A 60,948-nucleotide genomic window follows, 5' to 3' on the forward strand; every position below is an offset into this window, starting at 1 on the left:
GCTGTGAGTTTTACATCACTTGACAACAAGGCAGAGGAGGGCTGACAGCAATGACAGCAAGGACTTGAGGCTCATGAGGCGTGCCCGAGCGAGTGCCCGCTCCCCCTTAGAGTTGGCAAGCCGTGGTGGAAGGAATAGGTTTTCAACTGTTTCGAAATTGCATATAGTACTTGACAACGACATGCACATTAGGCTAGGTAATGTTGGCAGGCTAGCTAGTTAGCTACATAATGTAAACAGACACTACGGGGTAATGTGTGTTGACAGAATATTGACATGGGGAGCATAGGACCCTGAAAAACATAGGACCCTGAAAAACATAGGATCTGGGGAACATAGGACCTGGGGAACATAGGTCGGCTCCCGATGATAGGTCAACAATGATTGACGGTAACTTGTGTCAACATCTTTTTGAAACATATTTTTTTCTTATCCTGTCATTCCTAACAGGCTGCGGATCGCCAAGATGAACAAGGAGATGAGGGAGATGGACGGAGCGTACGGCCAATCAGGTCTCTCGGGGGTTCAGGGCTGTGGGTCTTCAGGGGGCGGGACAGGGAGTGCAGTGGGCCAAACCAGGAAGAGCCTGAAGCTTCTAAAGAACCATATTAGTGGGTGGGCACAGTAGTGGGGGGTGGTGGGGTTGGTGGAGTTGATGGAGGCTGAGGGGTGGGCATTGTTCAAGCTGGACCCCATCACATAAACACAATGGCCTTTCTTCAGCCTCATCAGTCGGTGAAATAAACTCTGTCAAACACTCATGATTACGAGTCTAGAAGAGGCTTGTATTTCAGTTAGACAAACAGAGAAAGGGAATTTGCACTCGGAAATATGATGCTTGTAAAGAAGGGCTTGAAATGGATTTCCCAGAGATTCTGTACAATGGGTGGGGGGGTCAAATAACAAAGACAGTACAATGTCTTGGGACAAAAGGGCGTAAAAGGGACTCTCCACATTGCACTTTGCAGAAGAACAAATGTCTGGCACTTTATGAACAGAGTCTCTGCATACTACAACACATATACTTTATGAACAGAGTCTCTGCATACTACAACATACACTTTATGAACAGAGTCTCTGCATACTACAACATACACTTTATGAACAGAGCCTCTGCATACTACAACATACACTTTATGAACAGAGTCTCTGCATAGTACTACATACAAAGGGCATGTCGTGATGTTCAAAATATATAAAAAGCCTACAATAGGCCTGTTGTTTTCTAATATACACACAGTATAAATCCTCGGTGTTCATTTTACTTTGAGAGCGTAAACATGATAAATCTTTGCATTGTCAGTGTTAAATTGGATTGGGGGGGGTTAGTCCCTGCGACATACTAGCATCATGTCCAGGGGGGTTAGTCCCTGCGACATACTAGCATCATGTCCAGGGGGGTGTACTTGTACATCAAGCTGCCTCACGCTACAGAAACAGGAGATAGGCTCCTGCCCTATGGGACTCAGGGCTCGGCAAGGGTTACGGCGTTAAATGAACCCAGAGGATTTTACTGTGCAGCATCGCTGTGATCTTTATAATGTACTGTATGTAAAGTACAGAACAGTACAGTGTGCAGGCCACCTTTGGGAATATAGATATTTTTCGAATTCATTTTTGTGCTATATAGAAGAAGTACATTGAATTGTCTTATTCAATGCACGACACAGTAAGGTAACTTGAATGCATGGTTTTGGTTCTCAAGGATGCAATTATTTTGTATTTTCCCGCTATTCTGTGAATAGCGATGAGTTTGACCCGTTTAATGGCCACAGACGATTTGTTCATTAGAACAGTGGTTCTCAAACTTGTGGGTCGGTACCCTCAGGGGAGTCCCCACATGATTTTGGGGGGTCCCCAGGTGAAAAGTAAAGTGACAATTTAAGGACTGTTAAGACCTTTTTAATACCTTAAAAAAAACATTGGTCAAATTGTCAAATGATATAAGAAAGAGAAATTGAAAATTGCTGATCTACAAGCTCACATAGCCTCGGAACAGCTATTTTCACAATATTTATCTAGAGTCAAACAAAACAAAATGTAATGCCTCAACTCCTAGTGCTTGTCAGGGCAGGGGGTCCCCAGTTCAAATATGATTATTTTGGGGGGTCACGGCCTGAAAAGGTTGAGAACCACTGCATTAGAAGATTGATGTTGTGTGTTCTTCACAACGTTGTTGTTATTGTTACTGGGCGATGTTTTCATGCTGCAACCCATCCATTCTTCCATGAGAATTACTCCCAGGGGCTAAGGCCCCTCCTCTGCTTCCTATGAGGTAAACTGAAATTGGAGTTTCTTGTCAACACTAGTCAACTGAAATAAAAAAACACTTCTCTCATGAAGGAATGGACAAATGATGCTTTTTTTTGTCTGCTTGGAACACAGTACACACTGCTGGTCAGTATTTGATGTGCTGTGCCTTTGTCATTTTGTGTGTGTGTGTGTGTGTGTGTGTGTGTGTGTGTGTGTTTGCTCATGCACCGTGCACGTGCCTATGCCCTCTGTCCACTGAGTCGCTCCAACTGGTCTCATCTGCTTGCAAAGTGTGCCCCCCACTGCATCTTATGAGGTACTGTGTGTGTGTGTATGTGTGCGTGCGTGTGCGTGTGCGTGTGCGTGCGTGTGCGTGTGCGTGTGTGTGTGTGTGTGTGTGTGTGTTTGTTTATTCATGTCTGTATGCTTTTTTTGCCTTAGGGCTAGAAAGTTTTAAATAGTTCATAAGATAGTTTGCACTCAACAAATTACAGGCTTTGAATGGATGCATTATGTGTATGCTGTGTATATGTTGTGAGTAGGCTGTGCTACGTCTGAGGTTACATGAAAGAAAACAGTACAAAAGGACCATCTATCTTCATTATCTTTTCTTATCTATACCATTCAGTGCGGAACAGACCATAATTACGTTTTCTTTACATTCTGGTGTCTAGAACAGTGGGTTAAAACCCAATATGTGTTTCTGGCATGTATCAGGGGCATCCCCTCATGACATCAGTAGCAATTAGTTTTAATATGGCGGACGTTGTTTTGAACTATAATGTTAACTTCCAGGTCTTTCCTCGTGTCTTTTACAGGTGATGACACATATCAGGATATCTTCAGGGACTTTTCACACATGGCCTCAAACAACCCGGAGAAGCTCAAACGCCGAAGCATGGACCCCAAGAGCTAACCTTCTGCCGTGAGCCCCGTGCGCTGGTGTACCACGCTCATACTTCCCGCATACGTCCTACACATCTGCTTTCAAGCATGCCACTTACAAGCATGCACAACATACACATTAGAAACGTGGTGGTACATGCCTTTGGGGTTTCCGTGTAGCCATAAAGACACACACACACACACACACACACACACACACACACACACACACACACACACACACACACACACACACACACACACACACACACACACACACAACTTGGACACCAGCCACATGTTAGCTCATAGCTCAGCTGGTGTTGACTTCATTGGGGCGGAACAATCCAACAGTAAATTCTTTGTGTTTACTCGTAAGATGAGAACAATTTGCCCAAGTGGGAACATTGGAATAGTTAAATGAGAGAGCAGCATGTGGTGTCTTTATGTGTAGCCAGTGGTTAACACCAGAAATCTGTCCATAATTCCTACCTTATGTTTTTTTCTGTTTTTTTTTTAAGGGAAATGCTTTTTGTTCCATTTGACGCTTGGAGTCAAATTGTGGACCTACCTTTTCTAAAGTATTACAATATGGTTTTAATTATGGATTATTTTATTTTATATTATATTGTTTCCTTTTTATTTAGTCTCCAGATGCTGTAGACTTGTATCTAATGAACAAATAAAATTCAGTTGTACACTTCCTTTTGTGTAAGTGGTGCAGTTATTAACTGTATAAGCGGTACTTAACAAAATGTATAGTCACATCATGCAGCAGTATATACCATGAATTAAATAATACTGTTAACCCAAAGCTGTGGTTGCAATATTTTACAATTTCCAGTAGGGGGCACCATAGTGTTTTGTTCAGATAAATATGTCTTCCATCAGATCAGCCGCTAACTATAACAGCAATTTGAAGTAACATTAGTGTCACTATCAGCCTGCAGTACTCATTTAAAGGACATTTAGAAACATCAATGGCAAACACATTTTCAATGATTAGTATTTTAGTTAGACATCCCATCGCATTAGTACAATAAACATAAAAAAAACACATTCTTATCAAAGTGAAGAATTATGTTAGAGCTGACAAAGGCCCCTCAGTGGCCCTAAATCTTTTGCTGCACCTAATAAGGCACCACCATGTTAAAAACTCACCCGATGTTCTCCACTTGTAACTCTTGACGTCTTTTCAACCCAGCAACTTGTGTACTGTAGATTATAGTAGTAGGCCTATATGCCAACCTTCAGTGCATATGTACTGTAAGCACACTAAGGCCTGCAGTGATGTGCTACTGTAAGTCATGTGCACGTGATATATGAGTGCCCACAAGTAGGCTACTAGGATATGTAGTGACTCAGTTAGGGAGAGTGAGGCGAGCCCTATAGGTTACACATTTCCTAATGTCATACGATCCAAGATGTGAGGCTGAGCAGGGCTGTGCTAGGAAGCCTGAAGGCCCTCTCCAACAGGCAGAGGCATAAAGATACAGGTCTGCTCTCTGCATACATTCTCTCTGGTGGCTCAACCAGTTTGCGCATACATCACATTCATACAGTATGGACAGGACACACACACCCAAACATCCTGGATTCAAATCCAGCTAGTGACCTGTGTTTTGAATGTCATCTACACGTTTGTATGCCCCTTTTCCTTTCTTCATTGTTTAATAAGATGGAAATACCTAAACAAATAATAAAAAAAAGAGAAAACGTCCAATCATGTACCCAGCTGCAGGTGTTGGAATGGCTACAGGCAACTAAGAATTGCTGGTATCCTTTGGCCCCGGTGGTTGCATGTACAGTAAGGGTAGTGCACATTAATGCAACTGAAGTACATTAACAAGGCTCTGTTGGACTATATGGTCCCAAACATGATTATTTATGTGTTGATGCATTTACATTCACTAGGTCATAGGCCATTCAGTCACTCATATTAATTCTTCATCTCCTGCTTTAGTTTAGGAGCACAAACTGTGATTCTGATGTGGGACTGTTTCAGCACAGCTTGGCAGGGTTTCTGAATAGGAAATCGTCTCCAAAGGGTCGGGTTTATCCGGGTTGGGGGCAGGATTATCCATCAGTCCAGCTGCTGAGCTTTCAGCCTCTTTTTTGCTGTCAGTGGAACATTTCCGAGGAGGGGGCAGGTCTGTGCGGTAGAAGAAGTGTGGCAGAGTGGTGATGACCAGGGCTCCCAGAATGAGGGAACAACCAGCGAGCACAAAGGAGGCGAGGTAGCTGCCTGTATAGTCCTTGAGGAATCCTTTGAAGAGCGAGAAAACAGATGACATGAGAACCAGTGAGAGAAGGAAGAGATTATTGGACTGAAGAAAAGCAGGACGAAAGAGAGATGCCTCATATATTTTACCTTAGAGATGCCTCATATATTTTACCTTAATCTTTAACCCCTCAGATTGCAAGTTTCTTGGCAGTTTTTTCCAAAATGTAAAATAATTAATGTTTGCTTTACCTTTTCGGGCCTCTAGGGGCATCACACAATCATGTTGACAGATTATGATAAATTAAGAATGTTTGTTGACCTTGGCCTTTGGCCCTTTTGACTCAAAAGATAATCATCTTTTCAGGGCAGCCTACTGATCATCACTGTCATGAGAATCCATCTATTGGTTGACCACACAGACAGATGTGATTACAATGATTTGCCACACATATGTAGGCAGTGTAACTAACTCTATATAATGAAGTGCCCCTTACTATACAGCACATGCGCAGTAATATAAACTTCCTGCAGCTATATCAGCAGATCGTTTATTATATTTGGCTCTCAAAATAATTAGATCTCTTTGTTTTGTTGGATCGTTCTTTTCATTTTAGATCTATCTCTAAACATTTGTTTTTTCAAAGTTTCCATCTTTATGTTTTGTTGTTTGGCCTTGGAGCTTGTATAACAGATGCTTTGAATGTCTCCCATCAAAGATGATGGAGCAAGTCACACGACTAGATGCGTGACACCCTTCTCACTTAAATCGTTCACTGAATAGTTAGAAAACCACAATTGTGCACTCACCTGACAGTGGAGCCCCCAGGAGTGCGCCAATGCTTTCGATAATCATCAGGAGCCCCAGGCCTCCCACCATGCGATCCATGCCTATAATCTGAGGCACCACAGTGATAATTATTGGGCTCAGAGCTGCTGCACAGAAGCCATATGCCAGACTGGACACAACCAGACCTGCATAGGAACCTCCCAGGGTCGCCATGGGCAGCATCACAATAAACGTGCCTGTCAGGCATGTCCACAGAGTGTGCCAGTGAATCAAACGCATCTTGCCCAGGTCCGCGGACCATCCCGACACTATGCGGCCCACTATGTCAGTGATGCCGGTGGCAGAGATGACGAAAGCAGCTTGGTACTCGGACAAGCCCACCTGGCGGGCGTGGGCCACCAGATGGATGTAAGGAATGAAGTAGCCAGTGTTGAGGAGAGTGACACCCACACAGTAGGTGACAAAAGGCCTCTCGAAGAGCAGCGACAGCTCCAGGTAGGAGTAGACCTTCCACAGGAAGGCAGAACTTGAAGATCTGGAATCTGTCTTTGCCTGGAAGCAAGATGAGAAGGGGAGACGGCACATTTCACATTTCATTATATATTTAAGCAATAACTTGCATATTCTCACCTGTGCAGTTGATGCAGATTTAAAAGTACACCTTTATCCTGACACCAGTCACCATCAAAACATTTGATGGTCCATTTTGTTTGCTTAACAGTGTTTGCTTCATTTCAGGTTTGTTTTGAGTTTTTCATCAATCTCTTCTTTCAGCAGCTTTAAGGAAGAGACCGCAGAATACCTTGACTAACTAATCAGAAACAAGCTAATTGAGTTAAGCCTGAGTTATACTTGGTTGCGCATCGTGTCGTGCACCGGATATAGCTGATTTGATGCGTTGTGAGCTAGATGTTGTAGATCGCACAACTACATATAAATAAGGTTTAAGACTTGCATAATCAATGTGCATGCATTCCAAATGGTTATCCTATCCACAGCAATACGTGACAGGGTATTATAATCGCTGCTGTCTGTGTCTGTGAATAAACTAACTAGAGAGCAGATGACCGGATTGCCATAAAACTTGAAAAGGTCAAAGATGAAGGTCACAATCAAGGTCAAGCCAACATAATCAGTCATATCTTAGGAGCTGTGCGATGTAGAACAAGAGATGTTGACATGGTCAGAGTTTGTTTAATATTTACATGTACTTTTTAACTAATTTCATGATGGGAGTTATATTCCAACTCGGTTATTCCTTTTAATAACCAATTCCCCGACTACATTTTATTTAGTTAGTGATAAGATTTTTATACTAAAATAAACCTAGCCTAACAACTTGCCCTACCTGAGCCACTACCTTAGAACCTCCCAGGGGACGAATAAGTGCACCGCAGGCCACCAAGTTGAGGCTGAGCCCCCCCAGGATGAGCAGAGACCCCCGCCAGGTGTAAGTATCCACCAACAGCTGGAAGAGGGGGGTAGCAAGAAAGCAGGCGATGCCACTCCCTGTGGATCCCAGTGACAAAGCTAGGGAGCGTTTGCGTGTGAAGCAGCGCATCACTGTGGCCATCATTGGTGTGAACACCAGTGCCCAGCCCAAACCTAGAAGAGAGAGAGACCGAGAGGGGGGGTGTGATGTTCTGTCCCTAATTTTCCTGTGGGGCTTGTCCACTGAACACTTCATTTGGCCTCGTTCATAAACTGCACACACAGTAACTTATTATTGATAGCTAAATATTGTACGGCCACGCCTTCGGCCTGGCGGAGACAAAAATGTGGGCCACAAAATATTATTTTGATCACTCAATAATACAGTCAAATGTGGCCTCAGTATACTTTATTTGGGCGGTGTAGCCGCCCCTATAAGTGGGGTTGGGACACCTCATTAGCTGTATTGTGATTGGCTCATTAGTACACCCCTAGCTGTACTGTGATTGGCTGACTCTATTGGCTGACTCTATTCAGCACTGTGATTGGCTAGCGAGACACATGATGACATTAATAACCTATAAATAGGATTATGCACTTTAAAAAAATCCATTTTTTTAAAGTGAGCTTCCATCACTATGATGACCACTGTGATGACCACACCGCCCACTTCACACTGGGTGTGATTTTTTCTCTCACTATGGCCACTCCGGGGCTCCATAGACAGGGAGCCCACACACACCATTAATAGAGTCCGTCTTTGTTTTTTCTTTTCTGTATATATTTTGACGGCATCACCTGGTTCATAGGTTGTTCACCGACTTCTACAACCACAATAATGAACCAATTTGCCACAGGTTAACATTAACACATTAATATTGTACTCTTAACTACGTTTTAAAGAGTGATGCACTACCTGTAATGACACCCATAGTGAGGTAGAGATGTATGAGACATTTGGCCTGTGAGGCCAGTATGAGGCCCAGTCCAGTGAGGCAGCCCCCTGCCATTACTACTGGCCTGGCACCATACGCATTACACAGTGCTGTGCCCAGCGGACCTGGAAAACACACACACACACACACACACACACACACACACACACACACACACACACACACACACACACACACACACACACACACACACACACACACACACACACACACACACACACACACACACACACACACACACACACACACACACACAGTTAGTTACACGATCCACCACGTCTGTTTACACGGACATTGCTAGTGGCCAAATGGGTCTCTTGACAGAGTGGTCTCTTGGCAAACAAGATGTTAATTATTCATAAATACTTACACAATTAGAGGTAATGAGACATGAACTCACTAAAGAACTGCACTGCTGCCAGTCCTATGGAGCTGATCCAGGAGATGGCCTGGGCGCTCTCCTCAAAGTACTCCACAAACTCCACAAAGAAAACCCCCAAACTGCGGATCACACCAAACACCAGCATGTAGCTGACAAACATGGCCCCCACCATCACCCAGCCATAGCCCCCATCTGGACCTTCTGGCTCCGCATGCTGGGCCTCTGGCTGGGGCTTGGCCTTAGTCATGGCTGAGAGAGAGAGAGAGAGAGAGAGAGAGAGAGAGAGAGAGAGAGAGAGAGAGAGAGAGAGAGAGAGAGACAGACATGTTGGAAATCATGACACATCATCTCATGCTATTATGTTGTACAGTCAAACTGTAATATTTCACAGTGTAATAACATCAAACTGTAAATGTACTTGGCTCCTGGTACAACACTTACCTGGTGAAATCAGCTACAGATCGAAACAGTTTTCAGCACTGCTTGTTCAACCTCCTAGTTTGATCCTACTAGTACAAGCGGTGAGCTGAACGGAAGGTATCACTTTCTACTGTCACAGCCTAGATTCAAACTGGCCACCTGCAAACAGTCCAAAGTACAACAGATAAGACAATTTGTCTCTCCAGACTCCAATACAAATATCATGTCATATGACAACATACTTTTAGAGATTAGATTCTGCCCTAATAGGGAACATTGCTACAGTATACGGTTTGTTGTGTAGTAGTGGGAGTTCAACTTCTTAAAGGTTTTAAACATCACACCTCATAAGGTGGCCATTTGATCTTGTATTTAATATCCATCATCCAAATGATTACACATAATTCTAAGACAGAATGCACAGATGGGAGATACTGTGTTGATGGGTCTAATGGGCCTAAACTTGTTCAATAGAGTAGCATGATGAACACTTTGTTATTATTAAAAGATGTCCACGAGTCTCTGAGCTCGAGTCCGAGTCAAGTCTCAAGTCTTTGAGGCTCGAGTCGAGTCAAGTCTCAAGTCTTTGAGGGTTGAGTCGAGTCGAGTCCGAGTCAAGTCTCGGGTCTTTGAGGCTCGAGTCGAGTCGAGTCTCAAGTCTTTGAGGGTTGAGTCGAGTCGAGTCCGAGTCAAGTCTTTGAGGGTCGAGTCCGAGTCAAGTCCCGAGTCTTTTTAAAGTCTTTAAAAAAAAAAAATGGGGGGGGGGGCATAAATGTAAAAGTATAGACAGGTCATAATAAATCACATTAGATTCACAGATTAGAGATTTTATGTATTTTCCCCACAATTTATTTTCATTCAAATGAAATGTGATTGAACTTGCACTAATAATGACTTTAGTTGATTTTTCACTCTTTAAAATATAGTATTTCTTAATTATTAATAATTACAGCTTGTAGATTAGCTATTTTCATGATTTTTAATTGTTTTTAAATAATAATAAAAAAGGAACATACAAGATTTCCACCCGACAGCGATAATATATAGCCAATATGGTTCTGTATCAGTATATGAGTCAGTTTTTGCAGATTTCATTCTAATTGGCTACTATGCCTGCATATGAATTTCATGGGCCTGGGTAGGTCACCCTGGCTTGGCGGAGATATGCCCTGTTGCGCACACTCGACTCCGCACAGCAGTCCAACAGCAGAGCAGGTGAAAGCAATTCACTTAAACGAGGGCTGTGTTGCGCACCAAAAAACTGTCTAAATGTGGATCCCCAGTTCAGATATGATTCTTTTGGGGGGTCACGGCCTGAAAAGGTTTGAGAACCACAGCTTTTATGCAGTGAACATTACATGAGCGTAGCGTTTACCGTGGTGAAGTGTTGAATATTCACCCAGCTGGGTTTAACGAAATGAAAATCCGATGTTTCCTAAACGTGCTGTCACAGATGATCCGACCATCTTATAAAAAATGTAAGCATATGCCAAGATAACTGAGGTTATATAGCTGATTCTGAGCTAAACATATTTGTTTAATTTCGAAGTTTTTATATTTAAACTTTATGATGAAAGGCCGCGGCGGCCACACACATAGCAGCTGTTGCGCTCGCCTCTCCATGTTTACGTTAATGAGCAGCATGAAACAGCTTGACTGACGGCCGATCTACACCAGACTTTTCAAAGCGCGCGTATGCGTGGCGCGTAGAGCGCGTTTGTTTAGATCCAATTGATATCAATGATAGCGGCTACACCAGGCGCGCGGATACGCGAGTCCCGCATACGCAGGCTTTAAAATAGGACTGGATCTAAAAGTGCGTGTGTGCGTGTGTGCGTGTGTGCGTATATGCGCGAAAAAAGTCTGGTGTGTTTCCACCGAAACGGTGGAAACACACCAGACTTTTTTCGCGCACACACGTATATACGCACACACGCACATACGCACTTTTAGATCCAGTATGCGGGACTCGCGTATCCACGCGCCTGGTGTAGCCGCTATCATTGATATCAATTGGATCTAAACAAACGCGCTCTACGCGCCACGCATACGCGCGCTTTGAAAAGTCTGGTGTAGATCGGCCGTGAAGCGGCTCCGCGCAGCGCGCACTGGAGCGGAGGTTTCTTTGCGGGGGGGGGGACAGGGGAGTGGAAGTTTTTTGGGCATTTCATTCATTTATTTGTCCAAAAAATAAACATATAATAAAGATTGTCCACGAGTCTTTGAGGCTCGAGTCGAGTCAAGTCTCAAGTCTTTGAGGCTCGAGTCGAGTCAAGTCTCAAGTCTTTGAGGGGCGAGTCAGAGTCGAGTCGAGAGTCTCGTTTCTGGCCACTCGAGTGCGACTCGAGTCCGAGTCCCTAACTCGAGTCCCCATCTCAAACCACTGGCCCTCTTTCATGTGTATGAACTAATTAGAGTGACGTTTACATTCATAATCATCTATTCTATCCTATTTAAACCACCTGGAAAATGCAAGCATTGCATATATTTAAAAAGGCAACTTAATTACATTCTACTGTGTTATTTACTGCATAAAAGGTGTCCATATTAATAGAGATTATAACTAATTATCTAAATCCAAGCAGGGGGATTTTAATATGATGTAACGGTACAATGCTGCAATCTGAAAATGTAGGCCTAATAGCACAGTCCAAGTAGCCTACATAAGTGCACATTACTTGTAACCTGTGACTAATCAATGATATCTGCACACAGCTTAACAGACATAAAAAGAAAACATTATTCACAAAACCGTCAACCCTGTAAAGAACATTGTGACATATAATAGATGTTCCACTATACTTCCAGACACAGTAGTTCAGCCAAGCCAACATCACCAGTACACAGTCAGACGAGCAAACACATAGACAGTCATTTCTAGAGTAGCGGTGCTAAACTCTGGTGAATCCACATCAATAAATGTTGTACTGAATGAATAGCTAGCAGGCTGATAAATTGTATTTTGGACTTCAATTACACACCTTCCTTTAATCATCTGTTTGATTGTAATGTCAATATTTGAAATTCCCAGTAGGGGGCACCATTCTATTATTTTTGCATAGAGGGTCTGTAAGAGTATCCTTCCTTTCTTTCTTTTTTTTTCTTACAATATTTTGTAGATATTTTCAACCATGAGACATAAAAGGGAGGAAAAACTAGTAACATCAATTATTAGAATAAAAATATTTATAACGTGTTGTGATGATTGTTATAAAGCATTATGAATTGAAGTGCTTATAATTACATATATTAATATGTACAATATGTCAACGGCATATGACTTATTACTAATTTGTGAAAAACTAAAGTGAAGGTGCCCTTTCTGCATTAGAATCATCAAGAAGATTATCAAGGAAAGGTAGGTTATTATATTAAATAAAACCTTAAATGTTTTCTACCTGTGCTGACCTGTGTACCCAGTGGATAACGACAACTGTCCCATAAGTAAATCCAAGAGAAACAATCCTAGTTCTATCTTTAGTGGTGTGTGGAAAATTGAGCTATGCTCCCTAGTCATGTTTTCCAGTATCTGGATATTGAAGGACGTTGCCAAACACAAGAATACGTTCCCACTTCTTTTTCACACTTCACACATAGCCTAAGGGAGATAACTAAGGTCCAATTCTGTTTAGACAGTAAGGGATACGCTGTAGTTCTGTGTAATACTATGTACTGGCTCTCTCTGACTCCATTACATGAAAATATTTTCCTAGCAGATTCAAAGGCAATCTGATCAGTATCTCGGTATCAAGTTCAACATCCAAGTCCTTTTCCCACAACTCCTTAGATCTGTTGTCCTTGAAACACAGTTGATAGACTTATTGTTTCATAAAAAGAGATAGAATTAAGAATTTAATAATATTGCGGCAGATCTTAGTGTTAGCTATATTAGGATTGTTTTTTACCTCTGCAGAAAGTGCACCCAAATCAGTTGAAATAATACTTAAAGAGAGAGAAAGGAGCACAACACCATATCCACAGGAGACTCCTGTCCTAAATAATACAAAAGGATCTACAGTATCTATGAGATCAGATTGGCTGCTCTAACTCTTTTGATGTAACATTAGTGTTACTGTCAGCAATCAATGCTCATGTAAAGTACTAATAGACAAAGCACTTAGAAATGAAAACACAATGGCAACACATTTCCAGTGAGCGTAGTGTTTTAGTCAGTGTTCAAAACATTTTCCTATTAGTACAACAATCATATAATATAATCTTATATGGTTACAAAATCTTATTCAAATTAAGACAGACACAAATCATCATCATCGTCATCAGTTTTCGTTGGGTGCAGGTTGGGATTTTGGCTTGGACTATGGGTAGACATAAATGTTTTGAGGCTTCACTACAAATTTTATGAAATACTTAAGACTTGTGAAGTACAAAAATAAAAAATAAAGCATTGATTCTCAGGCTAAAGAATGTGAAATGACAGAAGATTTCAAAACAGTGACCCTCAAATGTGAAGCTTTTTGCTATATATTATATTATATATATTACAATTCCATCAGTGCGTACATAATAATAATGGTACATTGTACTAGCTTAAACAATTTTTCCTGTGGGAAAGGGAACCATTGGCCGTAGTAAGGAACCTACAGAATAATGCCGTTTAAAAAAAGACCACGGTAGCTCATTAGTAATGGTATATGGCTCCTTCCTGCCAGCCATTACACTGCTGGCTTTGAACACTTGCCAAGGCATAACGTGTGAAAAAGAATAGGTAAGTCTCCCTGCTTGACGAAACAATAATAATTGCTGTTGAAAGAGTCAGCGCATTATGTAAATGTTGCCAAGATCATAATAAAGGTTAATAAATAAACCAAACTTACAATATAGCTATTATTCACCATTCTCGACTTGAACAAAGCAAAAAACAATATGATCATTATCATTTATGTGAGAAAAAAAAAACCTCAACCTCATGTTTGACAACCATAATTACTCAACATTGCTTCATACTGTACACCTACTGTACCCGGGGATATCAGGTGTAACATATCACACTTTGGTTGGACAGCAGAGATGTGTTTGGTTGAGATTATGATACGTTTATACTGTAGACTGAGGACTGTGGTGTGCCAGGAGACTACCTTCAACTACCCGGCACTGGGAATTAAGGCTCACATGCTATGGTTTACAGTGACCAAAGGCCAGGGTTCCTGCAGTTTCACAAAATCCAGATTCTTGCACAGCCCATTTCTTCCGTTAAGTATTTGAGCATGGTCTGTATGTACGATAGGCCTATATGGCCTAAGCTGAGGAGTTTAGACTGGTATGGTCCTGTAATATCATTTGTCTTGCCTGCCCTAATTGGTACCCTTGGTTAGTGTAATGGGAAGTTTTTTTTTAGGAATGTCCATAAACTCCTTTATAACCCAAGGAAAGGCAGAACTCTAAAGGGACTCCTATAAAGCAACATCAGACCTGACCTCACTAATGCAGTGTTATTGTCCAGGAGTACTGCACTTGCATGCAGCAGCTTTGGAAGTACTGAATTCTCTGTTAATAATAGCATTCTGTTATGCACAAGAATTCAAGATAAAACGTGATCTGGAAAAACGAAGGAAACTGTCTGTTCTGCCCCACTTCTAAGAACATGTCCTTAAACATGCTCTAGTGGAATAGAACGCTTCTGTAAATAAACAACCAGCTGAATGTAGTTTTCAGGTTACATTTTTACAAATGATCTATGTGACATTAAATGTTTTGGCGTGTCACAGTGACCCAGTTATGGCACTCCTGCAAACCTAACCTACAAACCTAATGCTCTTTGAACTTGACTCAAACCTACAATGGGTTTCTCTATCTTTAAAGGACATGCAGTAACACCCTTAGTTTGTTTCTCAAAGTGCAAAAGTATAAAGAAAACAATATAAAATGTGCTTGATTGGTAAACATGAAAAACATACACTTTATCCATGTTTATTACACAGCATTGTTAAATACAGTACTAGATTCTGCAGCTGCCTATGTTTATGTTGCTATGGAGCATAATCTTGATAACAAAAACATAATATTAAATAATACACATTTTGTCTTAACACCACTTAGACCCGATATATATATATATATATATATATATATATATATATATATATATATTTCACTAACCGGAGTCACACAAGGTTCAATACTTGGTCCACTCCTTCTCCCTCAAGGCTAAATCTTTTCGCAGAAAATATTTAGGAGCTCACAAGATATCGCAATGCAACGAGCTTGTAGATCTGCTATTATTACCGAATGTATTCCCCAGGATAGGGACAATAGGGTTCAAGTGGTTAAATCATTGGTTTCATTCATAACTAACTGTGTAATAAGCTGGATCATGTGCAGTGAACCAATGAAACCCTTCAGGGTGACGCAGGACTGAAGTGAAGCAGAGGTCCTTCATCACCCTGTCGGGGTCTGCGGTGTCAGGTAGTTATAGCGTGTCAGGTAGTTATAGCTTCATCTGTTGGCAACTGCTGTGCTTTATCTGTTGGCAACATCAATCAATCGCTGTGCTTTGAAAAACATTACTTCATGCTTGTGTCAAACAAAGCAAGAGGTAAATTCTATGTCTCTCCACCATCAGAGAGACAACCGTACTGTATATACTTCATTGACTGGAGTACCCCAGGGATCTATAATAGGTCCCGTCCTTCTTCCCCCTCTACACCAAATCTCTTCGCCACAAATAGCCCATCTCGTAGATCTACTAGATGGCTATTTTTGCGTAATGTTCATCCAGGAATAGGGACACTAGGGTTCATGTGGTTAAGAAGAGCTTATGTGAAATTCACACCAAGTACTATAATGTTTCATAAGAGTCAGTAACGTGTTCTGTGCTGAACACTGGACAGGACAACCACTGATGGTCCAAATCTGATCACATGACGTGGATGAGGAACCTCATACTAAATCCCAGGAGGATCACCCAGCCATCAGCATCATGGCTGTATGTCATTGTCGTTCTGAATTGAATTAAGTCATGTAAAAATGAGAGGGTGCTGAATGTGAGCCACTGTTTAGTGCACAGAACACTCAGGCCATGACGATGTGTAATAACATGTAGTCCCCTGTCTTCTATCAGTTTACAGAAATGGCATGGAAGCATTGGTATACAGAAAAGATAGATCTAAAATGTTCGAAATTATGGGAAACCGAGTGTGAAAACTCAGCCCAGCTCCACAGGTGTGCAAATTGGAGAGTGCATAGATTATAACTGGAAAGCAATCTGTAATATAATATATCAAAAGATATATTATATTACATTTTAATACCAGAATTGGTAGATTGCACATTTTCATAGCAATACATGCCACCCTGCAATGCATGAACAGTAAGCACACTAAGGCCAGCAGTGATGTGTACATGATATACGAGTAGTATACCTAGTACGTGCCGAGTACATAGGATATGTAGGGAGTGTGTGAGGTTACACATTTCTTACTGTCATATGATCCAAGATGTGAGGCTGAGCGAAGGCTGTTCTAGGAAGCCTGAAGGCCCTCTCCAACAGTTGCGCCCTACGCCTTCATTTTAAGCTCTGACCTCAGGAGGCAGAGTGATAAAGACACAGATATGCAGAAATTCTCACTGGTGGCTCACCCAGTTTGTGCGTACATCACATACAGTGTAGTAGTGGACTCACACCAAATCACCCTGGAGTCAAATCCAGCTAGTGACCTGTGTTTTGAATGTCATCTACTCTTTTTACACCCTTTCTCAGTTCTCTGAGAAACGTCCAATCCTAGGTTGATGGACCCTCTCTGTAATAATACCCCGCTGCAGGTGTTGGAATGGCTACAGGCATCTAAGCATCGCTGGTATCCTTTGGCCCTGGTGGTTGCATGTAAGGGTAGAGCACATTAATGCACGGGCCCAACTGAAGTACATTAACAAGGCTCTGTTGGACTCAAGCAATATGGTCCCAAACATGATTATTATGCGTTGATGCATTTACATTCACTAGGTCATAGACCATTCAACCACTCACATTAAGTCTTCCATCTCCTGCTTTAGTTTAGGAGCACAAACTGTGATTCTGATGTGGGACTGTTTCAGCACAGTTTGGCAGGGTTTCTGAATAGGAAATTGTCTCCAAAGGATCGAGTTTATCCGGGTTGGGGGCGGGATTATCCATCAGTCCAGATTCTGAGCTTTCAGCCTCTTTTTTGCTGTCAGTGGAACATTTCAGAGGAGGGTCTGTGAGGGAGAAGAAGTGTGGCAGAGTGGTGAGGACCAGGGCTCCCAGAATGAGGGCAGAACCAGCGAGCACGAGGGAGGCGAGGTAGTTGCCTGTATAGTCCTTGAGGAATCCTTTGAAGAGAGAGACAAGAAAACAGACAACGTTAAGCGAGGAGAGAACCAGTCAGAGAGTGGAGACATTATTATATGAAAAAGAACCAATAAATGAGGACATGCAAGAGTGTCTGCTTGACAGTTAAGTAAAGTTATTTACTTCAGAGTACAATTTGGACTTTGTCGTGTGGTGGTGGTGGTGGTGGAGGGGACAGGTAACAGGAAAGATTAATGGACATAAAAAAGGACAAATCCCTTATCACATTGCATTAACCATTCATAATAGGTGGCTTTGTTGTATGTCATTGCAAAGTACCTGTACTTTATGTGGTTTTGTTACTGGCACAAACTAAAAATAATATAAGTACAGCTCAGTCACAAGTAATAATCTATTTAATGTAGCAGGTGCATTGCTCAGAAGAGTTCAATAAAAGCAGAAGAATGCCAGCCCAGCACTCAAGGACATGTCCTTTCAGTACTTTTTATTCAAGTATGCATGGTGGCAGGTGACACACCTGTGCTGTATTTATTATCACGCTGAGGAAGGCTCTGCCAAAACAGTGGCCCATCATGCCTACTTGAATAAATGTACCTGAAGTACACTTTTGTGAGTGTTGGCATTCTTCTGCTTTTGTTACTAGCACAGACATCACTTTGATATTGTTCAGACCGTTCTGCAAGTCCACAGACAAAGAGAAATGGCATTAAGAGTTTACAACCGGTGGGATAGAGAACAAATCAATTTTAGCAAACGTAGCAACATTGGACTGTCATGACCTTCATGAGGTTTGAATCAACCATCAGTAGTTTCTCTGTCTTAGGATGTTCTGGGTGAGTTGGGATTAGGATGTGGGTTAAAGAGATTTGGAGTAGTGTTAAATCTACAATAGTTCGGTTTTATGGTTGTTGACGGAGAGAGGTAATTGCAACGATGTCTTAACTACAATATAGATAACTTTGACATCGACGACCAGTAAATGTTCTACCTGGAGTAGGAACCTATCCAACCACTGCAGATGTGCTAGTTATATTGTACTAACATACTCTACCATACACATTTGTTAAAAAATAAATAATGCTTTATTAAGTAAGAGTCCCGGATTGTAGTAAGAAGTTATTAATTGACTAACCCTATGTCTTGCAAAGAATTATATTACATTGTTAACTCAAACAATCATGACCTATATGTGAAGTACACGAACACACGAAACAACCAACACTGTTCAATGAAGTACCCCCTATACGTATGTGCACTAATGAACCCAAAAGGTTAAGCAATATTGGTTCGTTTTACAATTATACACAGAGGAAGGCCTTTGGCCCACATATTTGTATACTGCTTTTAGTATTTTGTGTTTGAGGGTGTGTTCTTCATTTCTTTGTAGTCTTTTTTTTTTTTTTTACAGCCTTTTACGTGATTAAATAAGACTGCTCCATACTTTTTAATTCCTTAAAGTAACTCACTGAGGGTTTGGAATAGCCAGGTTGAGGAAACTTCTGCTCTCTGTCTCTCTCAAACCAGACAGTTTGAACAGAAGTGAAGGAACACTGATTTGGAAGTTAGGAGTTACTAACAACACTCATTACAATTCTATGAGAAAATCATTGATGAAAGAATAAATGACCCTAAATTCCTGTTTGCCACAGTTGATCATCTTCTTCGCCCCATTAAAGATTACACATTAACCTGACCATGGACTGCAGTGTCGTCATGGCAGACTTCTTCAAACAGATGATTCAGAACATAAGAAAGGAACTCCTTTGTGATGAAGCAGCATAAAACACTAGCGCAGAGTTTTTTATGGTCTTCTCCTGTTGACCTTTTTCTGAAGTACCAACAACCCATGTGTCATGTGATACCACCACCATCTTCTCAGACTTAGACAAGGAGTACAGTGCCACAGGGCTCTGTACTGGGGTCGATGCATCACTTACAGTACAAGCTTCATCTTGAAGGAATTCGTCATAAACATGAGGTTGGCTACATTGTTACACAGATGATACATTTAGATTTTAATACACATTTGTGCTAATATCTTGCTTCTAATAGATATTCCAATAACCTCAAATTAAACTGGGTAGCCTGAAATGCGATCTTTGGAATGCCCTGCCCATAGAGCTGAGGCTAGCAAGATCTGTGTCTTCTTTTAAATCACTTCTAAAAACCTACCTTTACGTTAAGGCCTTTTCTTAGCCGTTTTGTCTTGTGCTTTTGGGTTTCACATTATCAGCCTCTAATTGCTCTTTCTTCATTATTAATTGTTGTAATCATGTGACCTATTGATTATATGTGTTGCTTCTATGTATGTTGTTTTAACCTGTGTGGTTATTATGCTGCCCTTTTATATGTAAAGCACTTTGTAACCTTGTTTGGAAAAGCACTATATAAATAAATTCATTATCATTATCATAGTAGTTGGTTCTCAACAGTAGTACATCAGACAACTAGGTGACTGGGAACTCATCATCGACAGCACAGCAACATGGTTCAGTCCAGTTCTGCTGTACAAAACCTTGGGGTTATCCTAGATATTGACCTAAGATCTAAAAATCTGCTCTAGGTTGATGCAAAAAACTCAATGCATTTCTGTTTTCCAGGATTGATTACTGTGATACATTTTTTACTGGGGTCACCGAAAACAAACTAAAACATATTCCAAATTCAGCAGTCAGAACTATAACCCCTACAAGGACCAAATGCACCTATTCTGCAAGACTTACAGTACATTGGCTTCCAGTACCTTGCTGTGTACAATTCAATAACATTCAAAGCTCTCAATAACCTGGCCTCAACTTCTTGTACTTCACCCAACTGGTCGTACTCTCAGATCTTTTACTGCAGTCCTACACACCCTCCACGCATCCAATGCTGTTCTTATCACTATGTTTTTATACGTTTACATTGATACATTTGTGTTTATAATGCATATATTGCTATGTTTTTGTTTATATTGCTACAGCTTTACTTTATGTTTCAATAGTATATTACTATATTCTTATTGTATGGACACGGTTATTCGAGTATTTTTTATAAATATTCTGTTTATTTTATATACCCGTTATTCGATCACGATCAAAGAGTAGCGCACATCCGAGTTCTTTGAAAACAGGTGCTGGCCCTGAAGTGAACTGAGATCAAAGGAAGTTGAAGAGTATGGGCTCGAAACGTCACTCATAATATAAATATATATACACTTTGACAAAGGGAGCAACTACAGTGTGCGGCTCAACTTCCTCTGATCTCATATACCTACCCGTTACGTAAAATGACTTGAAATAACTAATATGAATCATGCAATGCAAAATAAATATTACAACCCCAACTTAGCACTATGATCGTCACATGTGCACTCACCCGACATCGGAGCCCCCAGGAGTGCTCCAATGCTTTCGATAAGCATCACCAGCCCCAGAGCTCCCACCATGCGATCCATGCCTACAATCTGGGGCACCACAGAGAAGATCACCGGGGTCAGAGCCCCAGCACAGAAGCCATATGCCAGACTGAACACCATCAGACCAGCGTAGGATCCTCCCAGGGTCGCCACGGGCAGCATCACAATAAACACGCCTGTCAGGCTTGTCCAGAGAGTGAGCCAGTGAATCAAACGGATCTGGCCCAGGTCCGCGGACCAGCCCGACAGCACACGGCCAAGCATGTCAGTGATGCCGGTTGCTGAGATAACAAAAGCAGCTTGGTACTCGGAGAAGCCCACCTGGCGGGCGTGGGCCACCAGATGGATGTAAGGAATGAAGAAGCCGATGTTGAATAGAGTGATGGCCAGACAGTAGGTAACAAAAGGCCTCTGGAAGAGCAGAGACAGCTCCAGGTAGGAGTAGACCTGCCACAGGAAGGCAGAACATGAAGACCTGGAATCCGTCTTTTCCTGGAAGGGAGATGGGGAGGGGAGAGATATGTGGAAATTCATTTTCACAAAACATCTGACATTTTATTCTATGTCCTTATTCATACATAACTCTACTTGATACCAATTTATCCACCTGATGAATTAACAAAACACCTGACATTTTATTCTATGTCCTTATTCATACATAACTCTACTTGATACCAATTTATCCACCTGATGAATTAAAAAAAGGACCATACTGGTATGTGTAGCCCTTTGAATGTGGTTTGATTTTGAAAGAAGCCTCTGAATTCAGCTCAGTGTGGTATAAAAATCTACTTCCAGAGACTTGATGGCCAATACTGACTCAATTATTCAGGTACATTCAGTAACATTGGACAAAATGTTAACATACACAAAGTCTAAAAATAAAACAAAATAGTTCATATATGAAGCTGTGTATGTATTTACGCTGGTATGGTCCTAAATACAAAGTGAAAACATTTTGGTTTGTTACTAAGGCAATAGCAATAAAAAAAAAAGTTTTTAATATAAATCAATTAAAACTAGAATCAACACATGTGCTGGCCATAGCCTCAGGCTGATATACAGTATGTCAGCATTTCTGAAGCACATTTCACAGCGAAGTTGCTTAATATTTAAAAAGAATAGAAACGCTGGTTCAGGAAATAAACACTAGCTCCAAATGTATAAACAAACTGATTAAGTCACCAGTTAAGCCTAGCAACTTGTCCCACCTGAGCCACAACCTTACGACGTCCCTGGGGACGAATAAGTGCACCGCAGGCCACCAAGTTGAGGCTGAGCCCCCCCAGGATGAGCAGAGACCCCCGCCAGGTGTACGTGTCCACCAACAGCTGGAAGAGGGGGGAGAAAGCGAAGCAGGAAATGCCGATGCCTGTGAATCCCAGTGACAAAGCCAGGGAGCGCCTGCGTGTGAAACAGAGCATCACTGTGGCCATCATTGGTGTGAACACTAGTGCCCAGCCCAAACCTAGAAGACAGGAGGAAGGTGATCCAGATGAGTGTATGCCTTTAGCACCTGCATGCATACGTCGCACCAGGCCTCAATCGCTGTTATTTTTATGGCACTTGAAAACAAGGCAGGCACACACCTGAGCAAGCCATTAGGCAATAGGGCTGGTAACTTTCCTCAGAAATGATATTCGAATATTGGTCTTAATTATTATTATTTTTTTAATGTTTATTTGACAGGGACAATACAAAAAACAATGTATCTAGTGCTCAGATCCAATAAAACATATATTTTGTTTGTTTTTATAACTTGATACATTGTTTTTTGTATTGTCCCTGTCAAATAAACAATAAAAAAAATAATATATATATATGTATATATATTCGAATATCGAATATTCGTTTACCAGCCCTATTAGGAAAGCGAGTGCCCACACAAGCAGCCGATGGCCTTACATGTTGATAAGCACACTGTCTGAGTTGGCAATGCCATAGTTATTATCACCCGTTTCCAAATTGCACATTGTAATTAATGTAAACAGACTGGCTGCAAGTGGGCACATGCCACTTCCACCCAGCCAAAGGGAGGACAGCGTATAGACAATGAAAACGATGGGGCAGTGATTTGTGAAATTTGCAGGTGCAGTGTCTCTCAGCTAACCTGGTGCACAATGCAAACATGGCCGTAGCCAGCTACTGTATGAGACCACCAAGGTCTGGACCACCATATGGGAAGGGGAACAAAACAAAAATAATCATTCTTTTGAGTGATGCTCTACCTGTAATGACGCCCATAGTGAGGTAGAGGTGGGTGAGGCATTTGGCCTGTGAGGCCAGTATGAGGCCCAGTCCAGCGAGGCAGCCCCCTGCCATTACTACTGGCCTGGCACCATACGCATTACACATTGCTGTACCCAGCGGACCTGGAAAACAAACACACACACAAACAAACACACACACAGTTATAAGATCCAACCTGTCTGAGGCCAGAGGGGTCTTTTGAAATTCAAGATGTTAACTAGAAATTGTGCTCCTCGGAGCACAAGTCTCCGCCAGCAGACTATAGCAATTATATTATCATAGCAATAACTAATGAGATACAGTAGAGTAAAAGATATATACTGTAGTTAAATAAAAAGGTCTTGTTGTGGGATCAATTCAACTCTAGTCCTCTTCTGTGTTACTGTTGTAGATGAGTATGCTTTCTTAGCTTTGGCCTTCTGCGCCTTTGCTTGACCAATGTCAGGTGTTCTCAAAGGGACACACACACGCACGGACGGGTGATTTGGACTAGAAGATACTGTTCCAATCAAGACTGATTGATCCTGTCTTACCTCGCTTCAAAAACGTAAACGGCTTTTTGAAGTGACACACCTTTTTATTATAGGATTGTATTTCGTCATGCGTCCCTCTAGCCAATCAGAGACATTGATGTCAACATATTGACACGTATTAAGAGTTCGGCTTTGTTGTGGGATCATTTCAACTCTAGTCCTCTTCTACGTTACAATTGTAGATGAGTATGCTTTCTTAGCTTTGGCCTTCTGCGCCTTTGCTTGACCAATGTTAGGTGTTCTCAGAGGGAAACACACACGCACAGACGGGTGACTTGGACTTACTGAAGGTACTGTTCCAATCAAGTCTGATTGATCCTGTTTTACCTCACTTCAAAAAGTAACAGCTTTTTGAAGTGACACACCTATTTATAGAATTTTATTTCGTCACGCGCCCCTCTAGCCAATCAGAGGCATTGGTGTCAACAATTTGACACGTGTCACGTGGAGCTTGCCCAATGTTAGCTTGGCTAACAATGTTTGCTCACACAAAGCGAAAACATATTCTCCACCTTCGGCGGAGACAATTATTCATAAATTCAACATGGACTCACTGAAGACCTGCTGTGCTGCCAGTCCTATGGAGCTGATCCAGGAGATGGCCTGGGCGCTCTCCTCAAAGTACTCCACAAACTCCACAAAGAAAACGCCCAGACTGCGGATCACACCAAACACCAGCATGAAGCTGACAAACATGGCCCCCACAATCACCCAGCCATAGCCCCCATCTGGACCCTCTGGCTCCACACGCTGGGCCTCTGGCTGGGGCTTGGCCTTAGTCATGGCTAGGGGGAATAGAGTGAGAGAGATTCAAGGTATGTGAAAATGACAGGTACTGCACAGTAAAATCCTCAGTTTTACTTCAACCACATGAACCCCATTCCTATGCTGGGGCAAACCGTTGGCAAAAAAATAGATCATCTCTTTCCAGCAAAGAGATTTGATGTAGAGGGAAATTCTAGTGTACCTAGTATATAGCCCTGGGGGACTCTGGTCAGTTAAATATCTCTGTCCACATGTCCCCTGGTGTGGGTAAATGTACATGTCAAGTATGTATCTCCCTCCCCCAAAATGTCCATAAAAAAAAGGAGCTTTACAGTACCTCTTTCTTATCATCTTTCTGCATTTATCTCCATTATTTGAATATGTATACATTTGATTCTTCAGAACTCCAATAAGATCAGTTAATTACACAAGTATCCACAGAGAACACTCGAACAGACACACCACCAAATGCATCTTGGTGAAATCATAACAAGTCAGTTATTTCCTCATTGACAGGACCCATGTGTTTAGTGGGGAATGGACGACCGCTTGTTAAGTATCACCAAAGATTGTTAATATAGGAAGATACACACTCCATTGGAGCCACTAGAGGCGAAGTAGTACACAAATCCTACAAATGGTCTCCTAAGTAGGCGTGGTTTGCTTCTCCCCCTACCATCCCACCACCCTCCCCTCTCCCTGGCTGACAACGTCATATGGATGTGCATTTGTGTATTTTCTTCATTAAAGAAAATAAATGCTTTACATGTTTGAAAGTGCACTGTTATTGGCAAAGATGTTTTTAAAGAAACCCATAAAATTCCCACCACAAACTCACACGTATTATTCAGTCTTATGCTAGATGTGCTCCTGTTTCTGCTCAACATTGTAACAGGTCCTTTTAATTATAAGGTATATATTTTACCACTATTGAATATAATGTGTTTAGCATGAATGTTTAGCAAAATGTCATGATTCCCAAATCATACCCCATCAACCAAGACAGTTAATAATGGAAAATTATATTATTGAGCATTGGAACACACATTTTATTACATTTTTTAAATGTCCATAATGATTTCACGTAGGCCTACTACATTCACATATAGAATCTCAGTTTATCAGTTTTTAGAACATCTTATGGGGACAGAGCATAGAGTTCAAATCTAATATAATAATACAATATAACATAAGGGACAGACAGAGCCTAGCCTGGTAAACCCTCCCTCCGGAAATCTCATTTCTATTTGAATCAAATAGAAATGAGATTTCCGGAGGGAGGGTTTACCAGGCTAGACAGAGCCCTCTATGTCTCGTCCGTCAGACTGCAGATGGACTCTTCAGATATCTTCCCAAATCTCGCGAGAGTGTGTTGCTGGGATAGAGAAAAGTCGATAACAAAGTTGATTTTCTCCTAATTTGTGTCACAAAAAAAAAAACTATTTTAGTATGAAAATCGTGCATATTTTTTGTCTTGTGACGATCGGCTCCAATATTTAGTTCAGTAACCATGGAGCTAAAGAATGGTTCAGAAGCTGTGTTCACGTTCACTCTTCCATTGGAATCAATAGACTCCAACTTGCTTCCTGTCTCCTAAAAAGGTGTCCACCTACGTCACGCAGAAACAAGGAGAAACGGGAAGTAAACCGGAGAATGCGACTCTTGCTGTTTTCCTCTTGGGTATCACTCGAAGTCCCTGCATACTTCCTCATCGACAAAAGCATGTCTTTAGTGAGGCTCTGATTGGCGTTCGGCATGAGATGTTAAACCCTGTCCGAGATGCGTGCTCTGCGTCAAACCCGTTTTCAGTGAGTGATAGTAGTCTGAAGACCAGATTTAGTTGTAAAACATTTACAGTATATTAATGCTTTGGATATATGCAGAGCACAATAAATTACCAGGATATTCACGGGTAAGCTTCAAAAAGACATTAACCAAACAAAAAACATGATTTATGGGGGAGCGAGACTCGATGTGTAAAATATGGGGCAACAGCCAAAAGGAAGGTTAACACGGTTTTCTATTTTACATTAATGAGGAAAGCCTCCCTGTGGCCCCCTCTACTATACTCATTCACCTCACATAGGGCAATAAATTCCTGTTTCACAATAAACAGAAAAGGCCTGCACACTGAGAAAACAAATATTGAGGCTTGTTGGATGCAAAGAAATATTTATTTACATAGTGGTTGAGCCTCTTTGAATGCAACATTTTTATTTATTTTTTGTAAGTGTGCGCCTGTGCGGATCTTTTCTGTTTATTACACTAGACTATCATGCTGGCCTCTCCCATCTGGCTCAATCTTTGGTAAGTCTTGAGTTCAAGAGCACAAACCTTTAAATTCCTATTTCACCATGCAGAGCATCTCCTGACTCCTGTATTAAGCTGCATGACCAATCAGATAGATAGATGAGAGACGAGATAAACGAAAGCAGAAGAAAGCCAGCACTCATGGAAGTGTCCTAATATATTTAAAAAAAATATTCCAATATGCACGGCAACACAAACGCAGTCTGTATAAAAAGTACCTGAAGGACACTTCCAGGAGCGCTGGCAATATTCTGCTTTATTGAACTCCTCTGAGCCATGCACCCGGTAAATAGATTATTACTTGTGTCCGAGTTGTCCTTGCATTCTTTCTAGTTTCTTTCTCAAATTATTGTACATCCTGTAGATGGATTAAAAACAAAACAAATATATAAAAAGCAGGGAGGTTGATCTGGAAGGACACTGCTAGCATTTTACACAGAAATTATTAAAACTAGCCGACTATTACAGTTGGCAAAGTCCAAGTCTGAGGAACTCCAGCATGTAGTTCCTCAGACTTAAAGGTGGTCTAAAGTGATAAGCTCTATATTCTGATAACAGGCGTCTCTCCATCTCTGTTTAGCAAATGAAATACTAAACTCAACCATCAGTACTACTGAAATAATGGCACATCATGCAAGCCTTTAAACTGAAAGCATACTGAATAAAGGTTTGACAGTCTGAAGGGAGTGTACATGTACATAAGATTCTGTGCATCCATTTCTCTTTGTGTGTGTGTGTGTGTGTGTGTGTGTGTGTGTGTGTGTGTGTGTGTGTGTGTGTGTGTGTACCTGCTAAAGCAGAGGAGCACAGTATCCCAAAACACCAGACTTCTGTGATCCTAAAGATGCATAAAAACAGAATTCCAACATAACTGTACAGTACTGTACTTAAAATAAAATAAAAAAGCATGTAGAAAAGATTTTGGTCTGTTGAAAGCCCCCCTCCCTGATAATATAACAAGCTGGAGTTCAAATGTTCAACCTCACACCTCCAGTAGTATAAGGTGGTTGATGGTTCAACCATTTTGATTTCATAATATCCACCTATGGAATTTAAGCACACAATGGAGGGGCACAGAAGGGAGATGTAGCCTATAGAAGTAATAGTTCATATCCCAAACACTGTTCAATAGAGTTCCAAGATTAACACTGTCTAAAATAACCACTCTACAACTGCACACACACATGCTTGTACCATGATGTTAACAAATGTTACATTTAGCTTAATTAAACCAATTCTATCCCATTTAAATCCACAAAAAAAGTATTCAATTACAAAAGACCAAACAGGCAAGTTAATTTCATACAATTGTTTAATTCACCATCTAAGTGACAATAATCTATGTTATTAATATAGACAGTGCCAGGCAACTGTTGCCTTGGATCAAGACTATCATAGATGTATTTGATGCGAAAGCAAAACATACATCTGTGATAGTCTTGATCCAAGGCCAGGTAACTGTAACACCATCTAGATCTGAGAATTGGGGTTTTAAAGGTCTGTTACAGTCAAAGTGCACCTTTACTTTTTTGTAACCTATAGTCCAGACCCAATTAAGCGAATAAACACCATAGTCAGAACCTCTCCAGCCCTGTAAAGAACATGGTTGTAGATTGTTCAACCATACATACCTCTAGACAGCGTGTAGCGTTGTTCATCCAACATCACCAGTCAGTCACATGGAGCTTCCAGTCACATCAAAACCCCTGCTGATCGGATTCCTCTGGTACTGAGCCATACACCTTGCTCTGTAGTAAGACGGTGTCGCGTGTCAAAATAAAGAACCAGATCTACAAGCTATACAACGCGCCGACGTGCAACGCGTTGTTGGCTTGTAGATCTGTTGTTTTGGGGAACAGATAGACTGACACACACTGTTGCCAGATATTGCGAAAGAAACAAGCCCAAACGAAGCGAGCCCTTCGCCCGGCCTAATACATTGGCTATTTTCAAATAGCAGATCTACAAGCTCACAACGTTTCGCGATGCGACGCATTGTGAGCTTGCATATATGCTATTTTCAAAATATTTTAAAAACACGAATCTTGAATGGGTTCCCCCCTGGCATAAAATGTTTTCATATGGGGCCGGGGTACGCACTCCGCAGACAAATAAACTTGAAAATGAAACACTGGTTTGAACAACATTAGGAAACAAGGATAAATAAGCAACTACACTTTAGAAACCAGCCCAAAAAAACGCAACCAACAAAAACTACCAATTAAGCGACTTTACAGAAAAACAATCCCACAGTAGCTTATAATAAGCGGACATGGCAACCCTGAGACTGACGATTGACGAATGATATTGCAAAGAGGACAATATGTAACTACGCTATGGTCCAATCACGCTGAGCTCCGCGTGCGCTGACCCCGCCCCCAGTTCATCCAAAACAACCATAGAAAACAACTCGCCAGTTTTCATTCTGAATTACCCGGTGCAAATCCGGTCTAAAGCCCGCCTACTGTATCCGCTAGTTTTCACGTCCACCCCCTTAACTCTTTGGTCCACGCGACTCCACACCTGAAAACACCGTTTCCGTATCCGCTCTACACACACAGGCCGGTGTTTTGTTTGTTGTTCCGGTCAGCAACCTGCAAAGTGACCTGATCCCAACCGAAAACAACTCTGGTTGCGCAATGGCAACGCAATTTCACGCCATAGTGTAGTACAACAACAGTGGTGGGAAAAGTACAGAAATGTTTTACTTTAGTAAAAGTCAATCAATACTGCAATGTAGAAATACTCTGTTACAAGTGGGTTAGGTTAAGATGCAGTGCCAGTGCAGTAATATTTCCCGAATCGACTTTTCGGTCGGCTAAGATGTTGTTTCCTATATTACATTATGGCAGTGCGCTTTTCCTTAGTTGTGTGACATTTAGATAGATATACATATACCTTATAGATAGATAAATACTGGCTGGAGGTTTACAAGTGTAGTCTAGTTTACAAAACATTCCGGTGGACTAGCTGTCTCTAGAAAAACCTGCAAGTGAAGAAACGCAAGAAAGCTTGTCACAGCTCTACATGATCCCTGAAGGTGAGGAAGGTTTCACTGCGTAATATATAAGCAATTGACACAATTATTAGTTTAGGTATTGGATGAAACAATGGGAGCGTCTGTTTTATTCTATCACAACTAAAAACCGTTCACAACAACAAACTGTTTAGCAAAGCGCCTCCTGTTGTGTAACGGGTGGACGCTAGAGGGAGACAGACCCTTGACTCAAAAGTGAACATTGATAACCTGAATATTGGGCCAGGCCGAGCAGCGTGGTCAGGGAGAGAGAGAGAGGCAGTGGTGTAAAGTAACTAAAGTACATTTACTCAAGTACTGTACTTAACAATGTTGAGGTATTTTTTACTTTACTTTTCAGTACTTTTACTCCACTACATCTCAGAGGCAAATATTTTTACTCCACTACAATTATTTGAAAGCTTTTGTTGTTACTTTGTAGATCTTGATTATTATTACAAAACATACATTAACCACTTCAGCCGAATCAGCCCTATACATTTCGGCCATTTGAAAATAGCCAGACAGAGTGAGACAGAGAGTATATATATACACATGCATGGAGTTGGTTTGGTGCATGTGCATACACTCTGTAGCAATGATTACTATCAGAGATAAAATAAAAATTCAACCAAAGAATATCACTTAGAGATTTTCTTTGGTTAAAATAAGTGTTAAATAGCTCTATGTTCTGATAGAATTCATTGCTAGAGTGTTTGTTCAGTAACAGGATTTTCCATGTCTCTCCAGCTCTTTATCAAACAGAAAATGCATTTTCAGGTCTACACATTTTATCCAATCAGGATAGAGAACTCAGACAGGACACAGATTAAACAAGTGAAATTGGAAGTGATGACACAAAGAAATGAGCAGACAAAATTGGAACTGGAACACTATAAAGATGAAGCTGATAAATGGGTACTTTCTCCTGATTGGCTGAAATGTTGTCACCTACCTGAAAATGTATTCTCTGTTTTATCAACGAGCTGGAGAGACTCAAAAACTATCACTTACCCTACATTAAGTTCTCACTCTGTTCAAAATTACCCAAAACAATATACTGTGTGTAATTTGCTCCAATCAGGGTTTGTTAGGAAAATATGACAATTGACCCTTTGTCAAGTCCCGCCCGTGGTTGTGCCTCTCTTCGCACCCATTGGTTGCTGTTTCTTGGTTGGACAAAAATCCTCTCTCTCCATCCACTAGCATTGAAATAACGTGTTTTTCGGTTGCTTCGTATTGATATTCAGTGTATTCAATTCCTATTTTAAACTTGGTCTCAGTAAAAAGGAACATCTCAGGTGCAGGATAGTGATTGGTCATAAATTATGTTTTTAAATGTTTTAGAAAATTCCACATAAACAACCATAAGACGGAACCAGGGTAGAACAAGGCAGAAAGAGCCTGCTGGTTAGTCAGTAACGGACCAATCAGAATGCTGACAATGGGATGACTTTGTTGTACCAGATGGATAGAAAGGTTGGGGAGAGGCTGAGGGTTGGAAAGTCCCTCTCACTTCCAACGTTTGTCTGCAGGGCCTGGACAATAAACTCAAGCAGCCACAACTCATCACCGATCAGGAAGAGGAGACGACAGAGGGTGAGAGAGTTCAACAGGGGTCTGGAGCCCCCCCCAAAGGACCTCCCATCACTCTCAGGAAGCACCAGCGAGAGCATAGTGGCAGTGTGTGTGCACCATGTATTAGGATCCCACCGGAAACAGGTGCCCTGGTCTTCATTGTTTCCACACCAACACCCAGAAAAACAAAACAAAATAAAACAAAACGTAAAAAATGGCTGGGCTTTTTTGACTCTGCAGAAGACATGATTCATGGGTCAAAAGAGCAAATTAAGGAGAGGAAGGAAGTCTGGAGGAAAGGAATTGAATGCGGGAAAGAGAGGAGCTGTTTCACTGCTTCAAGAACATTACGAAAATACAGATTGTGCTGGGTTTACACACACACACACACACACACACACACACACACACACACGCATTTTATCACATTCTTTTGAAGGCCTATACTTTGTTTAGACAGACACAAAAACTGTAATTCAATTCATCCTCCTGCCTCTTTTGGGTAGCCTCGTAAACCCCCCCCCCCCCCCTCCAGAAATTGCATTTGCATTTGATTTCAGGAGGGGGGGTGGTTTACGAGGCTTTCTTATCTTTTGGGGACATCTATCTGTATTTTAACATGTACAAATCCTGTAAAACTCAGCACACATAACCAAATCTAATGGGCATGGGGCACTGAATATAAAAATAAAAATAAAACGGAAAATGACACAAACATATCAATTGATAGAAAAAGATTTAATTTGTAGAAAACCAGTCTTGTCTTTGTCCAGCAAAAGAACCCATTACACATTTTACTTCAACAATATTATTTTTCCAATTGCTCACATTTACGTTATCAGATGTTTTGTCTCTATAAACATTATTACATATTCATATTCCATACTTTATATACTGCACAAGACAACAAAGCCCTTTGCCTGCTTGGACTAGAAAATATAATTATCATTAAACACTAATGCCAACAACAAACAATAATTTCTTCCTTTTAAATATCTTATATTAGAAAAATACTCCATAACATTACTGCTTCATTTAACATACAAACATGTCAAATACCATTCAGGCCCCAGGCCTTACATTTTAATGATATTAGTTGAATTACATTTTAAGATGACAAATCCAAACCTCATCAGCTACAGGACTTTGCTACAGTATACTGTATCATGAAGAAAATTTAGATTTCAAATTCTTCAACGAAACAAAAATCCAAAATAATTGTATTGCCAAATATGGATAAAGTCAGTCATATAGAATATGACTACAAAAACAAGAATATCCTCAAGTACTTGTAATTCACTTATCCATCACCTCAACACCACTCTCTCAATAACTTTACTGTATCCCTCTGGCTAATTCTTCACCTTGCCTTCACCTTCATTTCTTCATAAGATCTTTCTCCACTGTACATATCTTTGCCTTCTCCTCCTCATCTCCTCATCATCACTCCATTCCCATTCCCTTCTGTCTCTCTCCTCACTCACCCTCAGTAACACATTCCTCAATAATAGCTTGAATATAGGAAACCTCCCAACCATCTCAGATTTACAGGAAAAAATGCAACTCCACTGCTAGTGGTCAGTCTCCATAGCTCCTTGCCGGCACATACACTAAAACCAAGTGTTTAACTCTGAGGTTAAATTGACACTCAGGGTTTTACTGTGTAGTGCAGTGAAGCTAAGCTACCAGGCCCCATATCTCTGACACTTGCGTTCTATATAGCCAGTTTATATTTCAACCAGTTTAGCCACTTCTTGACAGGATGCCCTATCACCCTTATACTGACGACGACTCCACGGTTCACCTACACAGTAAAATCGTGTGTTAATTTAACTCTGAAAGTAAACAATATTTCTAGTCAATTGAGACTCCAGATGCTTCAGCGTATCGGAAAAGATGACGCAAAGAGAGCTATGCAGCTAGTGGGTGAAAGTTTTTGTAAACAGCCATCTCAAGTTCAGCAAGGATGATGTCATAACTCATTATATTGCTAGTATCACTTAACCCGGGATCAGTACACAACCCCACCTGATGTATTTTTAGATGCCTCCGAAATAATAGGATGACATGGAAATAGTAAAGCCATGTGTACTGCCGCGCCCATAGATTGATTTCACATTCTGCCAGAGGTTCAGCCAGCTACCAAATCAAGTCATTTACAGTAATGATGATCCAGTGGTCAGGATCCACTGTAATAGGCAGGCTCTTCAGCAAGCCTGCAGAATGGACTGGTAGGGCTCGGCCAGGACTTGGTAGCGGATCTTGGTGTTGGTGACGGCCCCGTGCTTCTGCCGCAGGTGGAGGCGCAGCTGGCTCTTGTGGCGAAAGTGTATGTCACACTTATCACACTGAGGAAACAGGGATGAAATGGTTAGATGGTCTGGCCAACATCACACAGTTTGCTGTTCTATGTCAGCACTTGTACTATTGTATCTTGTTGTATTACAGTATATATATCACTTGAACCCTAAACATTCTGGGGCAAACATTCTGCAAAGATAGCAGATCTACAAGCTGACAATGCATCACAACGCGATGTGTTGTGAGCTTCGTTTATTTTCGGCAAAGAGATTTGGTGTTGAGAGAAATGCTAGCAGACCTAGTATAGAGCCCTGGGGGTCATGGTCTACTGCGTAAGTGTATAGGGTCTAAGTGTTTTTAAAGCATGCGCTGTGTGTCTGTGAGCTATGTACTGTTGCTGCCTGGACTGATTGATTGATTGATGTAGTTTATTTAGTAAGACATGAGAATAGTACATGACAGTACATAACAGTACATGGAAGTACAAATTCACAATGCAAGGTCTACTAAACTGGAACTCTCATTAAGCACGCAGCTTGTTTAAGATGAGAACCCCATGCACACAAATCATGATGACATATAAGAGGCAGACAGATATACACACTACTATACAGAATGTCATACAATCAGCTTTCAGGTTACTGGTATGAAGAGAGAAAAAAATATATATATACAAAAGAGGAAAATGAAGGAGGGGGGGGGGGTAGGGGGGGGGACAGCAACAGACACTCACCGAGTAGGGCTTCTCCCCGGTGTGAATGCGCAAGTGGCTTTTCAGTGTCTGTAGGTGACGGAAGCGGGTTCCACAGATCTGGCAGGGATATGGCTTCTCCCCGGTGTGGATCAGAACGTGGGCTCTGAGGTGGGCCACCTGAACAGAACACACATAGGCTGACATAAGACCAGGTGGACTTGTGGAACACAGCAATTCAGATATGTAGCCTCATCTGACACAATAACAGGAACATCCTGTATCAAAGTAATCACAAGCATGTTGTGCATGCGCGTGTGCACACACACACACACACACACACACACACACACACACACACACACACACACACACACACACACAAAGTCGTGTAAAGTAAATAAGTACATTTACTTAAGTACAATTTACTTTACTGGAGTATTTCAAATTTTCAGTACTTTTACTTCTACTCCACTACACCTCAGAGGCAAATATTGTACTTTTACTCCACTACAATTATTTGAAAACTAGAAAAATCTAGACATTAACCACTTACATACATTAGCCCTACATACGAAAATAGCCGATCTACAAGCTCACAATGTGTCGCAAGCCTAACCCTAACCCTAACCCTAAGAACCCAGGTCAATTTATTGTGAGCTTGTAGATCTGTTTATACATTTGAAAACTTGTGAAATGGGACCTCCTGCATAATGAGTGCTTTCTACTTTTGGTACTTTAAGTACATTTTGATATCAATACTTTTGTACTTTTACTCAAGTAAATGTTGTATTCCCACCTATTTACTTTACTAATGTATTTCTACATTGCAGTATAGATACTTTTACTTAAGTAAAACATTTGAGTACTTTTCCACCACTGCACACACACACACACAGGTCTGGACCTCACCTGTACAAATCGTGCACCGCAGGTGTCGCAGCGGTAGGGTTTCTCTCCAGAGTGGATGCGAGAATGAGTCTTCAGGTTGGCAGGCCGGTTAAACTGAGCACCACACACATTACAGCGGTATGGCTTGTCACCTGTCAGGGTGAAGGTGATTACCAACTATTAGCTCACAGCATCCATAACTCATCTAAAACTGAGCTGAGCTTTTGGAACTTCATCCATCTACTACAGTCAAACATTAAAGTCAAATACGAATCTGGCAGCCGTAACCTGGCATATTGTTTTGTAATGTGCATCTTTAGTAATAAACAAAAAAAAATATCATTAATAATTAATTATAGCAATAATTACTACTACTACTACGACTACTACTGATTGAATGGATAAGTGTACTGCCTCACCTGCACAGACAGTCTTGGTTCCACCAAGATTGCCAGAGTAACAGAATGGCACACAGTAATTCTCACGCTTGACTATATGCTGGCTGTGTTGGGCTGCTTCTGGTTCACTGGGATGGACTCTTGGAAAAATGGCACAAGGCGAAACTGAGGAAGAGAAAGAATGTATGGCAACAGTAAATCAAGATGTACTGTACAATATGGGAAGTGGAATATCTCTTAAGAGTGAATCCTTTTGAGGGTATGATTATGAAGTAAAGGCTAAGACAAAGGTTTGATTTGTGCTCACCTGTTCCGTGAGTGTGCACGGGAGATTCTACTTGGTGGTCCACAGAGCAGGGTGGCCCCAGGGGAGGGGCTCGGCCAGAACCCTCGTAGCAGGAGGCCCGCCCCTGTCTGAAAGAGAATCCCCTTCCTTTTAATTAGATGACCAACTCAATACATCTGATGTTCAACAAAATATTAATAATACAAAATAATATGAATGTTTTTGTTTACATTGTCATTTCTCATCCATTCATAATTTCTTTCTCTACTCCTGTTTTCACAAACGTACCTATCAATCTGACCAGGCACTTCTCCAGACCACGCCTGTCTTGGTGCTTTGGGGGTCATGTCTGTTCTGTCAGAAGTGGGTGTGTCACTTTGCTGTTCTTCTGGCTCCTCCTCCTTCACCGTGGTAACGGCACAGAGAGGGTTTAGCACGATGTACTTGTATTTTTTCCAGTTGCAGGCCTTGGGGTCTGGAGTTGGTTTGGTGTCGCTCTGGATGGACAAAAAAAAAACACATTGGTTACATCAGAGAAACAAGCTTTCTTATTAAAACAAAATGTATCAGGATGCTTAATGATAATCCTAGTCCATTTGGCATCATGTAGTGACAAAGTGACTACATGATGACTACAAAGTGACTATATACAGTAGGCCCATATGGGAGCACAGCTAGTTTTTTACCATTTGAAAACAATCACATTTAGTAGAATGGTAATTTTAAGAGTGAGTGTGTTCTAGGATGTGGAGTCATACCATGAGTTGGTTGGCGAGACTGCAGGTGTTGGACTCAGCAGGGGAGTTGGGCTGACAGCTGGAGCGACTGGGTCTATCTGGTGATGGGGTGGGACTGCCCAAGAGGGGCGACTCAGGCTGTTGTTTCAGCTCCTGTGACCTGGGCTCACAGGTCGGGAAAGCCCCTGGCTTCAGAGAGGCCCCACCCTCCCCTGGGACCCTGGCAGAGAAACAAAGGAAGTGGGGTAATGAGCCAAACTTGTCAAGAGACAAAGGCAGACACAAACAAACGCACCCGCAGAAACACTCTTGGCACTCTGCAGGCACACGCATGTACACACACACACACACACACACACACACACACACACACACACACACACACACACACACACACACACACACACACACACACACACACACACACACACACACACACACACACACACACACCTCTCCATCTCTTTTACTTTAGAAGTCCTGACAGTGTGTTGCACAAGTCTGTTTCTCTCACCTGGCAGATTTTGCTGTCGGCTGCAGAGGGACCGGGGCTACTGGCTGACGAGCTGGATTAGACATGTCCCCAAACTGGGGAGCTACAGAGGCTACAGATACACTGGAGTCCAGCTCCAAATGAGGGCGCACAGCACTCACCCTCTCCCTGTAGAACAAAAAAAACAGTTAACGTCCCATGTAAAAAAAAAAATGCACGCAATAACATATATTACAGGTCAATTTATGCCCTGTTCACCCACATAATTGCATCTTCCAAGCTTTCGTGTCCCAAATGGGTGACCTTATCAACTAATCCTCTGTCCAACAGAGCGGTCCAGGGAGGATGTATTTTTATAGGCGGAAGGAGGAAGATCCAGAAGCATCTTCCTAGTTCCCCCGACAAAATGTATCTGGGATTTTTGCATTGGATTGTGGATTCACCTGTGCAGCTGCATGAAGGCCCGGCAGGCATCGGCCACGTGGTCCATCTGCAGGTACGCCGCCGCAGCGAGGACCCCGGGGGCGCTGCGTGGTGTCAGAGGCAGGCGGGACGTGTACATGAAGTCCAACAGCAGGGACACACTGGATGGGTCCAAGGTGCTTGGTAGGAACACGGTCATGAGCTGCTCCGCCCCGTCACGCCCCTGGAGCAACACGCGACGTGAGTAAAGAGTGTAGAAGAACCCGCTGTGTGTAGGGGGGGGGGAGAAAAGAGAGGGAGATGATCATGTGTGTAGTGTAGTTGTGGACATCATCCATACATAAGCCAGGAGTTCGGAGAGAGGGAAGGAGGCATGAGAGTGAGACTAATAGAGATAGGTGAGGAACAACAATGTTAAGGGATAGATGGAGAAGAAGATAAAGAAATGAAAATAAAACGTTATAAAGTTAAGACAGAGATGAAGACAAAAGGAGGAGACAGGGATGAACAAAGATGTGACCCCGCGTGCACCAACCTGCATGCAACGAGCACGGCACAGTGTGCCCGCAGGCGAACACTGCCGACCTCCAGGGTGGCATCAGTCAGAATGTTCCGGTGACGCAACTCGTTCAGGTTCTGCAGGACATCATCGGAGTGCCGCGTGAACTCCTTCACGTATCCCTCCGTTGTGGTCTCGGTCCTCGGCTCACCGCGGCTGTTGACCCTGTATCCTTCCACCACCTCCATCACGTTCATTGTTAATTGCTGAATTGCGGATAGAGATAGGGGTTGGGAGTTATTGCAGGTAATCGTGTGCTAAACAGTGGTACAAGTCACAAACTAGATAAAACATATGTATCCCCTTAAACCCTTACAGAGCTTCAATCAAAATTAATAAAATGACTGCAATACACATGGGTTGGGTGTAATGATTGGTTTAGATTTTTCTGTCTGGTGTGGACCTACCTGTGTCAAACTGACTGAATAAATAGCCTGGAGTGTCCCAGACACATTAGGTGAGACCAGCTCCCTACTCGTACCTGTGGGAGAAAAGGAAGACAGACATCAGCAAATGCCACAGTATGTATGTTGCACAAAATCACACTTACTACATACCGTAATGCTAAGAAGGAATGTGGCATGGTAATAATTTCCAAAGGTTCCTTAAGTTAAAACAGAAATAACCCATGCTAGTGTAATTCAACCTCCAACTGAAACGTTATTTCTGAAGCTGTACTTAAGCTGTAAATTGCACTCTTAAGAAGAACATTCCTTGGGTTAAAACATTTTTTGCGGTGCCTGGTGCCTCAGCCAGTTGCATGGACCACATGCTCATGTGGGCCGCATTTGAATACTACTCCCGCCATGTCTTGCATGTCTCCCTTCTCTCTGACATTGTTTCCCTTTTTCTCTTCTATCTAATGAAGCAGAAATACAATTCAACAAAATACAGTCATAAGAAAGCTGTCTAAATGGTAAAGAAAGGCTCCTTATTTTGACATGATTCATCTTCAGCTTAAAACCTTTACTTGATTTGAGCTGTAGTTCTAAGGCTAAATCAGCAGATAAAAAATGCTAAAGATAATTAATATTTCCATGAGGAAAAAATGAAAACATTCAAAAGTGAAAAGCCAATATCCAAGCAAGCAGTGTTATCAAAGAAACATCATGGGGGTAAAATGGATTGAGAAACCACTTCCAACTCACCCCGACCAGCAGGGACGAGAATTAACGTTCACCACACTGACGTCAAACCCCTTGGCTCAGTGATCAGTCTGCAATCTAAGATGCCTCTGGTTATCCTTGGTTCACTGGCTCCACCGCCTCTGAGTAAAGAGTGTCAGTGGTGTCTAAAGGGAGGGGACTCTTTATAACGTCGTCCAGGAAGCCTCACACAACCAGTGCTCGTTTCCTCTTTCCTCAACGGCCCACGCGCACCCTGGAAGCAACGCAGGAAAAGGCCCAAGCCCAGACCCTCGGCTCCAAGTATTTTTAGTGGGCTATTAGTTTGTCTAACCCAGTAGGTCTGTGCAAAAGTAATGGCAGGAAAGCGAAGCTTGTTTTCAGGCCGCCTTGAAAAAATATATATGATAACCCCAGGGGAGGTAGGTACGTGCCTGGCTATCCAGGAGTGAGATGATCCAAATCAGCGTTTCCCCCATCTACCTACCGCTGTCCTACGCATCGCCCCTCTCCAGGACATAGGAAACTGTATGAGAGGAAGTGAGGAAGGCTACCAACTTGCTGGATAAACAAATTATAAACCAAAATTGGAGACTTGCTATATAGGATTTGAAGTGCTCTCTAGAAAGATGAGTTAATATCTTGGGTATTGTCAGGCAATCTTACAAGTTTCACACAAAAGTAATAACAATAATAATAAAATATTAGTATAATTCTGCAAGAAAACCATTATCTCAATAAAAGAGCATGTAATTTACACAGTTGTATTTGAAAGCACATGGAAAACTGTGCTTTTGCTGAGGTGACGGATTCAGGTGAACATTAATGAGCGCTCCATAACAAGTCACCGGAACCTTCTGGCTTGCTGCCCGTTAGGACGGGGGACGTGGTTTGGGGACAGACAGGAAGGAAACAAAAAGTGTGGGGGAAAAAATTGATAGGGCTTGATGGGAGACACCTTCTCCTGGTACTGAAAAACAACTCGCCCCCTCCCTCCATGACTGCTAGAAATGTAGTGGACAGATGTGCAGGAACTCTCTGACACACACACACACACACACACACACACACACACACACACACACACACACACACACACACACACACACACACACACACACACACACACACACACACACGCACGCACACACACACACACACACACACACACACACACACACACACACACACACACACACACACCTCTCTGTATGCATCCTGCGAGGCTGCACAGAAACATGGATAAAACCACCCGCGCAGGACATCCGTCAATAATAAACCAGGCAGGAGATGAGGGAGGTGAAACAGAGGGTTCAGGGGTCTCTCATAACTTCAAAAAAAAAGAAGGAAAAAAAGCGGAAAGTGACCTCATCATCAGTGTAGCCTTGGGTTCACAGAAAACCCGGGCACAAGACAGTTAATATATAGGGACTGCAAAAGCGCACCATGAACTGTGTTCCGCTCACATCAAAGTGTTTCACACAGGCACACCTTGGATCAAAGTGTTTCACACAGGCAGGCATTGAGTGAGCAGGAGCATGCTGTTCCTAATCTCTCAAGACAGATTCAGAATGGGTTCCCAGATTGTGTTGTTCCAAGCATGACATATACAGTACTTTTGAGATATATGGCGCTTGCAGAAACAGTGAGAATGGCATCAGATAGCTCTGTGAATTTTCACTGATAAATGGGTTGTGCGTTGTTTGATTTGATTCATATTTTCTATTATTGCTCTTAGACTCAGTTACAACAAAATGCATTTTGTAGACAGTAAAACATGCTGTATGCATGATATTGAATCGTGCATGTAATTAAAATCTGACATGACCATGTTTGGTTATAAATCCTTTGAAAATGTGAGTCGGAAGCAGAGTGTTTGTGAGGGGTGTTGAGTGCGTGTGTGTGTCCCTTCTTTATTTGTTTGGATGGAGGCTGCATCAATTGTGTCCTTGTGGAAAAAAGAAAAGAAAAAGAAAAACAATATTTAAGAAAACAGTGAGGGAGATGTGGGTCTCGGCAACTTCCAGGCATTGTGAAAGGAACGGATGAGGGGGGCGGCTGAGGAAAAGTGAGAACATTACTAAACAGGTTCACCAATGAGCGGAAGCCATTGAGTCTGCCCCGTTGGCAAGGCTGGGGCCAAGCTAATAGTGATTTCCTGCATCATAGCCAGTCTGTCAGTGTCCATCAGCAAGCCACTGTTGTTACTAGTCAATGGCAAAGTCCTACTATATATTACAGTTCTGCTCATGATTAAATGCATTTTGTCTTTAGGAGCCATTAAACTATCATCCATCACAACAGTAACCCACCACAGTGTAAAGTTGTGCTCAAATCAATGACAGAGCTGGAGACCAGGGCTCCTAAATTAATACACAGTTGTGACATGTCCTCCTTAAGCAACTGGAATGTGCTAAACCTAGGGGAATCCCTTCATTTTGTGGTTTCCTGGACAGACCGCAGCAGTATTGTTAACCTGACAAGACGTGTGCTCAAACCTTGCTTTGTCTGTATATTCAGCAGCTGGTGCCAAAGTGTTGACAACTACTACAGGCCCAGAAACAATAACACAGAGCCACATAAACTGTCTCTTCCTGTGATTGCTGAGTGCCCTGGACATATAAGGGCAAACAGAGAAGCCCTATAGTTTGTGGAGGAAGTGTGTGTGCGTGCGTGTGTGCGTGCGTGCGTGCGTGCGTGCGTGCGTATGTGTGCCTGTGCACTCACGTTGGGGGGTACCAGCTAGTAGTTTTAGTTGTTTGTCCCCTTTGAGGCAGGCAGCAATGGAGCATCAGGGGAAACAAGCAATTAAAATGAAAACATTGAATCCTAGGGGAGGGGGGAAAAAACTTTGTTTAGAGAAAATGTCTTATGGAAACATGAGGATGCCTCTGATATGCTCCCCAGCTCCCAGGAGGGACGAGGGGAACTGGAACATGGAAGGGGAGGGGGAGGTAAGGCGAGAGGGTGAAAACTGTTGACTCTTGAACTCTGGGCCTCAAAATAAGAATGTGTACAAGGAGATAGAGGTAAATGTTACAACCCTCGATGCTCGACCTCCGTGCTCACTACTGCAGGGGGAGCAAACTATTAGATAACAAGGAAATACATAAAAGGCAACACATTATCAGCACACACACAGACAGACAGACAGACAGACAGACAGACAGACAGACAGACAGACATATGAAGAAAATATGTAATAAATAATACATTTAATAATATAAATACAGAAATATACTGTAACTTTGATTGAAAATCTTCAGCAAAGTATAAACCAACCATTGGACAGATAGGCTGAAAACGCAGCAACATCGGAAAGCATTATAAATGGGAACTAAATGGAAAGAATACTGGTGGTCAGGTAAGTGCCAAGTGCATTTTAATGACGGACCTTGGACCTAAGGGTATGTTATTACATTATGAGGTCTACTACATCATCTGCAGCTAAAATTAGAAATGGCAAACAACTCTGAAGAGTTGTCAGTGACCAAGGAAATATTTACAGTATAGGCTAGTATTTGAGCGACATTATATGAAAACCACAGACACAGACAATTTAAACTATAACACATTTGAACAAATCAAACCCCCCCCCCCCCCAAAATAGAGATTTGATTCCAATATCAGCAAGTGACAGCAGGGATATGCAATGTTGCTACAACGTTAATATGGATATGACAGCTTAAATAACCATTTGACCAACATTATATCATTGTGACATTAGAAAACATAATTTGCTATTATCTTTCTCTCACACATTACAGTAGATCTAATTTGCAATACAGTATGTAGATCAACTGAATCCTCTATAAACATTACATTTCATAACAACAGGAAAACTCCTACCTCAGTGGGACAAGAGAGGAAAAAAAACGACTGTGCACTTCCTTCACTAGTCTAGACTCTATAGCACCCAGTAAAAAATCAAACTTCATAACCAACACATGCAGTCATTTAAAACTACCCTGGCTGTGATCTCTCCACATGTGAGACACCCAACAGGGTGTCATGGTGCCTGAGTTGTTTCGCATAGGCTAGTCAGGTGTCTGAGAAATGTGAAATACATTTACATAAATACATTAATAAATAACTATTTAGGCCTACAGAGGTATTGGACTCCTAGCGTTACTGTACATTGTAATCTGAGTGTCTACATTTTCCACTCAAAGAGAAAGATCTAGTAGCCTACAGATCTACAAAAACATGCCAAGTGGAACAATACAGCTTTAACACACCCATTCCATACTGATAGAGAAATTAAGGATTTTGATTTAGGCTAACTGCATATTGCATGCATAAAAATGCTAAATCGGACACCTTATTGTATCAGAATATTGAATATATTGAGTTTCCAGTAGGGCATGATGATATGGACAAAATCCAACCGATATCAATATTGGGAGTAAAATCATACTGTTACAATAATATACATGTTTTTTTTAAAAATATGAAAATAGCACATCTACAAGTTCACAGTGCATCACATTGTAAAAAAGTATTGGCATCAACATATACTTAAAGTACCAAAAGTAAAAGTACTCATTATCACAAGTTATCATGTCTAAAATGTATAAAAATATTTTGAAAATAAATTTTATTTTCAAATAGCAAGTTTAAATAGAGCTGAAGTGGTAAATGTATGTTTTGTAATAATAATCAAAACTTACAAAGTATACTAGTAACTATAAAGATTTTCAAATAATTGTAGTGGAGTAAAAAGTATATATATTTGCCATGTGGTGGAGTAGAAGTAAAAGTGTAGAAAATAGGAAATACTCCAGGTAAAGTAAAAGTACCTGAAAATGGTACTTAAGTACAGCACTTGAGTACATGTACTCAGTTACTTTCCACCTCTGATGACAACCATGCCCCCACCCTCCGATGACCAAGAGACAGTCATCTACGTCACACATTAGGAATGCGGTGGTGACGACTGACTGCTGCTGCACCGAAGGCCTGTGTGACAAACTAACTCCACGACAAAGTAAGGCTGTTTACACCCAAACTAAATATAAATAATAAAGTTCAGTAGGAATAAGTTTCCTAGACGCTTTAAATGTGTGTGAGGGAGGGGGGACGGGACGTGTATTGAATTGGGTGCGTAGATAGACAACTAATAGGCGGTGGGTTCTCCTCTTTCTGTTGGAGGCTATTCAAGTAGCTGTGTTGCCAGGTCTGCTCATTATAAGCGACTTTGGGCTTGTTTTTCTGTAAAGTTGCTTGGTTAGTTGCGGCGGGCTGCGTTTTTTTGGGGGCTTGTTATAAAGGGTAGCTGTTTATTTGGGCTTGCTTTTTTATTTATTTAAACCAGTGGTTCTCAAATATTTCCATAAAAATGTTTTGTGCCAGGGAGCATTTGTGTTGTCAGAATGTTGTGAGAATGTAAAAAAAATATTCCACATTATGAAAATGGCAGATCTACAAGCTCACATAGATCGGCTATTTTCTAAAGGCCGTAGCCTAGTAGTCGCTTCTTTTGGGCTTGTTTTTCTAGAATTAGTTGCTTATTTCTCTCGCAATATCTGGCAACACTGCAAGTAGCCCCCCGGAGAGAGGGAGAGAGAGACGAGGACACGAGCTGAACTCGCGTCGCCGTTTCGCTTTCAAACAAGTAAACAAAACATGTCATTAAAGTTAAGTGTCGCCAGTTATCCTTCCATGGCATACTATTTAGATGTTTCGAAGCTGTTAATTTGACACAATTATGACGCAAACGAGGCCAGTTTTAGACGCGAAACAACACAGGGTTGCTGGTGCTACGGGTTTTTGCTTTTTACACATTTTTGAATGAAGCAGCAGAAACGTAAAGATACGTTCACCCTCTGGTCTGCAGCTGAGCACAGCACACACACACACACACACACACACACACACACACACACACACACACACACACACTGAAGTGACTGAACTGAGCAGCATGTTGTCGTTTTGTGTCCTTAGATGATCACACTGAAGGGAACGACAAGCGACGAGGTGGAACTATAAGGTAGGAAATGCTGTAGTAGTAGTACTGTACTAGCTTCATATTGATTGTTTTTTCGCTGTCCTCTGGTCTGCATTTCACGCCATATTGTTTTCATCGCGGAAGTTTACATTTGATGCATTGTAACGAACGACAGGACAGCAGTGTCTCGTCTTTTATAATCCTGGTTACAATGTAACAACTTTGACAGTCGATGCACTGAAGTTATCGTTGTTGACGCGCTAGCTTCATCCGTTAACCACTTAAACGGCCGTATTGGTAACCGGAGGAGCCCCTCAGGGCTCAATACTAGTTTATTTTCTGTCATTGAATGTGGGGAAAGCTGCCGCTGAAAATAGCAGATCGACAAGCTCACACAATAGCAGATCCTGCTATTTTCAGCACAATCACCACAATAGGATGCTGGGGTTTGTTTGAGTGGTTAAGAGATGCGAGCTACTATGGCTATCGACGTGCAACTATAATGATCTCCGTAGCGAAAGCCACGCACTGTAACAACCTCGGCGAATGGCTTAAATCACAGAATGATAAAGCCGTCGTGATTAATTTCATGGCCCAGCAATCCTCCGATTTGAGTTGAGTGCTCAGGCCGGATTACGAAAGGGTTTAAATCAGGTCGGTACTATAGTGGGGCAGTCACTCACTGAGGCAGAGTCACTGTATGATATTGTTGTAATTGGACACTGAATAAAGGCAATCAAATCCCATGTCAATACAGCAGGAGTCTGGTGGTTAAAGCAGTTCATTGCCAGAAAGACTTAAAGGATGAAACAGAAACCACATCAATTAGGATGTGGTTGAAATATTGTATCCCTTGTAGGCTACATTGTTTTCTCTTTCCTGGCTATAATCCTCTTACAAGCGGAAACATCATTCCAGAGTAAAGACTGGCATATAACCAACATGAGTGTGTTCTGTCGGTTTCACTTCTTTGACAGTGCTGAAATTGCTGTATGCATTCCCAGTGGGCACCTCTGTATGTGAATGCATAGATTTAAATGAGACATACACCAATCTTTTATCACTCAGACTGGGGCGGCAGTGACTCAGGAGCTATAGTGGCAGCTTGGGAAACAGAAAGTCCCTAGTTTGAACCCGGGCACCGCCTGAGTTGCTGTCTCTAAGTGCCCTTGAGCAAGACACTGAACCGCTAATTGCACCCGATGAGCAGGTTGCATGGTTTCCTCTGCCGTTGGTGTATGAATGTGTGTGTGAATGCGTGAATGTGAAGTACATTGTAAAGCGCTTTGGAGAAAAGTGCTATTTAAATGCAGTCCATTTACCAGTACTGTCCAAAAACCACCAACACCAAAATGATTGGAAAATAGGCTATAGTACCCAGCACACACGTGTCCCAGACTCATGAGTCATGACCAACACTTTGCCCGAGAGAAGTGTGTGAAAGAAATACTTTACAAATGTTGTTTGTTTTATGTATAGTTCTTAATATATGCCTTAAGCCCAATTTATATATTGTACAATTTATGATGTAGTGCGTGTAAAATAGCCGATCTACAAGCTCACAACATGTCACAGGTGAGCTTGTAGATGAGCTATTCTTCGGTGTGCGACACTGAAGCATAAATTAGGCATTAAGTGTATCCTAACGCTTTTGTGTTTTTGTAAGTATTCTCCCCCACTCCTCTTGACTTGCCAAGAAGACGGCATTTTATTGGTGACACTGCTCACCAGTTTGACCAAGATGAAACAGAAACCACATCAATTATGATGCGGTGAAATACTGTATCCCTGTACGCTACATAGTTTTCTCTTTTCTGGTTATAATCCTCTTACTAACAGAAACATCATCTCGGACAAAAGACTGGCATATAACCAACATGAGAGTGTGTTCTGTCGGTTCACTTCTTTGACAATGCTGAATTGCTTTCCCAATGGGCACCACTTACATGTTTAAATAAGACCACACCAATGGCAATCTTTTATCACTCACAGACTGTCCAAAAACCCCCAACAGAAAAGGATTGGAAAATACAGTACCAGCACACACGTGTCCCAGACTCATGAGTCATGCCCGAGAGAAGTGTGTGAAAGAAAGACTTTTAAGATTTGTTGTTGGTTTAATATGTATAGTTCTTAATGTCTGCATGAAGTCCAATTTATATAAAGACGATGTAGTGTGCGGAAAATAGCCGATCTACAAGCTCACTACACGTCACAGTGTTGTAAGCTTTTAGATAAGGTATTTTTCTGTGTGACACCATTGTACAATGGAGCATAACTTAGGCATTAAGTGTATCATAACGCTTTTGTGTGTTTATATGTATGCTCCCCCCCTTTCCCATGCCAAGAAGACAGCATTTCATTGGCAGGGGTCTTTCAAAAGCTGGTTACACCTTTGTCAACTCAGCTGTTGTTATTTATCCTCAACAGGATATGTAATATATTGTTGTGAACCAGGTGTTGATGTACAGACATATCATGACAGGACACTTCCTGTCTAGTTTTTGTGTTGACTTGAGTTGAACTCATCTATGCTGCCATGTAAACAGACAGAGACAATAACTATTGTGGTGGATACAGTCAATGGTAGCTATGGAGGTGCACCTGTAAGTGTGTGTGTGTCTGTGTTTTTGTTTGCTTGTTTGTGTGTGCACTGCGCACATTCAAGGGTCTTGGTGTTCATACACGCGTGTCGGAGCATAGTGCGGATCTGGTGGAATTCCCCAACCCTTTGGGAATGACTGTTCCCTTCCTGCTCCTCAACTAGAAGCCCATTGTTAAGTGCATGTGTCCGCGACGCAGCATCTCTCGGTTTCCAGTGGTTACCTATGACACAAATACACACAGAAGCTACAGCTATGGGTCATGTGAATCTGAGTGGGAGCTGAAACGGAATCCTGCACATTCACTGGGCGGGAAGCAATTTCAGCAATTTCAGCAAAGTCAGTCTGACAGAATCTAACTTGGTGGGATACTGCAGAGCAGGTTTTGATTTGTGCTCAGATGTGGGAAATTCACCATAAGTAATATCAAACCTGCCATAACAGTCACTTAACCACGTAATCCTTATTTTACTCCGTTGTATAACGAATAGCAAAAACAAAATCTAATCTGCAAGCTCACAAGGCATCACAATGTGATGCCTTGTGAGATGGTAAATCTGCAATTTTTGGTAAATGTTAGAGATTTCAGTCCAAAATAGAGATGATAGTGAACAAAAAAATAAATAATAATTGCAATATGCCTGTGCAACAAAACGAAAACCAAAGTGATAGTCTGTCAAAATACGATGATGTGATGTTAAGAGTGCGACTACCAGTTCCGGGTGCCTGTCACTAGGGATGGGTATTGGCAACAATCTCACGATACGATACGTATCACGATACTTGGGTCACGATACGATTATATTGCGATACGCATCACGATACTTGGGTCGTATCACGATATTGGGATATATTGCGATATATTGCGATATATTGCGATATATTGCGATATATTGTGATATATTGCGATATATTGCGATATATACATATATCACAACTACATATTGTTTATATATACACTACATATTGAGTAGCTGCAGATCTGTGATAGGTTCTTTGAATGTTTTTCATAAAGCCTGTATCTGAAAAAGCAAAAAAAAAAAAAACTTTTTTTTTTTTTTTTTTTTAATCGCGATATTGATACTGGAATATCGATACAGTATCGCGAAATAAAATATCGCGATATATCGTGATATCGATAATATTGCCCATCCCTACCTGTCACCCAGAACTGGTAGTGAACAAACGGGCACTGTCACCACGATGAAACCTAACACAAACGTCTTCCTTTGTCCCACTGTGGCCTTACAGTAGCCCGTCATGTCTGGTCCTACCTGGCTGCCGCCAAGGACTCAAGATAACCCAGAGCGCGTCGTCCCCCAGATGTCTCACTCAGGAGGTCAAGCCATCTACCGAACCCCCAACAAGAAGGGCACATCAGACCCCAGACCTAAATATGGCGTCTATGACCAGAATGGAGGGGGAGGAGGTGGGACGTCTAATAGATACATGGCTACTGGGCCCACAGGTAAGATCATATCAGTCAACATTAATACATGTTGCAAGAAACAGTGGAGTCGACTAAAGGTCTCATTAGAAAGAATGAATGAATGTTTGCCTATTATGACATGCCCAGAATAGGGATGCTAGGGGTTATTAAAGTGAAAAAGTTACAGTAGTGCCACTTTAACCCATTAAGACCTGGAACTGTGTCATTTTTAGATTTGAGCTAAAAAGCATTATTTTACACTTTGGGCTATTCAAAAATAGCAGATCTACAAGCCAGACATGCAAAAGTGTCACTTTTCAGCTACAGTCACCTTTTTGAACCCAAATAGGGCAATTGTGTGACACCTGACCCGAAAGAAAACAACATGTTGTCACCTTTTTCACCTCGGGCTGTTTGCATGCCTGTACAAGCTCATAGCGCGGCACCGAGTGCCGCGCTACGAGCTTGTAGATCTGCTATTTTTTGAAAAATCGTGAAAATGTGTGCAAATCTTTGAATATATATATTTTTAAAGCAAACATTTTTAACTCAAATCTTTGCTTCTGGGGGTCCCTGGAACAAAATATTTTGATGGGGGTCCGCGGCCAAATCCATATAATTGTGGGGGTCCTTGACATGAAAAAGATTGAGCACCACTGATATAGAAACATACGTTTTTCAGAATACTGAGATTTAGGAGACATGTAGAATCGGCTTCAGGTCTCAATGGGTTAAGGCCAAGATAATAAACACTCACAGATTTGATGCCTATCCTCCAAATAAAAGGTGGACCCATGCAGCATCCCTCGAGCGATCACTATTACCCACCTCCTCATGGACCCAAAGAGGACCGCAACTGGAGCCCTCACATGGACAGCTATGAGCTAATGGTAAGTGGCTATGGAGTAATTTAGCTTAATATAGAAAACAGCTTTTTGTGTTTTATACAATTAAAGCTGTGTGTAGGGGTCTGGACCGCTGGCATAGCGGTCCAGGCACCTAGGCTCTAAAGTAGCCTGACAGTGCGTAGCGGATTCGAGTCCCGATGGCCGTTGCTGCATGTCACCCCCCCATCTCTCTCCCCATTTCCCGTCAGCCTACTATCCTATCCTATCCTATCAATAAAGCATAAAAGCACTGTGTAGAAAAATAGGGAAATGATTAATACTTAATACACACACAATGATGTTTCAAAAAACCTTAATGAAATATGCGCTGCTCGCTGCTGATGAACTAATGTATTTGAAATGCACTTGCTTGTAGCACCGGGGCCATGAAAAGCCTGTGGGCCATCATTCCAACATTGATGCAGACATAGACTCTCTCACATCTATGCTGGCAGACCTGGACAGTCACCCTCACAACTCCAGCACACAGGTATGGCAACACAATCAGCAACAATAACCCTTCATCAGACCCTTTTGTCCACTTGTGTCTAAAGCAGTAGTTGTTTATTTCTTTAACGTTTAAAATGTTTCACAAAATACACATCCCCCAACCGCCATCCCACCCAGAATTCCCACCCTTCAGCATAAATGAATAAATAAACATGGAGGAGTGGAGGGTGTTTAACTTTTATCATATCATATCTTTTGCCAACAGTGCCACTGAAACGTCATTTTTCTCACCGCTTTCTTGCTATCCACAGTTGTATGACAACGTGCCTTACAACAAACACCTTTCTTGCTCTCCACAGCTGTATGACAATGTGCCTTACAACAAACACCTCTCAGGGGACCGTTACACGTCCGCAACCCAGAGCGGACAGAGCGGACCTTCGCCCCAGGGACGCCCATCTATGGGTTACCCGCCTCATCCCCAAAGCCAGTACCACCCAGCACCACCATACTCCAATGAGCACCAGGTGGCCCAGTACCCCAGCTCCCATCAGCAGGAATACTACTCCTCCTCCTCTTCGCCTAAGCCCTACCCCCAGCCCGTCCCCGCCTCTTACACCACAGCCTCCACGCCTACTGGCCCCAGGTTCAGTGTGCAGGTCAAGACGGCCCAGCCTGTCACCTATTCCCAGACTGGGAGACAGGCTGAACAGGCCTACACTCCACCGCCTCCCCGCCAGCACACATCACGCCCCCCACCCCAGACTCCGGGTGGTCCCCAGGGTTGGTACTCTCAGCATCCCGCTTCCCAAACCCAGGAGATGCACTCAGAGGCAGTGTACAAGGGGAGTGCCACGGGTAATGGAGGAAGACCCAGCCAGGTTTCCATGTCTAAGAGGGGACTGGAGAGCAGCCAACCAGGGGCAGGACATAGTCTGGCCTATCAACCTAGCAAGGTAGGTTCTGAGTGGTCCTCTTCCTTGCCACGTTATCCCTTTTGATCCCTACGTACATACACAACATAATAAAAGAGTATAGCCGCACACTCGTAGCTGCCGATGCAAATTTTATTGTGGACACATAGACATAAAAATGACCAACATTTAGGACAGACAAGCTGCCTTCTTCAGGGTAAAAGAAGAATAGTATGTGTGACATTAAATACAAGGATGACAGTCCATTGCAGATCAGCGGGGTGTGACACCCAATCAGCCCATTTACTAGTGGAAAAGTACTGGGTTGAGATGGAGCACAGGTGACGACTTAGATTTACATAAATTCAGAAATGATGTCACATCAATGGCCAATATAATACATACATACATGTCTTAATAGCCTAATTGAGTAACTGCAGAAGAAAAACTAAAAGAACCAGGAAAAATATATATAATAATATACAACATTGTGAATGATTTTAAGAGAGGACTAAAAACCTACCTTTTTAACAAAGCATTTTTTTTTAGCTACACTGGCTTTACCTCTAGGCTTTATACCCTCATGTTTTAAATGTTTTGTTTCAGTTTCTCAATGTTTTTTAATGATGTGATGATTCTTTTTTTAATGCCATTTTTTATGCAATTGTAGCACTTTGATATTTTCACAAATGTAAAGTGCATTATAAATATGAATATATGAATCCATTATTATTATTATCTGCAATGGGTGTCATCCTTGTATTTAATGTAACACATGCCATCATTCTTTTACCCTGAAGAAGGCAGCTTGTCTGTCTGAAACATTGGTCATTTTTCTGTCTCTGTGTCCACAATAAAATTGACAGAGTGTAAGGCTGTACTACTTATAATTTAGAATTCAAAGCCATCAAGAGATAAATAAATCCATGTATGTCGCAGTGTTTACAAGAGGAGGCCCCTTACTCATATTTCCTATTCCCTCCATCAGGGGTCAGCAACACCAAGGCCTGAGGAAGAGTTGGATCGACTAACCAAGAAGCTGGTGTATGACATGAATCACCCCCCTGTAGAGGAATATTTTGGTACCGTCTTTATTGATGTATTTAATTTCTATTCTGCCAATCTGTTTTTAAAACCTATTTTTCATCATTAACTTGCCAACGTCACCTTCTCCCCATAGCTACTCGTATTCGTTCTGTACACTAAGTGGTTTTTGTTTCATCCATTTTGTCTCAGGTCGGTGTGCGCGTTGCGGTGACAACGTTCTCGGTGATGGCAGCGGCTGTATCGCTATGGAACAGGTGTTCCACGTGGAGTGTTTCACTTGCATCACCTGCCATGCTCGTCTCCGAGGCCAACCTTTCTACGCCCTGGACAAGAAGAGCTACTGCGAGAGCTGTTACATTGTGAGTAGAGGGCACTGCAGTAGTTGCCTAAAGGCTAATTCATAGGTACTTCGTCATATGATGCAGTCCTTTGACATAGTCTACTGTTCAAGTTTTCTTTTTTAATTTATGTAACAATTTTGATATTGCAAGACTTCTTGGTCACCTGTAATATTTACCTGTATATTTTTTTATAACCCACTTTCTAACACTTATTATTCATGCTCCAATATTTTTCTATCAGAGCACCCTAGAGCGCTGCTCCAAGTGCTCTAAACCAATCTTGGACCGTATCCTGCGGGCCATGGGCAAGGCGTATCACCCCCGCTGCTTCACCTGTGTGGTTTGTAACTGCTGCCTGGATGGAGTGCCCTTCACTGTGGATGCCACTTCCCAGATCCACTGCATAGACGACTTCCACAGGTCCGTACACGACTCGCTATCCTGTTCAGACAAAGTGAACGATATCTGCCATTTAATCTATATTGTTTGTGCTATTAATTACATCCATATTGATCCTTGTGTTTCATGACAGGAAGTTTGCCCCTCGCTGCTCTGTGTGTGGTCAGGCTATCATGCCAGAGCCTGGTCAGGAGGAGACGGTCAGGATAGTCGCCCTGGATCGGAGTTTTCACGTCGACTGCTATGTCTGTGAGGTACAGTAGCCCTTAGTACTGTTGTACAGCTGGTAACAAAATTGCAGGCAGTTAAATTCTTGTAGTCCAAGCTTTCCTCAAAATTATGGAGACTATGGACCAGTGTACAGCATTCTTCAGCGATTAATGTATAGATAGAGATAACCTGAAAAATATAAAAACTGAAACTATATGTATTTCTGAGACTTGACTGACTGACTGACGCGTTCATCTCCTTCAGGAATGCGGTCTCTTGCTGTCCTCTGAAGGTGAGGGCCGTGGCTGCTACCCACTAGATGGCCATATCTTGTGCAAGAGCTGCAGTGCTCGCCGCATCCAGGACCTGTCGGCCAAAATCTCGACTGACTGCTAGCACTCCTATTGGCTGCTCGAGCCCTTCAGTGTCCATACGTCAGCCAATCATGGGGTCCAGGGTCAAGTCCTTTTCCAGATGAAATCATTAATTTGAGAAGGGTCACTATATTATGGATTCTATATTGTTTTGATCTCATGCTGTCTCTGCCTGTTATAACTGAGATAGGTACTCAAGAATCAACATAAATGATAGGGTTCCCTCTAGTGGCACTCAGTTCCGATACAAAGAGAGGAACATTTATGGCTACTGTTAACATTGACAATAGGGCTTTGTACTTTGGATGTGTCCCAAACCCAATTCCCTCTTCCCTGCCATGTTATAATTCATATCAGTACACTACAACACTGGTTCTCAACCTGGGGTCCTTTGGGAATAATGGGTCTGTAACACTGAAAGTCCCAGAAATAATAATTGTATCAAACTTGGGGTCCTTGAAATTAAAAAGGTTGAGAATCACTCCACTACAGTACATTTCTTAATAGTTAAAGGGGTATTTCATTTTAAAACACTTCTGGGGTAACTTTTACATCTACTCAAGCTTTTGTGTGCAGCCCAGACAGTTTTTAGGTTGCTTGATTCAATATTTAGATGTTTAATATTAATTTGATCAGATATTCTCCCCTCCCATTTAAGCCCATTCAGCTTCAAACTCCATGTTAGACAAATTAATAACACATATCCCTGGTTCTGGTGATTATATGTGTGAGGAGACCGTCCTTTTTTTTCTTTTATTGCCAGTATTGCCATTTTTTTTCTTCCAATCTTCACATAGAATTAAACAATAAATTGAATAATGGATTTAACAATTCCACAACTCCAAACTCCTGTTAAAGGACAACCAAGGTTTATGTTTTAGATTGTAATTAAAGTAAATAAAAGATGAGTGTTAATTTTTTTAAATGTACTGCTTTCTATAGTTTTAGCAATTTTTGTGATATTTTTTACAGTGGGCGGGGGCATTCTGTCCGGTGGCTAAATGTCTTTTTTTACACAATAACCCGGCATTTTCTTTATTATTATTTACAGTAGCTCTTCTAGCCCCCAATAACTCACATCTGTCCATCAAAGACCACAGGACCTTTTTTACATATTTACATATTACCTTACATATTTAGCCACCGGACAGAATGCCTCCGCCCACTGTAAAACAGATCGCGAAAATTGCTAAAACTATAGAAAGCAGTAAATGACTCATCTTTTATTTGCTTTAATTACAAGCTAAAATATAAACCTTGGTTGTAAAAAAACAAAGTTATCCTTTAAGTAAATAAATGAAAAGACTATTTGAAAAATTATGGTCTGGGGTGTACACAAAAGCCCAAGCAGACATTAAAATGTCCTCAGAAGTGTTAAGTGAAAGAACCCCTATATTTGTGCTGCACAGTGGCCCTGATCTGCAGGCAGCTAGGGCTACACTAATCATTTAATTCCCTAAACTTTGGGTTTGGTTAACTGTGTCCTTATTGCCTCTTGTACTCTCCCCATCAGAGACACTGACCATATAGTGTATGTTGAGCATATTCGTTAAGGGGGAAAGAAGAGATTCGATTGAAGGGAATGCTATCCAGGACAATTTCCTCCATGCATGGAGGTAAAAGTCTCAATAATGTATACTTGTATATTTTGAAATCGCCACACTATAACGTACTTAACTGCCTCAAAACAAATGCATTTGAGAAGCACATAATGCAGCACTACCTGTAGCTCTCTATAACATGAAGTTTTGCTTGGAGGGTTTATCTGTTGTGTTGGAAAGCATGTCGTTTTAATGCAGTGAACTTTTGCAGTGCGTAGGCTAATAGGATCAGAAAAGTAGACCGAACGAGTGTGTAGTGAACTTGAGAAGACTAATGATTATCTCTGGGTTCTTGCAGAAGGTGAGAACAATGTAGAACATGACAAAATGTTTACCCCATATCAACTTTAAAGTATCACAATATTACATACCATAGTTATTAAAACAAACCGTAGGGATTTTCTTAATACGAGCCAAATCAACACTTTGATTGTTGAATGTCCATAAAACACAAGGCAACTCAATGCGCTTATATCAGCTTTTGTATTTACTTTGAATAATTTTTGTTTGGTTGATACTTGACTGTTACATTTGAAGATGAAAGGTGCAATGAAGTCAAACGCCACTATTTAATGGGAAAAACAGGGTGTTCATCTGACAAGATGCTTGTAGGTCATGAAAACATCCTGCTGTGTACATGGCTGTAGCTTGAACGTCATGTATGGAGTTCTGCTTTATGCTTGTCCTTGCACTCCTGTCAGCCCATTTGGTCATATTTGTGAGCCTATATGTTACAGTACAGTATTTATAATAACGTTTGATTTCGTTTTAGTTCTGTCTTTCCGTCCCAGTTTTCTTCAGTTTTCTGTGTATGTCAAGGGCTAATAACTAAAGCCTTATTCCAAGAATCGTCATTGTGATGATAATCCTTTGAAACCCTTTAGTCTTTGTGAATCCTGTGTTCTTGTTACATAACTTGATCATGCTAACATGGGTAATCAGCACAACGCTTTTGACAGTAGAATTTTACACAATTCTTAATTTATTTCATCTCATTGTTATGACTTTTTGTATTCTCAAGTTGTTCAATCGTGTCATGTTTTGAAATTCTTAACAATGCCAATTTTGTGTCATAGAAATCATATTCCAAAAGTTGTCTACTTTATATTTTTGTGCTGTTATACGATATCCTTCCGTCTTGTGGCTCAGTCTTAGCCTTGATGGCTAACAACCTATGTAAAGTTTTGGAATGCTGTGAAGTGTAATCTGTGAACGCAGACTGATTGGTTCTAAGCCCATGGTACTGCAGCAGACAAATGTTCATAGAATAACCCAAGAAGGCTTTTGTACTGACAAAATGATACAAATGGTTGTAAAACTCAATTTGTGAGCAGTAGGACCCAAGTAGTTGAAGTGTGTGGGGATGTGTGTTGATCCATGTGTGCATTGTTTCTCCTAATACAGATTGTAGTATGTAATTGATGCATACATATTAAAATATAAATTTTTCAGCGAGTCAATTGACGCCATTGTCATGTTTTATTGTTTGAAATAAGTGTCGTCTGAGACAATTGTTTTAATGGCCAGTATTCTATTTTTCACTGGTTAAGGTAAGTGATATTGTTTGGTTAAAATAGGTGTTAAATAGCTCTATTCTGATAGTACTCATTGCAGAGTGTTGATTCAGTTCTCTCCTGTTCTTTACTAAACAAAATGCATTTTCAGGTCGGGATAACAATGTTTTCCAAGCAGGAGAGAGAAATCCCACAGGATGTAGATTAAGCAAGTGAAATAAGAAGTGATGACATCATGACAAAGAAATAAATGATCAGACAAAAATGGAACTGGGACACTATAAAATTGAAGCTGATAAATGGGTACTCTCCTGAAAATGTATTTTCTGTTTATTAAAGAGTTGGAGAGACAGGCTGACGTTACTGAACAAACACCCTATAGCGATGTAGGTAAGAAAAAAAGCAGGTGCTCAGCTATAAATATAACTAGTGCCTTTTCCACTTTGGTGGTAATTGAACCCTATAGCAATGATTACTATCACAAAATAGTGTTTTCACCTTTAACACATTTTTGGTTTGTTTTAACCAAAAAATATCACTTACCCTAGCTACTATGCCATTATTCTACCCCGAGGTCTTTCTTGACAAAGTCTTTGGAAATAAAACAACTGATTGGAATCACCAATGAATTTGTATTACTTTTTTCATTAAAGCATTTTTATTTTGTACATTCATTTTATGCTTTATTTAAAGTGAAAGGAAACCAAGGCTAGAGAGAATGGAGACATGCAAGACATGATGGTTATAGTTGTATTTAAACTCTGGTCCCCACAAGGAGCATAATGGTCAGTGTACTGGCTGAGCCACCAGGAACCCCCTATATAGGTATTCCTACAGTAAGGAAGACAAACATACACATGGATACAGAATATGCTGAACTAAAGCAATAACACAACTAGGAAAACGTCTTATAATGAAAGACCCTGAGACAACTGGCAAGAATCATGGAATATATTTTATTATCTGGACATAAAGATGCTCCAGCTCAAAACCCTCTCATGTTAACATGAGGTAAATGTCTTCCAAAAGAAGTTCCGGCAGCCTGCCTTGCGCTCTCGGTGGGATTGGGGCAGGTGTCGCCGCACTACCTCTTCCCTGACCCCTGACTCTTCCTCCAGCTCAGGTAATACCTCATTTTCTCCTGCAGTGACCACTTCAGGCACAAGCTTCAGAAGGAGCAGGAGGTTGAGGTCCTAGACAAGAATGGAAGAGGGACATATCTATCTTATGACTTTTTTAAAAGTCACTAATAAAAACAGAATTGACATAGAATTAACCTGGAGCTGGTCCACAGTCCACTGTAATGTCACTGATCCATGCTATTGTAAGAGAAACAAAATATATCACTATGCCACTTACCTCATCCTTCATGAAGTCAGACTTCAGTAGTTCTGTCATCATGTCCCTGTGTGGAGCGCTGCTGACTCTGACCAGCAGCACAGTGGAGAGCAGAACCACCAGGAGAACAGGAAGATGAGCGTGCAGCATCTTCACCGTCAACAGACAAACAGCCCAGATAAAACCTATTAAGAAATACCCGTCTGAGCCTTGTTTCAACCTTATTTTTAACTCTATAGTTTCAACGCTGACAAAGTCTGATGCAGCAGACCCAGTCCCAGTTCGGCAGTGGCCAGCCACCAGGTTGAAAAGCTGAATGTTCCCACAGTTTGAGAGGTCACGTTCTATTTGTCGAACTGATATATGGATTTCTTCATCCACAAGCATCCTCATCCTCATGAACGATGATTTGATTGGTTGAGGGGAAGGTTCACAAGGTGGTGAGGTGTGAGATGCGTGGGCTGTGGGTTTGTGGTGCTGTGCAGTGACTTAACAGATGTCAAGTGCTTGTACGACATTAAATTCATTTTCTACCGTTAGTTTTTGCACAGCTTCCCTTCTATTTGCTTAATAGAAGGGGTTCTAAGAATATGGGACCTGTGGTGTGTCATTCAGCATTAGCCAACAGAGCTTTATGCGTCTCCAGGGCACCACATGAGGTATGGGGGCTGCACAGAGTTGTTAATGACACAAAGTGACTCAAATGTTAATTTGATTCTGCAAGGGACACCGGCAAACCAATCTGAACTCTCTGTACCCTTCCTCCTCTTTTTGACCACCCTCTGAGTTACTGGAAAATTAATATCTATAAAGGTCAAATTCATGAATCAGCGATGCAAACACACGTAGGGTGAAAAAATAGAGCTACCCCCCCTGAAACATGTAGCCTAATATTGTTACCATGTCACATCGTCAAAATGTCTCTTATGTTGACATGAATAGGAAATAATATTTATATTCAGGTCGATAAGAGATTCAGGTCAATCAAACTGTCAAATGAATCCCATATTCCATATGAATTTTCATATTGGGTAATGCTGTTTCAAATTACAATTTGTAATTTCAGATTACAGTGAACCTCATCTTCAGGGGAAATTTTAATTAAAAAAGTTAAAAGGATGTGGTTTTGAACCAAGGATCCAGATGGAAGGTCACAGGAAGCACCACGCATCCATTCATGTAGCTTTTTCAAACTTGCAATGGCCAGTGTTTGGGTCGATATCAAAGTTTAAGTCAGTTGCCTTGGGAACAACGGTTCCAGAGCCATGATGTGGCCCATAGATCAGGAGCATATATCCTGTTTATGTAACACGATAGTATGTGACAGGGACTTATCACCAATCTATCAGTACAAAGCAGGGAGGCTTTGGGTACCATTTTTAAAGTCTTTGGTATGACTTGGCCAGGGTTTGAACCCCGACCTCCCAGTCTCAGAGCTGACACTCTAACCACAAGGCCACTGAGCCACTATGGTGAGCAGCATCCATGTTAGAATCAGAAGCAATCAATCAGCAGCATTCCATTCAAAATAGGTTTAGACTAGTGGGTATAATATTTTGACATCAAGATAAATGGCCATTTTAAGAAACTGAAAGGTTCTGGCCTACGTCGGCACTGCTGATCCAACGAATATGTCTGAGTCATAGTGTTGGGGGCTTTGTCAGAGTACCCGTTGTACCCCTCTGTCCATGTCCTTTTTATGCCCATATATGGGCATAATGGTTGGATCGGCGGCTCTGGACAGCTGGATATCCGAACTACTCGATGGTGGACACCACACTCCTTCGAGTCCTTGCCGCTGTGTGCGCCAAGTTTGAAGTCGGTCAGTCCCTTATATGCAGATGACCATATATGGGCATATCGGTCGGATCTGTGGCGCTGGACAACTGGATCTCTGTATCTGTCAGTCCTTGTCCCTTTTATGCCCATATATGGAGATCTCTGATGTCATCAGTATATGCCCAAATGGGCATGCCTTTTGTGCTTACCCGCCCTCCCATTAGCCAATTTTAATATAGGCTATATTGAAACCAAAACAATACTGCTATACCAACTAATGAATGAACAATAATAAAGTCACTTATTATTATGATCAGTTCCACATCCCAGGGTGCATAGGGACAATGACCTTTACTAATGCTTCTTCTAGCTCGCTCACCATGGAGCATGCACTGATAGCTTTAATTAGTCACCCCCTGATCATGCCACCTCTGACTTGTGATAACATTTTCAAAGGAGAGGAAGATGTCATGACCACAGGTATCCAACTGGGTAGCCTGGTGGCAGCCCCGGGGAGGATGTGTGTGTGTGTGTGTGTGTGTGTGTGTGTGTGTGTGTGTGTGTGTGTGTGTGTGTGTGTGTGTGTGTGTGTGTGTGTGTGTGTGTGTGTGTGTGTGTGTGCGTGTGCGTGTGCGTGTGCGTGTGCGTGCGCGTGTATGCGCGCGTGCGTGCGTGCGTGCGTGCGTGCGTGCGTCTCCTTCATCTACCATGGCATGAAATAAACTAAACAGCGTC

The 60,948-nt window shown here is 41.7% G+C and overlaps 5 protein-coding genes across 10 annotated transcripts in view; 2 read left to right on the plus strand and 3 right to left on the minus strand.

Moving 5' to 3' along the window:
* acap1 (ArfGAP with coiled-coil, ankyrin repeat and PH domains 1) overlaps nt 1–3,841 on the plus strand; it is a 32,742-nt gene extending 28,901 nt beyond the window's left edge. Inside the window, exons 22-23 of the mRNA XM_080452108.1 lie at nt 451–512; nt 3,072–3,841. Coding sequence (XP_080308234.1) covers nt 451–512; nt 3,072–3,169 — 160 coding nt within the window. The 3' untranslated portion in view covers nt 3,170–3,841. The remainder of the gene's footprint in view (nt 1–450; nt 513–3,071) is intronic.
* Nucleotides 3,842–5,102: 1,261 nt separating this feature from the next.
* Nucleotides 5,103–9,165, minus strand: LOC308101472 (monocarboxylate transporter 13-like; the record flags this gene model as incomplete). Its single annotated transcript, XM_080450889.1, has 5 exons — nt 5,103–5,404; nt 6,170–6,701; nt 7,498–7,754; nt 8,497–8,640; nt 8,937–9,165. 5 exons carry the CDS (start codon nt 9,163–9,165, stop codon nt 5,103–5,105), a joined length of 1,464 nt encoding a protein of 487 aa, XP_080307015.1.
* Nucleotides 9,166–15,392: 6,227 nt separating this feature from the next.
* LOC308102415 (monocarboxylate transporter 13-like) lies at nt 15,393–28,699 on the minus strand. Of its 2 annotated transcripts, XM_080452120.1 has the most exons (7): nt 28,512–28,699; nt 27,669–27,718; nt 24,360–24,590; nt 23,251–23,394; nt 22,234–22,490; nt 20,983–21,514; nt 15,393–17,645 (listed from the first exon to the last, which is right to left on the minus strand). In XM_080452120.1, the coding sequence occupies exons 3-7, from the start codon at nt 24,586–24,588 to the stop codon at nt 17,350–17,352; spliced, it is 1,458 nt and encodes a 485-aa protein (XP_080308246.1). In that variant the 5' UTR covers nt 24,589–24,590; nt 27,669–27,718; nt 28,512–28,699; the 3' UTR covers nt 15,393–17,349. The 2 variants fall into 2 exon arrangements, with proteins under 2 accessions (XP_080308246.1, XP_080308247.1); XM_080452121.1 differs by lacking the exons at nt 27,669–27,718; nt 28,512–28,699 and adding an exon at nt 24,908–25,042.
* A 3,500-nt stretch (nt 28,700–32,199) lies between these two features.
* Nucleotides 32,200–39,538, minus strand: bcl6b (BCL6B transcription repressor). Of its 3 annotated transcripts, XR_013934649.1 has the most exons (13): nt 39,402–39,538; nt 38,661–38,734; nt 38,230–38,459; nt 37,715–37,960; nt 37,293–37,439; nt 36,800–36,998; nt 36,330–36,538; nt 36,063–36,169; nt 35,777–35,920; nt 35,379–35,509; nt 34,509–34,646; nt 32,519–33,822; nt 32,200–32,487 (listed from the first exon to the last, which is right to left on the minus strand). XR_013934649.1 is itself a non-coding variant. In XM_080452115.1 (12 exons), the coding sequence occupies exons 3-12, from the start codon at nt 38,448–38,450 to the stop codon at nt 33,682–33,684; spliced, it is 1,683 nt and encodes a 560-aa protein (XP_080308241.1). In that variant the 5' UTR covers nt 38,451–38,459; nt 38,661–38,734; nt 39,402–39,538; the 3' UTR covers nt 32,200–33,681. The 3 variants fall into 3 exon arrangements, 2 of the variants coding, with proteins under 2 accessions (XP_080308241.1, XP_080308242.1); XM_080452115.1 differs by having other exon boundaries at nt 32,200–33,822; XM_080452116.1 differs by lacking the exons at nt 38,661–38,734; nt 39,402–39,538 and having other exon boundaries at nt 32,200–33,822; nt 37,715–37,917; nt 38,230–38,362.
* A 4,762-nt stretch (nt 39,539–44,300) lies between these two features.
* On the plus strand, nt 44,301–57,042 carry trip6 (thyroid hormone receptor interactor 6). 3 transcript variants are annotated; one of them, XM_080452111.1, is made up of 11 exons: nt 44,301–44,364; nt 45,324–45,369; nt 49,182–49,398; nt 50,146–50,249; nt 50,623–50,736; nt 51,008–51,652; nt 52,599–52,692; nt 52,847–53,016; nt 53,240–53,418; nt 53,531–53,651; nt 53,872–57,042. In XM_080452111.1, exons 3-11 carry the CDS (start codon nt 49,191–49,193, stop codon nt 54,001–54,003), a joined length of 1,767 nt encoding a protein of 588 aa, XP_080308237.1. In that variant the 5' UTR covers nt 44,301–44,364; nt 45,324–45,369; nt 49,182–49,190; the 3' UTR covers nt 54,004–57,042. The 3 variants fall into 3 exon arrangements, with proteins under 3 accessions (XP_080308237.1, XP_080308239.1, XP_080308238.1); XM_080452113.1 differs by having other exon boundaries at nt 51,056–51,652; XM_080452112.1 differs by lacking the exon at nt 44,301–44,364 and adding an exon at nt 44,926–44,991.
* The last annotated feature ends 3,906 nt before the right edge of the window (nt 57,043–60,948 follow it).

Source organism: Gymnoscopelus braueri (genome assembly GCF_963280865.1).
Source record: "Gymnoscopelus braueri genome assembly, chromosome: 15".
Taxonomy (NCBI): domain Eukaryota; kingdom Metazoa; phylum Chordata; class Actinopteri; order Myctophiformes; family Myctophidae; genus Gymnoscopelus; species Gymnoscopelus braueri.

What these genes read in the sequence shown, in the direction of transcription:
- LOC308102415 (XM_080452120.1), bottom strand. Translation starts at nt 24,588, where the DNA reads ATGACTAAGGCCAAGCCCCAGCCAGAGGCCCAGCGTGTGGAGCCAGAG. An exon ending in GGCAGCACAGCAGGTCTTCA is followed by an intron (nt 23,395 to 24,359) that starts GTGAGTCCATGT and finishes TTTGTTTTCCAG; the next exon opens with GTCCGCTGGGTACAGCAATG. An exon ending in CACTATGGGCGTCATTACAG is followed by an intron (nt 22,491 to 23,250) that starts GTAGAGCATCAC and finishes CCTGTCTTCTAG; the next exon opens with GTTTGGGCTGGGCACTAGTG.
- trip6 (XM_080452111.1), top strand. Translation starts at nt 49,191, where the DNA reads ATGTCTGGTCCTACCTGGCTGCCGCCAAGGACTCAAGATAACCCAGAG. An exon ending in CATGGCTACTGGGCCCACAG is followed by an intron (nt 49,399 to 50,145) that starts GTAAGATCATAT and finishes TCCAAATAAAAG; the next exon opens with GTGGACCCATGCAGCATCCC. An exon ending in CCCTGTAGAGGAATATTTTG is followed by an intron (nt 52,693 to 52,846) that starts GTACCGTCTTTA and finishes ATTTTGTCTCAG; the next exon opens with GTCGGTGTGCGCGTTGCGGT.
- bcl6b (XM_080452115.1), bottom strand. Translation starts at nt 38,450, where the DNA reads ATGAACGTGATGGAGGTGGTGGAAGGATACAGGGTCAACAGCCGCGGT. An exon ending in GCCGTGCTCGTTGCATGCAG is followed by an intron (nt 37,961 to 38,229) that starts GTTGGTGCACGC and finishes CCCTACACACAG; the next exon opens with CGGGTTCTTCTACACTCTTT. An exon ending in CGTGCACACTCACGGAACAG is followed by an intron (nt 35,921 to 36,062) that starts GTGAGCACAAAT and finishes TCTCTTCCTCAG; the next exon opens with TTTCGCCTTGTGCCATTTTT.